Genomic DNA, 72,089 nt, shown 5'->3' with positions numbered 1-72,089 from the left:
TGAAGCCTATGACAAAATACCTACTTGGGTAAGTAGACGGAGAACCCGAGCTTAATTGATGTTTTAGTCAATGAAGGGACCCTCTTAGGCAAGACGGATTGCGTGCAAATATTGATGTAATCAGTTTTCTTGTCTTCCTTTTTTTTAGAGAAGAGGAAAAATCAATCAAGAATCATCAAATCAATAAAAGAGATCTTGCATTCCGAGTAAGATCTTTCCAAAAATATTTTTGACCCCAGCTTGGAATAAAGCTAGTCTAGATTCAACCCCTCATGAGTTAGGCAAGATATTATTGATTGAAAATAAAATAAAAAACAGGCCTAATCAAGAAGTTATTGATTGAATGTAAGATCTCAAAAAAATCAGTATTTTTCGTCAAATAGATTGGCCCTAACTTGGCTTTCCAAAGGACCACTTCCTTAATTCTTTTGTGATTGCTTCATTTTATGTAAAACACAATCTTAAGTAAGGACTATGGACACTACCTATCTCACAAATTGGTATGATATTGTCCACTTTGGGCCTAAGCCCTCATGGATTTGCTTTTGGGATTTACCCCAAAAGGCCTCATACCAATGGAGATAGTGTCCACACTTATATATCCAAGATCCTTCCCACTTCTAGCCAATGTGGGACTTTGGTCCTATATCCAACAATATTCCCCTCGAACAAAGGCCCACCGAGCCTCCCCTCAAACAATCATCTATCTGTCCACTCTCTACTAACCTAGATTCTCCACTCCAATGCGTTGGAAGCACATGCCTTACATGGAGTACCACTTGTCTCGAGAGCATGTTCTATCCATATCAACTCCTCTTCACCGTGTTGGGACTAGGACACGTCCATGAAGAATCTAGTGCACACCACCTGTCCAATAGAGCACATCCACGGATCCCTTTGCTTCGGCATTCAGATGATTCATCCACCTTGGCTAACTTTGGGGTATAACTCCGATACCATTTGTAAGGACTATGGATACTACCTATCTCACAAATTGGTATGATATTGTCCACCTTGGGGCCTAAGCCCTCATGGATTTTCTTTTGGGCTTTACCCCAAAAGGCCTCATACCAATGGAGATAGTGTCTACACTTATATATCCAAAATCCTCCCTACTTCTAACCAATGTGGGACTTTGGTTGTATACCCAATATCTTATAACCTTGATTCTCATGAAGATTGAGGCAAGAAAATAAAGCTAAATCGTGGCTTTGAATCAAACAAGGTTCGGCCTCCTTTTTTTTTTTTTTAAAGAAAAACCTTTACACAAAAAATTAGCCTTCTTCTTTTTGCTTCTCCTTTAATCAAAACCAATAAACATTGGCATGAAAGATGAGCATATCTCTGTAACACTCATATGAAGGCCGATACCTCAAAAAAATCCTTCAAAAAGAGGCACAAAACTAAGTAGAGTTCCAACTCTTCAAATTGTTGGAAGATAGGGCCCAAGCCCATGCGACCAAGGAAAACCCACATATCTAAGAGTATTGTCAGATGGGCTCAAACACATAAGAAGTAGGACCCACCATGATTTCCACGAGCTGACATCCTTATCACATAAGTTAAAAGATCAAGAAGTACTCACAAAGATAACCACAAGCTGGTTGGAAGATCAAGAAGGACTCACTAAGATTACCACGAGTTAACATCCTTATCTTATGGTCATGTCCTCATAGAAGAGTTCTAGTTTAAGTTATGTTGTCTTCTATTATATTGAGTTATTTAATTATTCTAAGGTTTATCCTTAAGTGTTAGAGTTTGGGTGTAATTGGGACAAATATAGTTTTATTGTAATTGAACTCTACTACCTTCCTCTATTATAAATAGAGGTTCATGTAATCTGATTATAATAAGTCAATTAAGTATTTCTCTTTTCCATAAATTCAAAATGGTATCGGAATAGGTTCAGTGAGTTGACGTGGTCAACCCACAGAGGTAATGTGATTCTTTTATGATCTATTCCCTCTAGTAGTTTAGGGTTCATATTTTTTTTCAATCCCAACACCCGTAGTTTGCTTTGCGTTTTTCACCTCTATACTGAGATTTTTTGTTATGCACTCAATAAAATTATTATTTTAATTAATTTTATTTAATTTACTTTATTTTATTTCAGTTAAAGAATTAATAGGCCACAGGGTATTTTTGGAATATTTTATTTATAGGGATATTTTTGTAATATTTTATCTTAAACCTTGTAAGGGTGAACCCTATTTAAGGGGTAAGAGTAATGAGAAATGCAAACATTGATTTAGAGTAAACAAGGGTTTTGAGTTCTGCTCAACGAGTTCAAGGGTGTGCGTTCTCCTCAAAGAACCTAAGGTTTTCAAGCTTCCATTCGGCTTGATTTTCGTCTTTCTCTTCTTCTTCCCTACGAATCCATGTGTTAGATCCGGGACCATAACAACTGGTATCAGAGCGGGAACACAATGAGTGATTCTATGTCCCAAGAAAAATGGACTGCCATGCGCGATCAATTGGAAGAAATACGCGCATGGTGTAGATTATTGACCTAAACTCATTTCTGCAATAGAGAAACTTGCTGTCGTAGTGTTATGCACACAATAATATTATTATTTTAATTATTTTTCTTTAATTTAATTTATTTATTTCAGTTTTAGGCCACAAGGTTATTTTTGGAATATTTTATTTATAAGGGTATTTTTGGAATATTTTATTTATAGGGGTATTTTTGTAATATTTTATCTTAAATCCTAACAGGGTGAACCCTATTTAAGGGGTAAGAGTAATGAGAAAAGACAAGCATTGAGAATTAGGTTAAATCTAGCGTAAACAGGCTTGAGATCACCTTCTTGATCACGAGGTTAGGGTTTTCCTAAAAAACCCACGTATTCTCTCATCCTGCATTGATCTTCGTCTTCCCCATGTCGTCCTACCATACCTACAGTAATGCATGGCAGACCCGTAACCCGTGGCAGATCCAAGATCCTCCCAATGAATCCTTGTGTCAAATTCGGGACCGTAACACGTAGTCGCTCGAGACCCTGTCTCAAACGGGCAGGAGACGAAAGAAATCCAAGAGTCCTCTGTCTCTCCAGCAGTGGGGACATCCAAAATTTGGGACACAAATCCGAAATCGGAGTCTAATACATCAAATCCAAAACTGTCCAAAATCACAGTGGCACTGGACGATTTGGGTGGGACCTCAAATCCGAAATTGGGGACAATGGAAATCTCTGAGCAGGGACGTCATGCACAAAAATCCTGAGCAGGGCAATTGGACCCAAAAATTCCGAAAAATCAAACCAACCCTGCTCACGGTAAGCAACACTCAGTCCCAAACAGGAGAAGGAAAATTTTTCGACAACTATTCCGACCAGGAAATATTTTCGAGAGCCCTCTATCTTGGAAAATCTCCAAGCGGCTGTTGGAAGGTGGGCTCAAGCCCACGAACTCAAGACAAGAAGCCCACACATCAAAGGAGTGGCATATGTGTAAAATATGATACTTTCCATAAAGATGGCATAGAAGTGTAAATATGTGTTCCTTTTATGTCATTTGTTTTATCAAGTTGTAGCCCTAAGGGCATTGTAAAACTATAAATAAAGGCATTGGCTAAGAGGTAGGGCATTGAAGCACTCTCCTCTCTTTCCACAAATTTGTCCAGCCCTCATTTTTCTTTTTGACGCAACCCTCTTCTTCCTTAATCCAAACTCTCTCCTTCCACGTTCTTCTTCTTCTCTTCTCCTTCTCTCTTCTTCTTCTTCTTCTTTCTTGTTGATCTAAAGTTCCTTTCATGAGATCCTAAATTCTACATGGTATCAGAGCAAGGAGTTTAGGATCTCTTCATGGAGTTATTATGAAATCTGTTCAAGAAGTTGTAAAAGGAGTTCAGCCATGAAGAGATAAGTTCATACTCTTCTTATTTACATTTTTTTTTTTGTTTCCTTTTCTTATTTACATACTCCTTTTTACTTTTTTTCTTTACTTCTTGAATTTTGAGTCACATCAAGTCAAGATAAATCTTTATATGTTGTAAAGATTTATTTTTATGACTAAATTGATGTTATAATCTTGACTCCTTGTAAATCAATTACAAGAGTGATCAAGATCATTTGTTGTTTGCATCTTATTAAGATTGATGGGTGAAATTCAATTACTTTTATGTAATTTGGATCCATCTCATTTAAGGTAGAATTCCAGCACATGTTGCTATATCTTCTCCTACTTAAGGTTACTCATGGGTTTGTGTTATGTTGTTGGATGCCCATTATATGTTTAATGAAATTCCAGCAGTCATTTACCCTTTGTAGTTTTTTTTTTTTTTTAACTTCAACAGTTGAATTTTTTTTTACGTTGAAGTCTCCCATGAGCTGAAGATAAATCTCTTCCAAGTGCCTTGGTTTGTCGTTAAATCTTCTCTAAATTTTTGTCTATTGCTCGTTTGTGTTGGAGTTTGGATTAAGGCCTAATCGGTTGCATCTACTTTCTTCTCTTTGTTCTTATGAATACAAGAGAAGTTGAGTGATGGCTGGATGTTATTATCACTTTCTAAAGGCACAAATTTGTTGATAATTTGGTGCTTGCCCTTGTGAAAGAAATTGGTTCTTGTTCTCTTTTGTTGGTGATTGATTTGGTCTACGGGTTCTTCAAATTACATTGAGTAATTGTTCTTTGAAGAAGAACTTTTCCCTTGACCTCCATATTTTACTTGCCTCATCATGGAGATTGGATACAATAGTAATAAGAGTGATATACTCCGTATTACTACAATTCCACTTAGAGGTCTCTCCAATTACATGAGCTGGTCACAATCGGTTCAGAGGGTTCTTATTACTCGTGACATCTTGAGCCACGTTGTTAACTTTCCTCCTCCGATTAATGAAGAAGATGTGTCCTACCACAAGTGGCTAAGGGTGATAAGTTGGTTCATTAATAGCATGGAAGAGCAGGTGGCCAACAATGTGGTCCACTGGGAAACCGCCAAGAACATATGGGACACTTGTGCCAAGCTTTACTCAAGCACTGCTTCATTACAAAAAATATATGATGTATTACAAAACATGTTGCATATGAAACATGGAGATAATATTCATGAATTTTTGGCACGATTTCGAGGTCTTCTTCAAGAATGAAAACTAACTCAGCCATATTCCACTGATATTGCCATTCAAGAACGACAAAGAGAAGCTTTGGCAGTAGCCATTTGCTTATCGAATATTATACCATACCTTGAGGTAGCCAAAACTCAGCTTCTAAGTTCTTCTGTTCTTCCATCCTTCGATGATATTAGTGTTACATTACTTCGGATACCAGATCCATCCCCTCCTTCTCCTATTGATGCTCCATCGGTGATGTTCTCTGGCAATCGGGGAACATCTTCCTCATCCCGAGGACGGGGCAAAAATATGAGAGGGGGTCGAACTATGAGAGGGGCTGAAAATAGAGGTGGTAGAACGGGTCAGAATTCTTTCCGTACTGAGCCTCAACTTTGCACTTATTGTGGCCGTCAGAACCACCATGTGGCATCATGCTGGAAACTTCATGGCAAGCCTGATTGGGCCACAACTAACCCAGTCTCGGTTAACGTTGAGAAAAATGAAGATAAGGCTGAATCATCATCCGGAAATGTGACTCTTACGGTTGAGGACTATGCTGCATTTCAGAAAATGAAGTTCTTCATGGAATCCTCTATTCCCTCATCATCTACTGCTGCCACTAATATTGCCTCAGGTATGCTTTCTTCCTCTTCTTCCTCTTCCTCTTCTTCCTCTTCCTCTTGGATCATTGACTCCGGGGCCTCCGAACATCTATAAGGTAACAAACACTTGTTGTAGTCCTTATCTCCTTGTTATCCTCATAAATTTGTTACTATTGCTGATGGTACCCAAACCAAGGTCCTTGGCAAAGGTTCCTCCTCTCTTACTTCATCTATTCCCCTTCAAGATGTCTTGTTTGTTCCTCAATTTCCTTTAAATTTGCTCTCGGTTAGCCAATTGACCAAACAATTAAATTGCTCTATCACCTTCTCACCGTCTTCTTGTGTCTTTCAGGATCTCACTACAAAGCGGGTGATTGGTGGTGGCCATGAAAAGGGGGGTTTGTACTACTTCACTCTTCCACTATTAGTTGCATTATCATCCACTACATCTGAGGCCCAACTTTGCCACAACCGACTTGGTCATCCGTCTACCCCTTCACTTCGTTCTTTGGTTCCATCTTTAAAAGGACTTTCTAATTTCAGTTGTGAGGTTTGTCAATTAAGTAAACATGTCAGGAGTACATATTCTCCTCGTCTTACAACTACAAGTACTGCTTCATTTGAGCTAATACATTCTGATGTATGGGGCCCTTTATGTGTCTCAAATATTTCCCAAGTTAAATATTTTGTCATTTTTGTTGATGATTTTACTCGAGTGACTTGGTTATATCTATTTAAAGAGCGTTCCAAAATTCTTCATTTGTTTAAAATTTTTCATGCTATGGTCTTGATACAATTTGGGAAGAAAATTCAAACCCTTAGATCTGATAATGCTAAGGAATACATGTCTCATGACTTCAAATCATTTTGTGAGAGTAATGGGCTTATTCATCAAACATCATGTGCCTATATTCCTCAGCAAAATGGTGTTACTGAAAGGAAGAATCGTCATCTTCTTGAAGTTGCTCGGGGCCTCCTCTACTCCATGAAGGTACCCTATTTCTATTGGCCTCATGCTATACTTATAGCATGCTTTCTCATTAATAGGTTACCTTCATCAGTCCTTCATCATAAAACTCCTTACTCTGTGTTATTTAATGGTGAAGATCCTTTTTCTCTTCCTTTGAAAGTGTTTGGATGTACGTGTTTTGTTCATGTTACATCTCCACATAAAAATAAACTTGATCCTCAGTCTATGAAGTGCATTTTTTTGGGATACTCTCGCACTCAGAAAGGTTATGTTTGTTACAATCCTACCCTTTGGAGGATGTTTATCTCTAGGGATGTGAATTTCTTTGAGGACACTCCCTTCTACTCCTCCCATGATGCTCCTCCAGGATGGACTTGTCCTTCTACTATTCCTTGTCCGCTTGTGCCGTTCAATCTTGAAGTAGATCCACCCCCTGATGCATCGGCCGTACCTTCACCTGTGGAGTTGTCGGATCCACCCGAGGTAAGTCCTTCTCCCCCTATGTATGGGCCTGAATTTGATACTCGGCCTATTGCTTTAAGAAAAGAACGTCGCTCTTGTACTATTTCGCATCCTATCTCAAATTTTATGTCTCACCATCGCTTGTCTTCCGAGTGTTTTCAGTTTCTTGCGTCCCTTTCTTCTAATTCCGTTTTGTAGTCATATTAGGAGGCCCTGAGACATCTAGGATGGAAGGCGGCTATGGATGAAGAAATGCACACCTTATATGAAAACCAAACCTGGTACTTAACATCATTCCCGAAAGGTAAAAGACCGGTTGATTGTCGATGGGTTTTTTTGGTGAAACATAATCCAGATGGATCGGTTGCTCGTCTTAAGGCTCGACTGGTTGCTAAGGGCTATACGCAGTGCTATGGGATAGATTATGAGGAGACCTTCTCTCCTGTTGCAAAATTGAATTCGGTACGCATCATCTTATCTATTGCTGCTAACTCCTCATGGCCTGTCTATCAGTTGGATGTTAAGAATGCTTTTTTAAATGGTGATATCAGTGAGGAAATTTATATGGTTCAACCACCTGGTTATGTGGTGGAGGGGGAGTCGGTATGCCAGTTAAAAAAGTCTTTATATGGGATTAAGCAGTCCCCTCGGGCTTGGTTTGATAAATTTATTCAAACACTCCTACGGTTTGGTTTTCGTCGGTGCTCAGTTGATCATTCCGTATATTATAAAGATACGGTCAAAGGAAAAAAATTATTGGCCATATACGTGGATGATATTATCTTAACCGGTGATGATGCTTTGAGCATACAAGAGGTCAAGCAGATGATATGTCAGGAATTCAAGACTAAAGTCCTTGGTATGCTTAAATATTTTTTGGGTATAGAAGTTCTTTAATCCAAACATGGGATAATATTGTCTCAAAGGAAATATGTCTTGGATCTCCTTGAAGAAACAGGAATGAAGGGTTGCAGACCATTTGACACCTATGGATACAAATGTAAAATTATGTGCCACAAATGAAGAAGATATTGATATTGGCAAATATCAAAGACTCGTGGGAAAACTGATTTATCTCACGGTAACTAGGCCAGACATATCATATGTTGTAAGTGTGGTGAGTCAATTCATGCACAAACCAAAAATTACCCATTGGCAGGCTTTAGAGAGAATATTACGTTATCTAAAAGGAGCTCCAGGAAGAGGATTGCTGTATAACAAACATGGGCACTTCAACATAGAAGGCTTCTCAGATGCAGATTGGGTTGAATCTCCTGATGATAGAAAATCTACATCAGGATATTGTACTCTGGTTGGGGGAAACTTGGTTACATGGAAAAGTAAGAAGCAAAATGTAGATGCAAGATCTAGCGCCGAAGCAGAATACAGAGCTATGGCCCATACCGTTAGTGAACTTTTATGGATCAAGACCCTTCTTACCAAACTAGGTTTTTATAAAAAGGGGTCCATGAATCTGCATTGTGATAATCAAGCAGCCATTCATATCACTTCAAATCCAGTTTTTCATGAAAGAACTAAACATATTGAGGTGGATTGTCATTTTATACAGGAGAAGTTTCAAGTAGGAATAATCTCTCTCAAGCATGTGTCATCTCAAGAGCAAGTAGCTGATATTCTCACTAAACCCGTTACATCTAAAATCCTATCGTTTATATGTGGCAAGTTGGGTGTTTATGATGTCTTTTCTCCTCCAGGTTGAGGGGGAGTGTTGGAAGGTGGGCTCAAGCCCACGAGCTCAAGACAAGAAGCCCACACGTCAAAGGAGTGGCATATGTGTAAAATATGGTACTTTCCATAAAGATGGCATAGAAGTGTAAATATGTGTTCCTTTTATGTCTTTTGTTTTATCAAGTTGTAGCCCTAAGGGCATTGTAAAACTATAAATAAAGGCATTGGCTAAGAGGTAGGGCATTGTAGCACTCTCCTCTCTTTCCACAAATTCGTCCAGCCCTCAATTTTCTTTTTGACGCAACCCTCTTCTTCCTTAATCCAAACTCTCTCCTTCCACGTTCTTCTTCTTCTCTTCTCCTTCTCTCTTTTTCTTCTTCTTCTTCTTTCTTGTTGATCTAAAGTTCCTTTCATGAGATCCTAAATTCTACAGGCGAAGCCCCAAAGGGCTGATGCTCACCATCGAAGAAAGAGGAGACTCCGTCGGCTCCGTCAGACAAAATTCCGATGGGAGTTGGCGTCCAGGCAATAGCTCTCACTCTCAATCTACCTCTAGGCAGAACAGCAGAAACCCAATTTTCAAAAATGTTGGGGTAAGTCTCTGCGACATGTTAATTTTATTCAATCTTTCGGGAATATAGGGAAAAAGGACGATGACGGGCAGTTGTATGGTGGAATTCCGGCTTGTGTGTATGAATTTCTATTTGATTTTTTTTGGGGATGTCGTGATTGATTGAAAATGTTTTTGGATGTTGTTTTATTTTTCTACTATTGAGTATAGCAGTCGTGAGCCCATTCCTTATCAATTTGGCAAAGTTGGGCTTTATTTTTTGGGTTCCATAATTGATGCTTGGGCACTGTTTGTGGAAATGTTTCAATTCAGTGGGAGTTCTGAATACGAGATTGAAGTGCTTATATTTTTTTGGATGATATGGATGCTGCTCGTATAGATTCGAAGGTGCATTTACTTGAACTTGGTAATGAAAAACACTGTGACCAGACGACAACAAATTCCCTCTAAGAAAATTCCACCAAAGACTTTGAACTACATGTAGCTGCCTCACCGAATCCATCATCTCAAGATGTTGACAAGAATTTTAGGAAAATGAAAGAAATGGGGCTCATCCCCAATGCCGTTGCAGTGCTAGATGGCCTATGCAAGAACGGTTTGATTCAAAAAGCTATGAAGCTATTTGGGTTAATGCGTAAGAAGGGTACAATCCCTGAAATTTTAATCTATACAGCTATGGTGGAAGGCTGATGCAAGGCACTAGAGTTTGAAGATGAAAAAGGGGTTTTCAGAAAATGAAGAACAATGGTATATCTCCCAATGCTTTCAGCTATACAGTTTTTGTTAAAGGATTGTGTAAAGGGAAGCAGAAGGAAGATGGGATTGGGTTTTGCATTGAGATGTTGGAGGTTGGGCATTCACCAATTGTTGCTACTTATATTGGGTTGGTTGAAAAGAGATCAGAAGAAGCTCAATGTGTCATTCAGAGGTTGAGAGAGAAAGGCAAAGGACAGGGGCTCAAGTAGATAGATTGGTTGGATTATCGGTCTGGACTTTAGTTGTTGCTGTTGTGGCAATGCAGAAATGGACTCAACAGAAAAAAATAGAAAACAAAAAACTTGTAGGTCCATCTTTATGCCACCAGCATAGCGGTGTTTATTGGAAGAATGGAAGTTCTACCTATTGTTCCAGCTCAATCCAATGCATTGTTGGATTGTACGACGCTTGGTGTGTTGTCGCAGGCAACCAAAAATAAAACCTATACTCCTAAAAATATATGTAGTAGAGCGAGTAAGGATCGATCTCACGAAGAGTGATTAGTTTACTTTTATGCTCAAGGACGAGGGGGGGGGGGGGAGATTGTGTATAACGAAAACACTAAAAAAAATAAACAACTTAGAAACAATTCAAATTAAAAGAATCAAAATCAATCAAGAGAACAAACCTTGGTCTAGGTCAACATCCACCATCGGAATTCCACAACTAATCATCGATGCAAACATATATCAATTCACACTTGAATATTCACCATTGGAACTATCTTCCTATCTCTCCTTTCATAGCAAATTAGAGAACACGCGATCCAATTAACCCTAACTACTAAACAACCCAAGACAAGCGCTAAAGGTTTAATCTAGCATCAGCCTTAAGAATTAGAGAGATCGATGAAGCTAAACAACACAAGCATAAGCAGCTGCATTTAATTTAGTCCAACATTCTTCTCAAGATGTAATAATTTATGACGCGGCAAATCATCAAATCTCGATTGCTTCACAGGTTAGAGAGATCAAACAATTACAAATTTGACATCTAACCTAGCAGTTGATTGCAATGAATAATAAACTAGTAGGCCTCCTAGGAATTAAATGAGACAATCATGAACGAAAATTTCAGAAGAACATCAGATACTCAAAACATAAATTGAATGATAAAAATAAATCAGATCTCACAGTTGTATTGATACCGAGGCTTCAGTTCCTTTTGACCAAGTCTGAAAGTTTAGCCACGCAGGGCCATGAAGAAATCTAAATAGAAAAACTAGAGAAAAGTGAGAGAAAAAGCTGGAGAAAAGAAAACTAGGGTCTAGGGTGCCGAACTCCTCTCTCTTTTCCTTTCTCCCCGTTTAGGGTTTTTCTTTTCGTGCATCCGGTTTGGGTCATAGTGCACGTGCTGCGACTTCAAGCCAGATTTAAACCTAGATTCACCCCGTATTGGTCAAAATGTAAAACATAAAAGTTATATAAAGTTTTCTTTTAATTCTATATCATCTTGAATCATCTCAATCCGAGCTCGGATGAGAGAGTTATTCCCAGATTACGAATCAATGTCGAAATTCTCCAGAATAGCCCATTTAACTTCGTTTTGCACTTAGCGCTTCCATTCGCATCCTAAATCAAAATATAAAAATAATGAGTATATTTAGGCACCAAATAATTATAAAATCCTAAGCATTAAGAGATAAAAATGTGACATTTTGTGTTCTCATCAAATTCCCCCACATTTAGCTTTTGCTCGTCCTCGGTCAAAACTCAAATTCACTTTCCCAAAAACACCAACGCTATAACGCCATCAACAAAAAACAACCAAGCTCTTCAAAAATCATAACATATCATGAAAAAAAATTCTTAAACAACTTAGAATTACTTAGTAAGAATTTTCATTCAAAGATGGAGCAAACTAAATAAGTAGACCCTCACAAAAATAAACACTTGACTCTCATGTGTTTGTAGGGTATGTGTTTCTCTAAATTCATTCCAATGCAAATGATCTACCATAGGCTTGCATATCTTCTCATTCTCCACCACTCAGGTCACATGCATAACACAAATCATAAGGACTTTTGAAGGGTTGTAACGGGGTTTAGCATCAAGGTGGGAAATATTTGGGAATGTAGCTCAAAAGCCATCGAAACTAGTGGAGCAAAAATGAATCAACTCAAACTCAAATATATTAGACGTGTAAAACCAATCACTCCACTCAGCATCTTCTTCAATTTGTATCTATCTCATATAAATAAACCCCTTTCTTGGAATTTTAGGAGGAATTATGAACACTGATAGTTTGTAGCTTTAAAAGCCATTCCCTCCATCACTTCCTTTCTTCTTTATTTTTTTCTCTTCATTTTTTTTTACTAACAATGGAACTCATGAATTTAGGATGAAAACATGTTCCATTTCACATCTCATTGCCATACCACAAATCCAGACACCCCCACACTTATTTCTTGCACACCCACACGAACCATAGTCATGAACAATGCTCCACTAGCTCTACGGCTTGGGTAAAGGTTTTTTTTTTTTTTTTCAGGTTTAAAGCTTGTAAAGTGGCACACAAAAAATAATAATAAAGCTCAAAGGGGTTCAAAAAAAGGTAAAAATTAATTACAAGGTAGGTTGTTTGGCTTATGTAGCTTATAAAAAAGAGGGCCTTAATCATGTTCATTCATGCATGTGTCAATGTAACCTCAAAGAGAATCAAGGCAAGTTCTAGAGAAACAAATCAATGGAAGAATATCTCTCATGAAAGTAAATAGTGAGACTGATATGGATGTGTCAGTCTAAAGGCTCAAAATCATACTGGTTTTTGTCTACCAAATTTAGTCACTACCATCCTCAAAGAAAATAACTAGACTAATTCATTCTCAGTTGGAAGATTACTTATTCAATCATGTTATGAATCTTTCAAGAGCCTAATTTAATCTTGCTCATGACATACACAAGCAAAAATCATTAAAAACCACAAAAACAAAGAAAACTTTTTTTTTGGATTTTTTTTCTTCAGAAACACAACCTAAATCCCCTCCCTCACACTTAGAACTTACATTGTCCCCAATGTAAGGTGAAATGTAAAGAGAAGGCATAATTAACCAAAATATGAATGCAAAAATAAAGAGAAAAATGAACGAACTCCCCTTGGGTTGCCTCCCAAGTAGCGCCTTTGTTTATTGTCATTGGCTCGACTCAATGCTTCTGTAATTATGGGTCATCCCACACATAGTATTTTGTATCACTCTTGACCTTATCTCTTTGAGCCCTAGACAACCAGGAGGTAACATGTTAATAACCAAATAATTTATAATATTTGCATACCAAGGTAATGTCACACTCGCGGCGAGCAATTGCTCATCAGGGAACGTTTCCTACAAATGAAGTTCATCCTGCACATGCTCTTCTTCTTTCGGTGCACTAAGTTTACTGAAGATGATCACTGGTAACGTTCCTCCATCTCCAAGAAAAATTTACTTGAGGTGACTGGGGAGAGGCTTCAAATCTGGAGTGGGAGCCTGCAAAACAGAGGGTAAAGGCCTCTCATTAGAAACTGGTTACTCAATATAAAGAACATTACCTGAATGTTGTAACTATGGAATATCATTCAACGCTACAACAGTTTCTTGCAAATCAGAACTCAAGGCTAACTCCTCATTCTCTTTCTCAAGATGCTTACTAATGGCAACTTCCAATTCATCTTTTCCATCAAGTTCAAAAACTTCCTGTGTGAAAGAATCAATCACATCAATAAAATAAACAGGGTTATCATCACCAGGATATTTCATGGCATCATAAATGTTAAACTTAACAATTTCACCATCAAATTCCATGGTAAGTGTGCTACTATGAACATCTATCTTAGTCTTGGATGTCTTTAAGAATGGTCTTCCTAACAAAATAGGAGCAGTTTGGTCACCATTTTCCATATCAAGCACATAGAAATCAACAGGGAAAATCAAATCATTAACTTGCACAAGAACATCCTCAACTGCACCCTTAGGATAGGCATTAGATCTATCAGCCAATTGAATTACAACACCAGTTTTATTCAAAGGTCCAAGTTTCAAAGAAGCATATATAGAATATGGCATGACATTAATCGAAGCTCCTAAATCTATCATGGCCTTCTCAAATATGATGTTACCTAACTTACAAGGGATAGTAAACATACCTGGATCTTTGCACTTCGCAGGGAGTTTTCTTTGAATAATTGTAGAAACATTCTCCCCTACTCTCACCTTGTCACATCCTTTAAGTTTTTGTTTCCTTTTAATTGTGCACAGTTCTTTCAGGAATTTAGCATAATGAGGTACTTGTTTAATAACATCTAAAAGTGGAATATTTACCTCACATCTACAAAAAGTCTCATATAAATCTTTATTTTGCTCATCTTTTCTAGAATCTACCAAAGCCTGAGGAAAAGGAGGAACTAGTTTATAATCAGAATGAGGTGGAAACTTACGCTTAGGTACATCAACATCATCTGGAATGTTCCTGTCTCCCACGACTTCTTTCTCCTTTTCTTGCTCCAACGATGCAGGGGCTGCCTTTACCGGAATCTCAACTTCTTTACCAATTCTCAAAATGATTGCACTTGCATTTTCTCTTGGATTTACTACTGTTTGAGAGGGTAATTTCCCCGAATTTTGTGCCTCTAGCCGACTAATTGCAGTTGCCATCTGACCCATCTGATTGTCCAAACTTTGAATACTGGCCCTTGTCTCCTATCGAAATTGCAAATTATTATTGGAAAGAGGTTTAACAATATCTTCTAAAGACATACCAGAATTGGAAGTTTTGCCCGGTTGTTGTCTAGGGGGATACGGCAGCCTATATTGCTGGTAGCTTGGGTGATTTTTAGTCGCAGGCTGATTAACTTGTGGATTCCCATAGCTAAGGTTGGCATGATCCCTCCATCCCATGTATACATGTTTGAATAGGGATCATACTTCCTTTGCGGTTTTCCAGGAAAACCACTTGCCACATTCACTTACTCAGTGGGCTCTTGTTGAATAGTTGGGCATATATCGGTTGGATGCCCTACTGAAGAACAAATCCCACAAGCCTTCACTGTTTGCATATTACCTACATCCATTTGACGAACAAGAGAAGTTAGACTCGTAATTTGTTGTTCAAGGGAGGAAATATTTATCTCATTAACATTCTTAGAAGGAAGTTCAAGCCTAGTGCCAAATTGTTGAGAATTGGCCGCCATATTTGTAATCAAGTTTCTCGCGGCCTTTGGAGTTTTATCCACCAAAGCTCCTCCACTAGCAGCATCAATCATGCTCCTATCAGTGGGTATAAGGCCCTCATAGAAATACTGGATAAGCAGTTGCTCGCTAATCTGATGATGGGGACAACTTGCACATAATTTCTTGAAGCGTTCCCAATATTCGTGTAGGGACTCTCCGTTATGCTGCCTTACACCACAAATTTCTTTCCGAATGTTGGCCGCCCTTGAAGCTGGGAAATATTTCTCCAAAAATAATCTCTTCATCTCACCCCATGTGGTAATACTCCTGGAAGGTAGAAAATAGAGCCAATCCTTAGCCGAATCCTTCAAAGAAAAGGGAAAGGCTCGTAATTTAATTTGCTCTTCAGTTACCCCCGTGGGTATCATACTCGTGCATACTACATGGAACTCTTTTAGATGCTTGTGAGGATCTTCACCTGCAAGACCATGAAAAGTGGGCAAGAGATGTATTAGTCCATATTTTAATTCAAATGTAGTAGTAGCATCTAAAGTGGGGAACATTATGCATAAGGATGGTTGATTCAAATCTGGGGCTGCAAGCTCTTTCAAAGTTCGATTTCCAGCCATGACTTCCTCCTCCACTAAATCAGGTTCACTACCAAATGGGGAATCAAGAGCTAGCTCGTTCTCTTCAGAATTCCTCTGAGTTTCTCTCCTTAACCTACGCAAATTTCTCTCTATTTCTGGATTGCACTACAAATCACCTTGATTAGAAGATCGAGTTACAGTCATAAACAATCAAGGGAACTCTAATAAAACAAGAAAAAAAATCAAGAAAAATCTAGAATAACGAAAACAAATAAAATTCTAAAAATCCTAGAAAACAGTGGAATTTGGCTTCAAAGTCAGAATTCTGCCAAAACCGTAATAAGAAAAAAACTAACGATTTTTTTTTCAAAAATTTCAAGAACGAAATAATGATCACAAGAAGCACAAAAATCAACTACAATCACTCCCCGGCAACGGCACAAAAATTTGGTGTGCTATCGCAGGCAACCAAAAATAAAACCTATACTCCTAAAAATATATGTAGTAGAGCGAGTAAGGATTGATCCCACGAAGAGTGATTAGTCTACTTTTATGCTCTGTGAACAAGGATGGGGGGGGATGAGTAGAACGAAAACACTAAAAAAAATAAACAACTTAGAAACAATTCAAATTAAAAGAATCGAAATCAATCAAGAGAACAAACCTTGGTCTAGGTCAACATCCACCATCGAAATTCTACAACTGATCATCGATGCAAACATATATCAATTCACACTTGAATATTCACCGTTGGAACTATCTTCCTATCTCTCCTTTTGTAGTTAATTAGAGAACAAGCGATCCAATTAAGCCTAATTACTAAACAACCCAAGACAAGCGCTAAAGGTTTAATCTAGCAGCAACCTTAAGAATTAGAGAGATCGATGAAGCTAAACAACACAAGCACAAGCGGCTGCAATTAATTTAGTCCAACATTCTTCTCAAGATGTAATAATTTATGACGCAACAAATCATCAAATCTCGATTGCTTCACAGGTTAGAGAGATCAAACAATTACGAATTTGACATCTAACCTAGCAGTAGATTGAAATGAATAATAAACTAGTAGGCCTCCTAGGAATTAAACGATACAATCATGAACGAAAATTTTAGATGAACATCAGATAGTCAAAACATAAATTGAATGATAAAAATAAATCAGATCTCACTGTTGTATTGATACCGAGGCTTCAGTTTCCTTTGACCAAGTCTGAAAGTTTAGCCACGCAGAGCCATGAAGAAATATAAAGAGAAAAACTAGAGAAAAGAGAGAGGAAAAGCTGGAGAAAAGAAAATTAGGGTCTGGGGCGCCAAACTCCTCTCTCTTTTCCTTTCTCCCCGTTTAGGGTTTTTCTTTTCGTGCATCCAGTTTGGGTTACAATGCACATGCCGTGACTTCAAGCCAAGTTTAGACCTATATTTAACCCGTATTGGTCAAAATGTAAAACATAAAAGTTATATAACGTTTCCTTTTAATTCTATATCATCTTGAATCATCTCAATCCGAGCTCGGATGAGAGAGTTATGCCCATATTACGAATTAATGTCGAAACTGTCCAGAATCGCCCAATTAACTTCGTTTTGCACTTAGCGCTTCCATTCGCATCCTAAATCAAAATATAAAAATAATGAGTATATTTAGGCACCAAATAATTATAAAAGCCTAAGCATTAAGAGATAAAAATGGGACATTTTGCATTCTCATCAGCACTGCTTGGACACTGCAAAACACAGTGCTGCCAACAGTGCCACTGCTGAAAATAGTGCGGATAATTCTACGAGTAGTAGCAGCAGTGATTTATGGTGCACAATTATCTGTTGTTGTGGGCACAACAGATACTCTTCTGCAGGATGTAGCTAATTCTGGCTGGACAAGGATAACAACACAAATACTCTCTGTTATTACTGCATGTCCCATTTTTTAAGTAGAGCTCTTGAGCACAGAGGATGCTAATATTTAAAATTGCTGCTGCTATTGCAGTGAAGATAAGGGCACCCCAGCAGCAACTACAAACTGAAACATATAATGCAGCTGAGAACTCCTAGAAAATTCTGACTTTGACCAAATGAGACAAGACTTGAATGTGCTTGTGCATGGGGGGGAAATTGATGTTGTTCGTGGTGTATTTAATGGATTACTAGCTATTGATCTCATCTCAATTGAAATCACAGGTGGCAGAGGGGTTGTCTTTGGGAAAGATTGTCTTAATACCATTGATTTTGAGAAGTCGTTGGTAGATAGGGAGACTCTCAATGATGAAGGTTCTCTTGGTCATATTATGAATGTTATGTTGTGGGGAATGATTTTTATGGCTGTTGACGAGAAAACTATTAAATTATGGGCAGCGTCTAAACAACGTATCAGTGTTGCTGCTGTTTTGACACAGCAAAACATAGTGCTGCCAATAGTGCCACTGCTGAAAACAATGTTGATAGTTCTGAGAGTAGAACTAGCAGTGCCTTATGCAGTCCATGATGTTTTTTATTTGGGAGAGGCTCATGTGTTCTTCCACCAACAACAATGTTATTTTGCCAAGGACCCATTGCTGCTAGACAGCCAACAAAATAGGCTGTTGTTGCAGTGCAAAAAATATTGCTGCTAGCCAGCCAACAACCAGTGTTGAAAACTGTGGTAGTGCAACAACAATTGCTACTAGACAGCCAACAACCAGTGTTGAAAACTGTGGTAGTGCAACAAAACTTGCTACTAGACAACCAAAAACCACTGTTGAAAACAGTGATTTTTATGCTTTGCAGTTGGGTTTTTCTAGAAATGGTGGCAAATATAGTAGGGAGAATTATTTTTCATACTGTAGATAGAACACAAATCAATTTCTGGATAGTTTCATGGACAACACTGCTATTGGGCTCTACACATGTTTTTAGAGGCTTATTCATTGTCTTCAACAAAGGGAGCTAATGGTCATCGCCTTGGGGCAGCTGAGATAGTTGCAGCAATCCTTGTTGTCCTTTTGACAGGAATAGCGATGCCTAGGGGTGGCATCGAGCCGAGCCGAGCCCAAACCTGCCTATATTCGAGCCGAATTTGATTTAAATATTTCAAACTCGAACTCGAGCCTAAATTTTTTATCGAGCTCGAGCCCAATAATTTTTACCGAGTTCGAGCTGAGCTCGAGCTTCAACATACATTTAAAACTTTTCAAAAAATATATATCAAAATAAATTTTATATAAAATTATGCATATATTTTACATAAAATTTGGCATAACCTTTACATAAAATTGGGCATAACCTATGTATATAATACCTGTATAAGATTGGGCATGAGGGCCAATATGAATTCCCATCTGATTTTCACTTTTGAAAAAGATATATTGGGTCACTTTGTCCAGTGCCCCTTGGGAAATATATTCTAGGTAGAAAGAAATTAATTCTTAGAAAAAAGTATTATCTCTCTAGAAACGTACCCTAAAAAATAGGGTCTTGTTTAGGAGCCTTCACTTTTAATTTCTTAGAAAAATATTGTTTTGGACAATCATTCATGCTGGCAGGTTCTTTTCACCAACTGAACAAAAAAAGGAGGGCATCAGACGTTCATCTCTGACAATGTTTTAAGTCCACATTGTTAAGTCGTGTATGTGACTTTCAAGTAGGACTTTAATAAGATTTTAAAGTGAAAATTTGTTGAAAACCTATAATCCAAAAAAAGAAAAAAAAGAAAAAAAGAATCTTCAGGTAGGGGAAGGAGTTTGAACTTTGGTGACCACTGGCCACATCCACCAGTTAAAAGTAACTATTAAAAGTCTTTATTAATATGAACCTATAGTTCAAAAGTCCAAATCCAATCACCAACCAAATGTAGGTTCATATTAATATGAATCAAGATTACAACAAGATTACTGTGTACATAAGCAAGCAAATATTCTTGAATGAGGTAAGAGTCACATATTTATAACAAGTATATTCCTTTTCACCTACCTAAGAAGTATATTTACTCCACTCTTTATTTTTTAATTATTAAAGAGTTTGTTTTTAGAGTCCTTTCCACAAATCTTCACATTCATGATGATTCATCCTCCTAAGGCATATTCTATTGTGCCAGAGGAACAAAAAATAAGTTAAATTCTTTTAAGTGCAAAAAGAAGAAGAAAAAAAATCAACGGCCCAGACGGCCACACAACCAAAACAACTGATACAGACAATTAAAATAAAAGTTCTAAGATTAAGAAAGAGTTTTATGTACATTTGATCTCCTTTAACATTCATAGAGGAGAGGTAATTATCACATCAATGCACATAAAAAAAAGGCGGATTAGGAAAATAATTCCAACAACCTCTTCCTTTTGCGGCGATGAAATTCACAGAATAAGAAGAAAATCAAAGAAGAAGATGATGATGTAAGGAATTAGATGTGAGGGTTGATGTGAGATGAGTTGTCTCGGATTCCGGCTCCTTCCCAACCCATCCATTCTTCCCATAAATCCAAGCTCGGATCGTTCATTCCCCTGAAGGGTTCGTCGCAACCATCCACGTATTAGTAGTTTTTGGTGTTGTAAGAATACGATTCATCTTCATCTGATTCCCTCAAATTGCTCATCACCATCTGAACACAGAAAAGGGTCGCTAGAAGAAATTAGTAATCGATCTTTCTGATTTTGTGGAAGGAAGACAAGGGAATGGATTAAAACTTGGAGAGAAAGGGGGTATTTTTTAATTACTTACATCATAAGCTTCGTTGTTCCAATGAAACTGAACGCGGCAGTTGTTCACCTTGCATACATCTGGATGATACTGAAAAAAACTTGCGAGAGTTAGAGCTTTTGAAGGGTTGGTCGGCGAAAAAAAAATAGAAGATTAAATAAAAATCTTACCTCCTTCTGTCGGACCGTCTCTTTCGTCTAGTTGGCGAGGAAGGTGAGGAATCGAAGAGGAAGAGAGAGACCGAGTGATATGAATACCAGTCCCCCATTTTTGATGAATCCTTGCTGACGGACAGCGATTTTGATCTATAATCCACGATTTCTGCTAGAAAATTGTGCTAAGATGGCATGGAAATCGTAGAGACGGAATGGAAGAGAGTCCCATGACGCGACTCTCTTCTGGTGCCGAGACTCCTGAAATCCCAAATCCTCCAATTCCTAAATCCCGCCACTCGTTTAAATTAACGAGCTGACTCACAAGCCATCAAGCCGAACCTGGATTCAGTAGAGCTCGGCTCGAGCTCGAGGGATACCGAATCGATCTGATCCGGTACCGAGTCGACCTCGAGCAGCTCGCGAGCCGGCTCGGTTCGAAGCCACCTCTAGCGATGCCATACATGGCAAGGACTGCCAACTTCCATGCTACTGCTACAGAAATTCCCCAGAGTGCACTACTTGCTCTTTGTGACTTCTTTCAGCAGATTTCCCGCAATGTTGCTATTGACAACACAGGCATCCACCATATTGGTCTACGGCTACAGCAAAGACTTCAACAGTGGGAGTATGTTGCTTTTTGTGCGAACTTCATCAATAAGGGATCCATAGATAAAGCTGTTGGTTTTGCAACACAGGGGTTATGTACAACTTCACTAGAACTGTTTGGTTCAATGGAAACTCATGCCGTTGGACTAGATGAGGTCACTTACCTACGTCTGTTAAGTGCTTAAACTCATGGTACTTTAGTCAAGAATGTTGCGCACTTTGTTGAACATGGATTGGGTTCAAAGCCGTTGGACTAGATGAGGTCACTTACCTACGTCTGTTAAGTGCTTAAACTCATGGTACTTTAGTCAAGAATGTTGCGCACTTTGTTGAACATGGATTGGGTTCAAAGACTGATGTTATCGGGGAGATGCTGCATTTTTCCAATGAGGCAACCGTTGTTATCGGGGAGATGCTGCATTTTTCCAATGAGGCAACCGTTGGAGCAGATCACACAAGGGCTATTCATATCAAAGCAGAAGTTGCCAATTTGGAGCAGGTGATAGTTCAACTTGTCGCTCGATTGCTTATCCGTCTTGGGGTATGCTACAACAAGTGATGTTGGCAGTGCCGGCAAAAAAAAAAAAATAATATCTTCTTTGGTTGGATGCACCAGTTTTTTAGTCCAAAGGGCTGACATAGACACCACAGATGCTACTTGAGAACATGTGGAGACATTGGCATAGGCAAGCAGACCCTACCTTCGAGCTTGAGGACAAACTCTTTCTCCCAGGGGGGGGTGTAATGTTATGCACACAATAACATTATTATTTTAATTATTTTTATTTTATTTCAGTTAAAGAATTAATAGGCCACAGGGGCATTTTTGGAATATTTTATTTATAGGGGTATTTTTTTAATATTTTATCATAAACCTTGTAAGGGTGAACCCTATTTAAGGGGTAAGAGTAATGAGAAAGGCAAACATTGATTTAGAGTAAACAAGGGTTTTGAGTTCTCCTCAATGAGCTCAGGGGTGTGCGTTCTCCTCAAAGAACCTAGGGTTTTTAAGCTTCCATTCGGCTTGATTTTTGTCTTTCTCTTCTTCTTCCCTACGAATCCATGTGTCAAATCCGAGACCATAACATTTTCATATTGAATATTATATATTTATGGAAATATATTTGTGTCTACTTTCCAAGGAAAAAATATTATTTCCAATCAGATTTATCTTCAAAGAGATATCGATATGTGAATGAACGAAAGTCAGATTGCAAAAGAGGCTCGAGAAGCAGCAAAAAACTTCAACTTCTAAGGTATTTTATGCTATCAATAATGAGACTTTATATGGATAAATATATATATCAAAATAAATATCTATAAATCTATTCTCTTACCTATTCAACAAATTTCAATTGGAGTTATCAACAAAAAGTAATCGATATTTGACGCAGCAAAGGTCAGATTGAAAAAAAGGGTCGAGCAACAGCAAAAAGCTTCAACTTCCGAGGTATCAAGAATGAGACTTTATATATATAAATAAAGATATGTAAGTCTATATCAATGAATAAATCAATGAAGTATTTCTCTTTTCCATAAATTCAACACAAACAACTTGGTTAATGGAGAAACTTAGCATAGTAGCCAAGTAATAAGATTTTCAAAATCCAACCGATAAAAAACACTCATAATAGGCTCAAGAACATTACTCTTCATCATAAAATCTTGTACCCACGAAATAATAATTTTTCATGCAAAAAATCTCAACATAAACTGATTTTCAGCCCAGAACTTGCAACTGACAAAACAGGTTGGGTAAACTTCTTCCAATCCGAGATACATACATCTCAATACTTTCATATAATGAAGAGAGTAAGAAAATCACCTCTAAACCATCTTCCAGAGGTAATAAAAACGAGAACTTGAAGCCATAATAACAAGAATGAAAAAAAATTATCTCAATAAGCTTCAATCTTGCTTCACAAAGTACTTTCCTTGAGTAACTTTGATCATAAACTTCTTATAGCATCCTCTTGACGTAGGGACTTTAAATTCAATGCTCTGATACCATGTTGAATTTAGGACCCATGCTTAGAACCTCAAGCGAAATAAGAGAGGAAGAAGAGAAGGAGAAGAGAAAAAAAAAAGGAGAGCAAAGAGAGAGCTTGCATTGGTTTTTTTGTCTAACAAGATATTTTTTCTCGAATTTATGTCTTCTGCTTTGTAGATCAAGAGACCAAACATGATTTTTTTTTAACAGGCTACTGTTAATGTGAGAAAACTAAATCAGAGCTAGAAAAGAAACGTTAGTGAAAACAACCAAAGCAATAGAAATGAATTCTGGTGTGGAGGCAATGCCAACATATTCCAATAGAAAAAGGTGTTTTTTATTCTCTTCAAGGGTGCTTTAAGTTTTGTACTGAAGAAGAGTGAATTCTGGTTTGTGTAATCGTGTAGAAAAAGGATTTTCTTAATCAGAGACATAAACCACAAATGAAATTTTTTTGTGTTTATGATTTTCATTTCTACTTTTTTTTGTAGCTTGAATTCTTAAATGCCTGATTTGCATAATCCATTGATTGTCTAATGCATTAGTTCATTACAACTTCTTTAAATCCTTTTGCTAACAGTGGAGTATATTTTTTTATTTTATAGCTCCTCTACCACAACAAAGTATGCCTTTTTAATTAGCGAGTACGATTGCATGAACGAAGTCTCCCTAAGGTTGATGGGCTTAATAGTTGTTTTTTGGTTTTTGTCTGAACCTTAGGAGTCACTATTAAGCTTGACATGAAGGGAGCTGTTGAATTCTTGTTCTTGCTAGAGTTAGCACTGAGATACTTTGCATTCCTTAGTTTTCATGTCTTCTTTGGCTCAATTTTTTTGTGGTTGTATTTTGTTATACCACTTTGCTACAGAAATAAATAATTGTGAGGGATTCAATTTTGTGGTACAAAGGATGATATTTGCAACTAATAGAGGACATAGTAATTTCAACTTGCTTATGTTTGTCTCAAGTTCGAAAAGAATTAATTTTGAGTCATTATTAGTGTTCAATGAGTGAAGGATTGTGTTTTTTTTTTTAATATCTGGTTCTATTGTAATCATCAGTTTTTATCTGTTTATTCTGAACTATTTATGGCATGGATATCCTAGAGGTACAAAGAGACTGAAAAGAGGGGAGGTAAGCTCCCTTCCTTCCCCTTTATTTGCATTTCTTTGTTTTATGCAGAGTGTAGAGACAATTTTATGTAGGGTTTATGTAAAGAGGTCGTTCCTAATTTTATGTAGAGGTCATGCCCACTTTTCATGTTGAGGCCATGCCCAATTTTAAGTAAAACTGATGCATTATTTTATGTACAATTTATTTGATATGTACTTGATGCAAACTTTTAAATGTAGGTTGGAGCTCGAACTCGACTAGAGCTCGGTTAAAATTCTTGGGCTCGAGATCGATTACAATTTTAGGCTCGAGGTTGGGCTCGACTCGAGGTTGAGTTCAAAATATTTAAATCAAACCCATCTCAAACTTATGTAGGTTCAAGATCGGCTCGATGTCATGTCTAGCTATGAGGTCTACAACTATGGGCCCTTTTGAGCAAATAAAAATCTCTATCGCTTCCTTTTTTTATCATTTTTATTCCTAAAATAAAAAATCAAAGTATGTTTTCTATTCAAATATGTTGTTTGTTTGATAAATTAATTAACTAATATTCTTTTCTCCAAACAACCTATGGAGACCCCAATTTTTTCATCCTAACGGTAACAAAGGTCTTATTGTATGTCAATTTGGAAAACTTTGGTATATTCAATTTTGAAATGTTCGTATTAATACCAATATAATTATTTATTTAGTTTTAAAATTATTTATCAGTTTTATATTGCTCATACCAAATACCTATACATCAATTTATGCGTTAAACAGTACAAATCGAATCTTGAAGTGGGCTCATAATAATCGAATTTTATTATTAAACTATTACGTATTAACCGTGTCGAAATAATCAATATCGGCTGATACAAACTGATATAAGAAAACCGTGTCGGTTGTTTCAATATAATCCATCCATCACTAGTTGGCGCCCTAGTGTCGTATATGGCTTCCTCATAATTAACTAATCCATAATAATAATAATAAGTTCTAATAAGAACACAAAAGCCTGTTTAGGTTAATAGTTTTTTTTTTAGATTAAAATGGGAAAGGGTTCACGTTTGAGAAGAAAGGTGACGACGAGCCAACATGGCCCCTAGAAAAGTCACGTCCTCTATTTTTTTCTTTTTCTTTCTCTTTCATGCACGTACACTTAGGAACAACTTCATGTGTTTTTCTTCTACATTTTCGTTCTTTTAGTCTCACACTGAGCTCCACATTAGACTCCAAAATCCCAATTAACTCACCTAAGATAGTTCATCATAGTTAAATCTTGATGAGCATTTGGAAGCCAAATCCATTTAAGATTTAATCAAGTGAGTCCGAGTTATACTCAGGTTATAGCCTTGGGCACTTAAAAACTCTCTCTCTCTCTCTCTCTCTCTCTTATTTGGGCATTACCTAGAGCTAGTAACTACATGATAACATGTTCCACTATTTTAATTATTCAATTATAAGGAAATACATATTTGGTTTAATTGTCGCTAATCATTTGATTTAGTAAGATATTTGGATAAGATGAAAGGTAGAGTCCGGAAAGTGTAATATAAGTAAAATATTTTTTGTCATTGGAAATACATGAAACATGTGACAATATGTGAAATGCTATCTCAACCATTGGATCATGGTCAACAACTATTTCAATCGTGATCGATGGCTCTCTTTAGCACCAAATTGGGTCTCTATCCCTGGATTTTTTGGAAAAAGGATTTTTGGAAGGAATCGAGCTATATCCATCGCAGGGGAAAAACAAATACATTTCCAAGAAACTCCCCGAGAAGATACAAAGTAACATGGCGTGCCCGCTTTGTCTGTAACTCCCGTAGTCCCTTTCATCTCTTTCTCCGTGACCTTCTTATTTAATGTTTACAACGATGTCAATTGTCATAATTCCTGACTCTAACAGGGAAAGAAGAAAGCTTTCCCCCTCTCCGTTTTTGCAATATTGCTCTCTCATGGCGCCTCCTCTGTCGCCGACGTCTCGATGGAACTCGGAACTTGTCACTAACAAGGCTCAATGACTATGTCGCCAGCACCTGAGTAGGTAAATATTTCAAACTCTCTGCTCGCAACACCACCTTCACTACCGAGATCCGTGCCGGAACCACAACCTTTCTCACCGTGGCCTACGTCCTCGCCGTCAATTCTTCTATTCTTGCCGACTCCGGCGACACCTGCTCCACTTCGGACTGCACTCCATTCTGCTCCCTCTCAAACATGTCACTCTCAGTTTGTCCCTCTGACGCCATTCTGCTGCCGGATCCACTCACCTGCACTTTCCCGCCGGTCAACCCCGGTTATGCGGCTTGTCTCGAGGGGGCTCGCAGAGATCTCATTGTTGCCACCGCTGCATCGTCCATCATCGGCTCCCTCATCATGGGCTTGTTTGCTAACCTTCCTCTCGTGCTTGTTCCTGGTATGGGCGCAAATGCGTATTTTTCCTACACGGCCGTCGGTTTCCATGGCAGCGGCTCCCTTTCGTACCGCACTGCTCTAGCGGCCGTCTTCCTCGAAGGGCTCATCTTTCTATTTATTTCCGTCATCGAGTTCCGATCCCAGCTTGTGAAACTCGTTCCCCCACCCCTTCGGGTCGCTTCTTCTGCCGGAATTTGCCTCTTCCTGGCTTTCATAGGTCTGCAGAACAACCAGGGTGTAGGCCTGGTCACGTTAGCGGCGTGCCCTCGTTCCTCGCGGGCTATGCTCGCACCCGTCTTCTCTAACGGCACCGTGATTCTGGGCGGATCACTTTCCGGTGACATCCTCTGCCTGAACCACCGCATGGAGAGCCCCACCTTATGGCTCGCCGTAGTGGGCTTCATCATAATCGGCTACTGACTCATCAAAACATCAAGGGGGGAATGATCTAAGGCATCGTATTCGTCACCGTAATCTCCTGGTTCCGCAACACAAGCGTGACGGCATTCCCAGACACCGAAACGGTCAATTCCTCGTACCGTTATTTTAAGAAGGTGGTAGACGTGCACAAGATAGAATCAACAGGGGCGGGCGTTGAGCTTTGCCGGAATCGGCAAAGGCTACTTCTTGGAAGCTCTGGTCACGTTCCTGTTGTTGGGGCTGTTAATTGAATTTGTTCAGATTCTATTATTTAGGATCTGTATACTACTTTCTTAGTCATTTACCACTTATAAAAGCCAACAACATGTTTTTGAATGATATTGATCTTTCATCAATTTTCCGAATTACCTTGTGATTAGCAACTTCGAAAAAAAAATTCGTCAACCTCTTGTTCCTGCGCCGTTGCCGTAGAAACAGAGAGGTTTAGGGATCAAAAGAAAATTTGAGAGAGAATCGGGAAGAACCTCCTAAAAGCAGAGACGGCGAGAGAGCAAAGATCGATATCGCAAGACCTCTCGCGAGATCCCTCCTGAGCGCGACCCCTCCGGGAAGAACATTCCGGAGCATCCCGACGGCGAGAGAGACAGTTGAAGAGAGCAGAGACGGTGAGAAAAATCACTGGTGAGATTTCCATGAGAAGAGGAGCAGCACCAGCGCTGGAGGAGAAAAAAAAAGGGGGAAGAGGAGAGAAGCAGGGCCTGTGCGAGAGGAGAAAAGCGACGTGCGGGAGGAGGAGAAATGCGACGTACGGGAGGAGAAAAGAGAAAAAAGGGGAAAGCGAAGCAGTGTGAGGGAGGAGAAAAGCGACGTGTGGGAGGAGGAGAAACGCAATGCACGAGAGGAGAAAAGAGAGAAAAGGGGAAAGCAAAGTAGTGCCTGTGCGGGAGGAGAAAAGCGACCCGTGGGAGGAGAAAAGAAAAAAAAAGGGCGCTTTCTTCGAGAGAAAAAAAAAAGCGCTAGTCCAAAAAAAAAGGGCACATTCTTTGAGAGATGAAAAAACAGCCCCAGTTTGAAAAAAAAACACTGAAAAAAGAAAAGAATGGCTGAAAATTATTATGTTCAACCTGCGATTCCTAAGTTTGATGGTCATTACGATCATTGGTCCATACTTATGGAGAATTTTCTTCGTTCAAAGGAGTATTGGAGTTTGGTGGAGACTGGAATCCCTGTTGTAGTAGAAGGAGTGGTGCTTACTGAAGCACAACAAAAATCAATTGCAGACCAAGAGCTGAAAGAATTGAAGGTAAAAAATTATCTATTCCAAGTCATTGATCGAACCATTATGGAGACGATCCTCAACAAAGACACTGCCAAGTACATCTGGGACTCTATGAAGCAGAAGTACCAGGGTTCCACAAGAGTCAAAAGAGCACAACTCCAAGCTCTTCGGAAGGAGTTTGAGGTTCTACAGATGAAAGAGGGTGAGAGTGTTGATGCATACTTCGCTCGAACACTCATCATAGCAAACAAGATAAAGATTCATGGTGAAAACATGTAGCAAGTGGGGATCATTGAAAAGATCTTGAGATCAATGACCTCAAGGTTCGATTATGTTGTGTGTTCGATTGAAAAGTCTAATAACTTAGACACCTTAACCATTGATGAGTTGCAGAGCAGCTTATTGGTACATGAGCAGAGGATGAACAGGCATGGAAGAGGAGATGAGCAGGCATTAAAAGTGACCTACGATGATAGAAGCAGTGGAAGAGGAGGCAGTCGAGTTTGTGGAGCTTCTCGAGGAAGAGGCAGACAAGCATTCAACAAAGCTACAGTTGAGTGTTATAAGTGTAATCAATTGGGGCACTTTCAATATGAGTGTCCTAAATGGGAGAAGGAAGTGAATTATGCTGAACTTGAGGAGAAAGAAGAAATGTTGTTGATGTCATATGTGGAGCTTAATCAATCAAGGAGAGAAGATGTCTGGTTCATTGACTCAGGGTGTAGCAATCATATGTGTACAAATAAGGAGTGGTTCTAGGATCTTGATGAGGAATTCCATCAATCTGTGACGCTCGGGAATAATTCCAAAATGGCTGTGTTGGAAAAAGGTAACATTAGGTTGCAAATTGCTGGAGTTACTCAGGTAATCACTAATGTTTTCTATATACTTGAGTTGAAAAATAACTTATTTAGTGTTGGAAAATTGCAAGAAAGAGGTGTAGCTATTTTGATACAACATGGAGTTTGTAGAGTTTATGATCCCAAATGCGGGTTTATTATGCAAACAACAATGTCTGCAAATAGGATGTTCATTTTTCTTGCAAGAATTCTACCGAAAGCTCATACTTGCTTCCAAACAATTCTGGAAGACAACACTCACCTATGGCACTACAGATATGGGCATATGAATTTCTAGGGTTTGAGAACATTGTAATATAAGTAAATGGTGAGAGGGTTACCACAGTTGAAGGCACCATCCAAAATATGTACTGATTGCATGGTGGGAAAGCAACACAAGGATGCATTTCCAAAGAGGAGTTTATGGAGAGCATCACAAAGACTGCAGTTGGTACATGCTGACATCTGCGGACCCATCAATCATGTTTCCAATAATAAGAAGAGGTATTTCATAAGCTTTATTGATGATTACAGTCGTAAGGTGTGGATATATTTTCTTGCTGAAAAAACCGAAGCTTTTACTATCTTCAAGAATTATAAAAACCTTGTTGAGAAAGAGACATGAATATTTATTTGTTGTTTGTGCACAGATAATGGAGAGTTCACCTCTCACGAGTTCAATGTCTTTTGCAAATCTAATGGTATTAGCAGGCAGCTTACTGCAGCCTACAGTCCCCAACAAAATGGAGTAGTTGAGCGCAAGAACAGGACGATCATGAACATGGTTAGAAGTATGTTGTCAGAGAAGCAAGTTCCAAAGAAATTCTGGCTAGAAGCAATAAATTGGATAACACATGTGCGCAATAGAAGCCCTACATTGGCAGTGAAAGATATGACTCCTGAAGAGGCTTGGAGTGGTGTCAAACCCAATGTTGATTATTTTTGAGTTTTTGGATGCATTGGCCATGTTCATTTGTCAGACAATAAGAGAAAGAAGTTGGATGATAAGAGCTTTCAGTGTGTGGTGCTAGGGATGAGTGAAGAGTCTAAAGCATATAGACTTTATGATCCGGTGTCCAAGAAGATAGTTGTCAGCAAAGATGTGGTTTTTGAAGAAAATGAGTGCTGGGATTGGGGGAGAAGTAATGAAGAAGAAAGACTTGATATCCTCTAGTGGGAAGATAGTAATGAACAAGGAAGTGAACCTGGTCAAAGTGAAGAAGAATCTGAAGGGGAGGTGCCAGCAGAAAGTGGAGAGGTTAGCTTATCTTCAAGTGAGTCACCTGGAGAGAATTTTCCAACATCTGAAGTAAGCTCACCAGAAGGGAGGACCAGAAGAGTACCATTCTGAATGGAAGATTATGTGAGTGAAGGAGAATTTTCAGAAGAAGAAGTTGAGCATAACAATTTGGTTATGTTTACCTCAACTACAAATCTGACTACCTTTGAAGAAGTTGTTTAGATTTCCAAGTGGAGAGCTGCAATGGACTTGGAGATAGAAGCGATCGAAAGAAATGGGACTTAGGAGCTGACATATTTGCCTAAAGGAATGAAAAAGATTGGATTAAAGTGGGTTTTCAAAACTAAACTCAACGAAAATGGTGAGGTTGACAAGTGTAAGGCTCAGTTGATGGCAAAAGGGTATGCACAACAACATGGCATAGATTATACTGAAGTGTTTGCACCTATGGCTAGGTGGGATACGATTCAAATGGTAATTGGTTTAGCAGCTCGAAATAGTTGGAATGTGTTTCAGCTTGACGTCAAAAATGCTTTCTTACATGGAGATCTAAGTGAAGCAGTGTTTGTTGAGCAACCACAGGGTTATGAGAAGAAAGGTGAAGAGAATAAGGTGTAAAAATTGAAGAAGGCATTGTATGGCCTTAAACAAGCCCCTCGTGCATGGTACAACCAGATTGAAGCATATTTTGTCAAAGAAGGATTTGAGAGGTGCAGCTGTGAACACACCTTATTCATAAAAACAGGAGATGGAGGTAAAATTTTGATTATTAGCTTATATGTTGATGATCTAATTTTTACTGGTAATGATGAGAGTATGTTTGTTAAGTTCAAGAATTCTATGAAACTTGAATTTGATATGACTGATTTGGGAAAGATGAAATATTTTCTTGGTGTGGAGGTGTTAAAAAATCCTGAAGCCATTTATATTAGTCAAAGAAAGTATACAAAAGAAGTTTTGGAGAAGTTTCGGATGGAGAAGAGTAATAGTGTGAAGAATCCCATTGTTCCTTGCGTTAGACTAATGAAGGATGAAGAAGGAGCCAAGGTGAATGCTACATGTTGAATTTATGGAAAAGTGAAATACTCCATTGACATCAATAACTTGTTGTAATCAGAGTACATGAACCTCTATTTATAACAGAGGAAGGTAGTAGAGTCCAATTACAATAAAACTACCCTTGTCCCAATTACACGCAAACTCTAACACTTAAGGTAAGTCTTAAAATAATTAGGTAACTCAATATTGATAAAAGACAAATATAACTTAAACTAAAACTCTTCTTGGTCGTGACCCTAAGATAAAGATACTTTTGTGAGTCCTTTTTGATCTTCCCACTGATGTGATAAGGATGTCAGCTCTTGGTAATCATTGTGGGTCCTACTTCTTATGGGCTTGGGCCCATCTTATAATAATCTTACATTTGTGGGTCTTCCTTGGTCGTTTGGGCTTGATCTTATCTTCCAACACTCCCCCTCAAGTTGGGGGTAAGAGAACAACATGAACTCCCAGCTTGCTGCAAATGATGTATAAAATATTTTTGTATAAAATGGCACATCTTCCAATATGCCTTCATCTTCCAACATTCCCCCTCATGCTATTGCGTCCTTCCATGAGGCCCTGCGGCATTATAAGTGAGAGTAAAAATCACTCTTAGCCGGTAAGTCATTGCTTCATACTCCAGTATTAATGCTGGATGTAGGGCACTGTTATAGTCCTGGGGTTAAGTACCTATGTCTGCCGCTCATAACAAGCCGGTCTTTTGGGTAGTATTGGCTAAGTGCTTAACATTTGGTATCAGAGAAGGGTAACCTGGCAGAAAGAAGCACCAATGAATACTTTGAATTGCTTGAAATAAAATTTGATACTGTCCTAGAGAGGTTCTCAAAAATTGATATCGATATGGAGACCTTGAAGGGAAGGATGGATGGCATGGAGAATGGTCTAACTACTGGCAAGAAATTTGCTGCATTGGAGGAGAAGTTCACTCTCATTTTGGAAACCTTGAAAGGAATGATGGATAACATGGAGACTGGTCTGAGCACTGGCAAGAACCCAATTCCGGGAGACCATTCGTAGATCAGAGGGGGAGATGAGTCTCGGGTCAGCAAGGACCCTTCGTTCCGGGGGGACACCTCAACCAGGGGGGAGGCATTGTACCTCTCATTCCAGATCAGAGAGGAGGGGACCATTCGTATAACAGAGGGGGAGATGAATTTCCAAGGCGCACGAGTTTCTCGGGACAGCAAGGACCCCTCATTCCGGGGGGACACTTCTACCAGGGGGGAGACACTGTTTCGAGATATACTAAAATGGAATTCCCTACTTATAATGGGTCAGAAGATCCTTTGATATGGTTGTATTGATGCGAAAAAAATTTTAGCCATCAGCGAGTCCCAACCTATGACCGAGTCAACGTAGCTGTTTTCCACTTACTAGGGGAAGCACAACTTTGGTACCAGCTAGTTGAGGTTGATAGCGAGGTGGTAGATTGGGATGAATTTAAGCGACTGTATTCTCTCCGTTTTGGTCCTCCGGCTTACAGTAACCCCTTGGGAGATTTGGTTTTATTATGCCAAACTGGGGCTGTGAGGCAATATAAAAAATTGTTCCAGGAAAATTAGCACGAGCCAGCAGTATGGTACAAGTGGATCAACAAGTTGGCTGTTTACAACAGGACTGACTGAGGCGTTAAAGCTTGAGGTGGAGCTCTATGCACCTGTTGACTTATCCAACGCTATGAATATAGCTCGTGCTTTAGAACTGAGACAGTAGGCCCAGCACAGACGACCTCCATGGTCAGGGGAACGCATTCCTTCGAGAAACAACCCGGGTATTACTTTGACAGGGGATCCGAGATCTAGTCATTCTACACTCCTTATATAAAAAAATTGACAAGTGCTGAGATGGCAGAACGACAGGCTAAGAATTTGTGTTACAACTGTGATGAACCATATCGGGTTGGGCATTAGTGCAAAAGATTTTTTTTGATCGATAAGGCTGAAGATGAGGATATCAGGTGACAGAGGATATGATTGAGGAAGAACCACCGGACATCTCCCTGCATGCCATTACTGGGCAGCAATTGGCCACAACTACGCAGAATGGAAGCGGCTCGACAACTTCCACCAGGTCTACCAAGCTTCCGAGCTTGAGGACAAGCTCGATCTCCAAGGGGGGGGGGGGGGGGGGGGGGGGGGCAGATGTTATGGACTCAATAACACTGAGTCATCTACTTTAATTTTATTATTTATGTTCCTTTTAATTTTGAATTTTATTGATTTGTAATCAAACTTAAAGGTAGGGGTAGAATTGGGTTTTATAACCCTAACCTATGTTGATGTTAATTACCCTATTTAAGGGGTAAGGATGGAGAAATAAAGAAAGTTCAGAATTAGCATAAACTAGGGTAATTTAGGTTCCTTCTAGGCTCCCTATTCTAGGGTTCTTGGCTTGAACTCTCTTTGGTGGTTTGTTGCATCCATTGGAGAGTCTTTGAGGAGATCGTGGGAGGAAGAAGAAGAGGACACACCCTTCTATTCCGAGTTGCAAGGGAGAGACTACCTCTTCAAGGAAATTCCAGAAAAGGAGAGGTCTTGACGTGAGTCTACCCAGGAAGGAGGACGAGTTTTTGTTTCTGGTTGGGTGTTGACGTCCAGAGGTATTTGCTAATTTTATTCCAAGCATTGAGATTAAATTTATGTTTCTCTTTTACGTAAGGAACCAGTGCTGCATGATATTGGAAACCCTACCTTGACGTGAGCCATAAGAAAGGGGGGTTCCATGTTGGGGCCTCAAGGAGCTTCCTTGACTAGCTGGGTTTGTTCACAATTAAGAACAGGAAACTCCTTTTCAAGGGGAATGAATTCAGTGAAGGGAAAGGGGTGTTCTTGAGTCATTACAGCAACTAAAACCCTCTTGACATGAATCATAAAAGATTTGTTACGGTCCCGGATCTGACTCGTGAGGAAGACGATGACGATGAATAGGAATGGGATGATTGAACTTTGAAGGAAGCTCGACCTAGATCTCAAAGGGAGAATCCGACATGTTTACTCTAAGCTTACTCTAAATTAACTTCAATACTCAATGCTTGTGTTTCTCATTACTCTTACCCCTTAAATAGGGTTCACCCGATTAGGGTTTACAATAAAATATTCAAAAAATACCCCAATAAATAAAATATTCAAAAAATACCCTATAAATAAAATATTCCTAAAATACCCCTATAACCTAAAACTGAAATAAAATAAAGTAAATTAAAGAAAACAAATAAAATAATAATGTTATTTCATGCATAACATTACACCCCTTGGAAGACGAGTTTGTCTTCGAGCTCGGAAGCAGTGTCAACTGCGGTATAGGAGAGCCTCAAGCCAGCGAAGGATTTTTTTTTTTTTCCCGATTGACTCGGTCCGAGTTGGCCTGGGTTGACTCGGTTCTGGAAACCCGGTCCCGAGCGCGACTCAGTTTCCTGCGTTGATCAAATTTTCCTAACTTAGGAAAATTTGTATCGGGAATCAGCTTCCTCCTTCGGCGGAAATTTCGCTAACTGGTCTTCTGGGGAAATCGGAAATCTTCCTCATCCTCATGCCGATCCCAAACATAGCGGTCGTCGGACATTGCGGGAACCTCGGCTCCTTCCCTCACGGCACCGACTAAGGCGGGCGGCGGTCGTATGCCGTCCTCACGGCACCGCACAGTGCGGAAATTTCGCCGACGGAGTCTCCTACTGCTCCGGCGGTGAACAACAGCCCTTGGAGGCTTCGCCGCTTGGAAATTTGCCGAGATAGAGTGCTCGCGGAAATATTTCCTGGTCGGAATGGCTGGAAAATTTTCCCTCTCCTGTTCGGAACGGAGTGTGGTTAGCTGTGAGTAGGGGAGGTTTGGTTTCGGGATTTCGGAAATCTCTTCCGAAAGGGCGAGCTTTCGGACTTGAGGGGGGACATGGAAACGGTCTTCCGTGGGTGTCGCTGAAGGGATTTCGTGATATCCTTCCGATTTGGGACATGTTGAGTCCCCAATTTTGGAGGTCACCGTCGCGGAATTGACGTCGGTGGTCGGCACTGGTGGAGGTGAGTGTGGATGGTGGTGCTGAGTTGTTTGGGTTGAATCTGGATTTGGTATCAGATCAGGCGCTACGTCTCGACTTTGAGTCCCCATGTGCGCAGGTGGACGGCACACCCCTAGCGGGGCGCCGTAAGGGAGTATGGGCTCTTGACCTGGTCCCCGTTGCTGTGTTAAGGCCACTGTGGTCGTCGGCTCAGGAGGGTGGGGTGTACTGTTATGGTCCTGGGGTTAAGTACCTATGTCTTCCGCTCCTAATAGGCCGGTCTTTTGGGTAGTATTGGCTAGGTGTTTAACAAGCACACTCCACTGCTTTCGGTAGTGTGTTTATCGGCATTGCTCTGAAGTGTCCACCACTGTGTCCCTCCATAGGACAACGACTCTCAAGTGGTAGGAGACATAAAAGCCATTACGGTGGGGGAGGATAAACATAGATGTAATCATAAGTTCCTCCGTCATAGACTTCTAACCACAAATAATTTTCATTTTTTGACGGGGATGAAATAAATGATGACATGAGGCCACCTTTCTTCAATAATAATGTCCCCAAAGAGACATAATAGTTGCAGCTGAATATAACACGACCATCTTCCAACACATATAACACGAACCAAATAGTAAACTTTGTCAAAGAACCCATGAAATAATCCGATATAAAAATTTCTTCTTTGATGCACAAGCTTCATCTTTTGTTCTCCCCTTTCTTGAATATTTTGGTCATATAAACTTTTCCACAACATAAGGAATAAAATGCCTCTTTCTTGTTCTTCTTCTACTTCCCTCAAACTGGGAGGTAATGGCAATGATCCCAGCTTGCACCAAATATCATAGATGTAGCAATAAACCCAAATAACAGAGATTTATAAATAAGCCCTCAAACCAGGGAGAAGTGAGATATTTTCCTGATCAACTCAAAAAGTTATGCAAAACAATTGGCATAAATTCGGATTTTTCAATACAACTGAATACTAGCATGACCTTTGATTCTTCCAATTCGAATATATCTTTCAATATAGATCAGATTGACATGAAAGTTTTTCCTTCTGAAAGTAGACTTAAATAAATTTCATCCAAGTATAATATATCTTCATAAAATATAATTATCAGAAGATAAACAATATGATAGTTTTCATTCTCTGTCATCTGGCCAAACTAAGTTCTGTTTCTCCTGTTTTTCCAGAACGACCATTGACTCTTCCAAGATCAATATCTCCTTATAAAAAAATCATACTGAGAATTGGTTGAATAGGTCAAAAATAGACTTACATACATTTCTCTTTATATATAATTATCCATATAAAGTCTCTTTCTTGATAGCTTAAAATACCTCGGAAGTTGAGGCTTTCTGCTGCCTCTTGAACCTCTTTTTCAATCTGACCTTTGCTGCTTCAAATATCGATTTCTCTTTGCACATAACTTAGATAAAAAATTCATTGAATAGGTAAAAGAATAGACTTACAGATATTTCGTTTGATATATATTTCTGCAGATAAAGTCTAGTTCTTGATAGCAAAAAATACCTCAGAATTTGAAGATTGTTGTTGCTGCTCGAACCTTTTTTGCAATCTGACCTTTGTTCATTAAAATATCGATAACTCTCTATATATAACTGTGATTGGAAAAAAAATCATTCTTATTTTGAAAGTAAAGTCAAAAATATTTCCATAAATATATACTTTGAAATATTTAAAACTTCGTATGGAGGTAAAAAATGCAAAGGAAACTATGGGTGTAGGGACTGAAAAAAATAACTACGAACCTAGACCTAAGGTTTAGGGTTTAGAGAAAAAGGATCACATTACCTCTGTGAGTTGACCAAGTCAACTAACAAAACCTGCTCTGATACCATGTTGAATTTATGGAAAAGTGAAATACTTCATTGACATCAATAACTTGTTGTAATCAGTGTACATGAACTTCTATTTATAATAGAGGAAGGTAGTAGAGTCCAATTACAATAAAACTACCCTTGTCCCAATTACACCCAAACTCTAACACTTAAGGTAAGTCCTAATATAATTAGGTAACTCAATATTGATAAAATACAAATATAACTAAAACTAAAACTCTTCTTGGTCATGACCCTAAGATAAAGATACTTTTGTGAGTCCTTCTTGATCTTCCAACTGATGTGAGAAGGATGTAAGCTCTTGGTAATCATTGTGGGTCCTACTTGTTATGGGCTTGGGCCAGTCTTGTGGGCCTTTCTTGGTCATGTGGCCCATCTTATAATAATCTTACATATGTGGGTCTTCCTTGGTCGTTTGGGCTTGATCTTATCTTCCAACACTATAATGTACAAACAATTGGTCGGAAGTCTTATGTATCTAACTGAAACAAGACCAGACTTGATGTATGTGGTGTCCCTAGTTAGCAGATTCATGGCAAGTCCAACTGAGTTGCATTTGTAAGTTGGGAAAAGGGTGTTACGATACTTGAAAGGTACTGTGGATTTGGGTGTCTTTTATCAAAAGGAGGGTAATGGAGAATTGATGGCATATACAAACAGTGATTATGCAGGAGATGTAGATGATAGGAAAAAAACTTTTGGTTATGTGTTTCTACTCAGTGAAGGAGTTGTGTCTTGGTCCTCTAAAAAATAGCCCGTAGTTGCTTTGTCCACTACTAAAGCAGAGTTTGTGGCAGCTACCTCTTGTGCTTGTCAAGGGGTGTGGATGAAGAGAGTATTGGAGAAGCTTGGTCATTCTCAAGGCAAGTGTACCACTGTGTTATGTGACAACAGTTCTACCATTAAGCTATCCAAGAACCCAATCATGCATGGACGCAACAAACACATTGATTTAAGGTTTTATTTCTTGCATGATTTGACCAACGATGGAGTTGTTGAGCTGAAGCATTGTGTCACACAAGAACAAGTTGCAGACATTATGACAAAACCACTTAAGCTTGATGTATTCTTGAAGCTACGTGAGTCAATGTGTGTGTGTGTGTGATACCACAAGTAAACTGAAAGCATTACAGTAATCAGTTTAGGGGAGGAATTATTGGGGTTGTTAGTTGAATTTAGAAAGATTCTATTATTTAGGATTTGTAGACTACTTCCGTAGCCATTTACCACGTTATTTGGATCATAAGAAGGTTTGTTTTTCTATTTTTAGCTATTTGTAAGGCTTACAAAAGCCAACAACATGTTTTTGAATGATATTGATCCTTCATCAATTTTTTGAATTACCTTGTGATTACAATCTACAACACATGTACATGGACGTTTTAGACACGATGGGAACACTATACACAATGGCTAGCTTTGCCGGATTCACGAACGAGTCAGGCGATTTCGAGGGTCAATACTTCGCATTTATGTGAGATGCGACAGCCATCATGGTGGGTTCACTGCTAGGAACATCGCTGGTGACGGCGTTCATAAAGTCGACAGGGATTCGTGAGGGGGGACAGACAGGGCTAACGGTTTTGATGGCGGCGATGTATTTCTTCCTGTCTCTCTTCTTCACGCTGTTGTTGGCGTGGATTCTCCCTATGGGCGGTGGATCCGCCTCCAATCCTGGTTGTCGTGATGATGATGAGGTGTGTGGCAGAGATTGACTGGAACAACATGCTGCAAGCCATCCTCGGATTCGTGACCATGCTTTGTAAGATCTTAATTGAATTTCTAATTATCCTCATGAAATTCATTGAATAAAATGGAAACGGAAGCCCAAAAATTATTCTTCCCTCCATACGATCAAATTCCATGTAGAAATCATCGGCGTTCTATTCTCTGTTCCTATTTGGCACTTCCCCTCTCTAATCACTCTCAGCGATGGTGTAAAACTAAAGGGGTGAGTGAATTCCGAGATTGGGGACCAAACCGTTGATCATATTAGCCAACCTCCCATCAAGGTTCTTCATGGTTTCATGTTACCGAGGGAGTTGCAACTACCAGAAGTTGAGACCAATCGTCTCTGTATGAGAAACTGTTTCTGATGAGAAACGGTTAACATTCTCCTACTTGGTCCAAACTTCTAATATAATCTTAAAACCATCGATAATCTAAATTTAAGTAATAAACACATGAATCATGGTGATATGTCCTTTAATGATGAGTATTACCTTCCATGTATTAATATGTATTTATTTCTTATACTTTATGAATAAACCTTATGTTTATTCTTAGTCCAACACAGATGAATTTTCTCAAATTAAGGTGCACATAAATATGAGAGAAACATCGCAATAATTAAGAATTTCACTAAAATAACATTGTTCATACAATGAAAAATTACATACTGGAACCAAGTCCCATAATCACGACATGATCCTTGAATTTAAATGGTGGCAAGCTCTTAATCAAAGGATCAACTATCATTAATTCAGTGCTTAAGTGCTCCATGACCACTTTCTTTTCTTTAACACGTTCTCTTATGGCCAAATACTTTATGTCGATGTGTTTACTTCGACTTCCACTATTATTTTTCTTGGCCATAAATTTAGCAGCTGAATTGTCACAATATATTCTCACTGACCTAGAGATATAATCCATAATTCTAAGCCCAAAAATGAAACTCTTAAGCCGTACACCATGTGAAGTAGCCTCAAAACAGGAAACTAACTCGGCTTCCATAGTGGATGTGGCAGTCAAAGTTTGTTTGGCACTCCTCCATGATATAGCTCCACTGGCCATCAAGAAAATGTATCCTAATGTTCATTTGCGTGAATCAATATAGCTAACAAAGTTAGAATCTGAGTAGCCAATTACTTCTAAATTGTCCGTCCGTCTATACGTCAGCATGTAGTCTTTGGTTCCTTGAAGTTACCTCATTACTTTCTTTGCAACTCTCCAGTGTTCTATCCCTAGATTACTCTGATATCGTCCCAACATTCCTACAACAAATGCAATGTCAAGTCTTGTGCAGACTTGAATATACATTATGCTTCTGACAGCAGAAGCATATGGAATGTCCTTAATTTGTTCCCTTTCAAGGTCATTCCTCGGACATTGGCTCAAATTGAACCTATCACCCTTCACAATGGGAGCTACACTTGGTGAACAATCCTTTATCCAAAATCTCTCTAAAACATTATTAATACATGTTTCCTGAGACAAACCTAAGATACCTCAAAATCCGTCTCTATGAATCTTAAAGCCAATGACATAAGATGCATCACCCATATCCTTCATATCAATATTTTTAGAGAGAAATTGTTTCACCTCATGCAGAAAACCTTTATCATTGGTTGCTAGCAAAATGTCATCCACATATAAAATAAGAAAAAAATTTTTATTCCCACTGACCTTTTGGTATATACATTGATCCATAATGTTTTCTACGAAACCGAATGAAGAAATTACATTATGGAATTTCAATTACCATTGGCGGGAAGCTTGTTTTAATCCATATATGGATTTTTTAGCTTGCAAACCAATTGCTCACCATCACAAGAGAGGAATCCTTCAAGCTATTTCATGTAAACTTCCTCCTCTAGATATCCATTGAGAAATGTCGTTTTCACATCCATTTGTTGCAACTCTAAGTCAAAATGGGCTACTAATGCCAAAATAATACGCAATGAATCTTTCTTAGATACAGGAGAAAAAGTCTTCGTGTAATCGATTCTTTCTTTCTGAGTGAATCCCTTGGCAACGAGTCTTGCCTTGTATTTCTAGGTGTTGCCCAATGAGTCTTCCTTTGTCTTAGAGACCCATTTACATCCAATGGCTTTAAATCCACTAGGCAACTCAAGATCCTAGACTCAGCTACTCTTCATAGAATTCATCTCTTCCTTCATGGCATTGTACCATAATTCTGATTCTTTGCAACTCATGACTCGTGAAAAGAACTTAGGATCATTTTTGGCTCCAATGTTGTAGTCAGTTTCTTGCAGATACACAACATAATCATCATGAATTGTTGAACTTTTTGGTCTAGTAGATCTTCTTAATGTTGTACCATCATATTCCTGAGAAGTATGTGGTTCAACTAGCTGCTCAAAAGTTCTTGGCAACTCTTGAACTACCTGATCTACTGGAATGTCATCAGCATCTTGTGGAACTTCAATGATTAGTTGTTCAACACCAGTTTTTACTTGAGGGGTGTTGTAAACAATAAGCAATTTATCACTTAAGGTAGAAGGTTGAGATTCTGAATGATCTTTCTCAGAAACTATGTTCAGAGTTGGATTACTCCCACTGATCAAATCATTTTCAAGAAACTTTGCATTTCTTGATTCCACAATCCTAGTGCTGTGAGATGGACAATAAAATCTGTAACCTTTGGACCTTTCAGCATATCCAATGAAATACCCACTAATGGTCCTTGGGTCCAGTTTCTTCTTACTTCAAATGGGCATCCCCAAATGCTCATATGTCGCAAACTCGGTTTCCAACCTTTCCATAATTCAAATGGCATTTTAGGAACAACCTAGGTTAGAAATCGGTTTAATATATACACTGTCGGCTTAAGTGCTTAAACCCACAAGGATCTAGGAAGATTGGACCTGCTAAGCATACTCCGTACCATGCCTAATAATGTTCGGTTTCTTCTTTCTGCTACACCATTTTGGTCCGGTGCTTGGTGTATTGGGCAATAATCCCGTGTTCTTGAAGAAACTTTGCAAATGGTCTAGGTGTTTGTCCATTCTCTATGTATCTACCATAGTATTCTCCACCTCTATCTGATCTCATGATCTTAATTTACTTACCATATTGTGTCTCTACTTTTGCCTTAAAGATCTTAAAGGCATCTAATGTTTCATTATTGTTATAAAGCATATAAAGATACATGCATCGTGAGTAATCATCTATAAAAGAGATGAAGTATTTCTGACCATGTGAGTCCATGTCTGGACTACGTATATCAGTAGGTATGATCTCTAATATGTCTGAATTCCTATTGGCACCTTTCTTTGACTTGTTAGTCTGCCTTCCTTTAATGCAGTTTACACAAGTCTCAAAATTAGTACAATCCATAGTATTAAGTACCCCTTTATTTACTAATCTTTTAATTCTATCCATGGAGATATGACCTAATCTCCGGTGCCACAATGTAGAGGAGTCCTCATTAATAACACCTCTTTTAGTACCAGTGTGAACATGCATTGAATCATAAGTAGCATTTTTTTGTAAATTAATGCTATAAAGACCATCAAACAAAGTACAATTCCCAACACAATCAGACTTATAATATAAACTAAAAGATGAGTATGAAAAATTAAAGGAATATTCATAAGGTACAAGCCTTGAAACTGAAATCAAGTTTCTAGAAAAACTTAGAATATGAAAGGTCTTGTCTAATTTTAAAGCAAAGCCACTACTTAAATTTAAATAGCAAGTTCCTGTAGCTTCCACATGTGAGCTCATCTTGTCTCCTGAGAAATTGTTATGCTCACTTTCCACTGGTTTCCTTAGTTTTTGCAAACAATGCAAGGAATTAGATATATGGATTGTTGATCCAGAATCAATCCACCATGTGTTAATATTGACATTAACCATATTAGATTCATAACAAACAAATGAAGTTGGATTACCTTTGTCCGCAAGCCATTTCTGAAATTTGGCGCATTCCTTCTTCATGTGTCCCTTCTTTTTACAAAAGAAACTCTTCGAATCTTTCTTAATACCAGCTTGGGGGGGGGGGGGGGGGTGTATTTTGCCCTTCCCTTTCTATTTGGCTTGGTGTTTGCCCTTTCCATACGTTGCCAGCATAGCACTTTCTCCTTGTTCCATCACTAGTCTCCCTTCCTCTTGAACACACATGGTCAAAAGTTTATTAATTGACCATTTATCCTTATGTGTGTTGTATGAGATTTTGAAGGGTCCATATTGTTGTGGAAGGGTATTCAAGATGTAGTGCACTAGGAAAGATTCCGACATTTCAACATTGAGTTTCTTCAATTGAGCCACAATATCCCTCATGTGCATGATGTGCTCGTGCACACCTCTCATACTGGTGAGCCTTAGGGATGAGAGCTTCATGATTAGGGTGCTTGCTAGTGCCTTGTCTAAAGTGACAAATTGTCCATCAATGGTTTTCAGCAAGTCTTTGACCTTTTCATGATGATCAACAAAACCACGAATACCAGCAGAAATTCTAGTTTTAATGAACATCACATTGAGGTGATTAGATCACTCCCATCGTTCATAAAGCATGATTTCAACGGTAGTGCTGGTATCAGTAATTGTTGGTGGTTCGTCTTTCCTAATAGCACAGTCTATGTCCATCCACCCTAAATGAAGAAGAATTTTTTCTTTCTAGACCTTAGAGTTATCTCCCTTAAGATCAGGGATACCACAACGAATATCAGAGAAATTTGCAGTCTGTACAACTGCATAAAATTACAAATTACATGCTTATGTTAAAAATGAGGCCTGAATAAAATATCATGCTTAAAAATTGAATCTATTGATATAAAAAAAGGCATGTGGGCTAAAAATTTTAATTCAAGCATATTCAATATTCTTTATGAGTAAAGTTTATGATAAAACTATCAAATTATTTATGAATTCATAATTCCAGTGGGTCAATTATGAATAATTTGATATTTTATCTTAATTAATAAACTCAAATATAATACAAATTCCTGTGGGATAAAATTTATTATATTAAGTATAATTAATTAAAATTAATGTCTACATTTTCTTTATGATTAAAATTTATGATAAAACTATCAAATTATGTATGAATTCATAATTCTTGTGGGTAAATTATGAATAACTTGATATTTTATCCTAACTAATAAACGCAAATATAATAAAAATCCTTGTGGGATAAAATTTATTTTATTAACTAAAATTAGTTACAGTTAATGTCTAATATTCTTTATGTGATCCTAATCATAATATATAATTTTTTATTAAATTAAACATGCTATGACTACTCTCTAATTAATAAAAAATTATATGAATCACTAGACATTAAATCGCATAAATGCGAAATTAATATGAGAATTGTATGAATTGCATAATTTTAACTAATACTAATATGTTATCATTATGCACAAAATATTTGCATAATATATGCATAATTAAAAAACTATAATATTATGCATAACTCTAATTTCATGCATTTAAGTATATGTCAAAATGCATAAAAAAAAATTACAGGAAATAAATCTATAAAATACAACATATTTGACACACGATGCCCAGTGGCCTAATGGTGACTGGCGTCGAATTTTTTGCCACGCTTCGGTTCGAATCCCCGCTGGCGCAAAAATAATTCTATGAGAACCGACTCGGCTCGGTCCTCTCTCGGGCAACTTGTTTCAGCGAGTTGGAGCGGCGATCCAACTCAACCTGTCCGAGTCAACCCAAACCGCCTTTTTTTTTACACCGAGTCGCCCAGGCCTGAAACTCGGTTGCCGAGTTGGAACGGCAAGTTGCAGACGACTCAACCCGAACCAAAGCGCCCGTTATTTACCAAAATACCTTATGGTTTTCATTAACCATGATTATGCGCGTTGGAGGTCGTCTTCAACCTCCAGCCGTGTGCAAAAAATACCTGTAACTGGCGTCCCTTAACGACGTCGACATCGGAGAATCTTTCAGAATGGTCGCTGACTACGACGCATTTCACTGATGCGATAGCCGCCAACCATCACCCCGGTGAGTGCACAGAGAGAGCTCAACTGCGTTGATCAGCTTTCTGGCCGAGTGCCGCTAGTCTACATGATCGTTCGTGCCCGCTCGACAATCGCGAGTCGTCGGGATGTTTTACATCGACATTCTCGATGACTCTCCAACTAAAAAAATATCATTTCTCGTAAAAATGAGACTCCCCAAATAGAAACAGAGAGCAAGAGTGGAATCGATACGCAGGATCAGAGGTCTCGCTCTAATTCCAACTGTAAGATCTTAATTTAATTGCTAATTATCCTCATGAAATTCATTGAATAAAATGGAAATGGAAGCCAGAAATCTTAGCTCCCTCCATATGATCAGATTTCGTGTAGAAATCACCGGCGTTCTGTTCTCTGTTCCTGTTTGGCACTTCCGCTCTCTAATCATTCTCAGCGATGGTGTTAAACTGAAGGGGTTAGTGAGTTTTGAGATTGGGGACCATACCGTAGATCATATTAGCCAACCTCCCATCAAGGTTCTTCATGGCTTCGTGTTATCGAGGGAGTTGCAACTACAGGAGAGTAAACTCTGTCCTTGACTGATCTGTCGGCCTTGGTTCACCATTGGGAATCTTCGGTGACACGGACGATAGTAAATGTCCATCGGTGGTGACCACAAATGGAAACGGCAAGGACGACGAGCCAGGCAAAAGTCTACCATCTCGTTCTCTCCCTCTTTCACACGCATAAATGTAGTTTTTTTTTCAGTTATATTCTTTGCCTTTGGCAATTAGGTGACTGGGTTTATTACTTAAAAATTATAATTTCTTACTTGAGCTCCAATGAGTGTATAAATTTGGAGATCTTCACAGAAGAGGTATGTAAAAAATTTGATATTTATGAAATTGTATTGCGAATAATGCATCAATTGTGATAATGTCTGATTCAAAACACTCTTTTCCATTTTTGGCAGTCTTTGTTTTCTCTCGTCCTTTTTCTGCCTAAACATATTCTCTCAAGACCATCCTATAAATGGAATATCGTCCATTTTTTAGTTTGCTTAGTGTTTAAAAGTGAGACACCTACTTATTAGATGATACCATGAGATGCATCCTCTGACACCCATTTGCCTTCCTCTTTGGAGATTGAAGAGACAAAACTAATGAATTTTTTTCAAGATTAATTGTTTAATTTCTATATGCTTAACTAATTCCTTTGAGTCATATTTCAGGTTAGTGGAAGTGGGTATGCTCTAATAGTTCTTGTTTTTCTAGATAACATGGGATGGTTGGGGAGGGCTAGCTAGTTTGAGCTCCATGCTCTATCTTCCCACACTATAAAAGTCGATTTTTTTACTCTTATTGTGGGTCGATGCATCTAGTTGAGATGGCAAAGAAAAAAGATATTACTATGTAAAAACTTTATTTTATCTATATTAAAATTCTTTGATTTTTGTTTTTGAGATGTTGAGACAGAAATGCCTTAGATCCACTAGACACACTCCTCTACCTATTTTATTCTTGAAAAAAATTTGAATCGCCCCTTCAAAATGAAGCCTTGAAACCCTATTTTTTTGTTGGCCTCCTCCATCAAGAATGATACTCATCTTCTAAAAATATCTTCTTAAATATAGATTGGATTGACATAAAATTTTCTCTTTCTAAAACTAAAATTAAATAAATTTCATCCAAGTATAACTTCTCTTCATAAAATATACTTATTTTGAGATAAATAATCTGATAGATTTCGAACTGTAATCTGGCCGAACTGAGTACTTTTTTCTCCTTTAGCCAGCATGACCATTGACTCTTCCAAGATCGATATCTCCATATAAAAAACTCAGATTGAGAATTGGTTGAATAGGTAAGAAAATGGACTTACAAATATTTCTTTTGATATAAAACTCTCCATATAAAATCTCGTTCTTGATAACATTAAATTGCTTGAAAGTTGAAGCTTTCTACTGATACATGAAACTTTTCTGCTACTTCACCTTTGCTGCTTCATATGTCTATTTATCTTTCTAGAAAAATCTGATCTCAACTATTCTTTTTGAATTAGAAACTAGACTCCAATATATTTCCAATGATATAAATTTTTTACAATAAAAACATTGTAATAGAGTTAAAAATCTAATGAAAAACATGAATTGGAATAGAAGACTAAAGGAAAAACAAGAAACTTCACTTGTTTCTGTTTTTTTTTTCTTCTTCTTTTTCTTGTTCCTCCTCTTCTTCTCCATCTTCTACTCCTTTTCATCTCAGACCTTTTCCCACTCTGATATTATGTTGAATTTAGGATCCCATGATTAAAACCTTGAACAAAGTAAAAGAGGGAGAGGAGAAGAAAAGAAGAAGAGAAGAGAATAGAGAAAGGGAGAGAGAGAGAGAGATCCTTTAGGCTAAGAGAGAGTTTGGACGAATTAAGAGAAGGGCAGAGAGCTTGAATGCTCTACCCCAAGTCAAGGGCCTCTATTTATAGATTTTGAGAGGATTTTACAATGTCCATAATGTCCTTAAGGCTACAAACTTTACATAAGAAAAGACAGAAGTAGACATGCTCCTCCTTGACTAATTATATCTTTGTGCCATCTTTACGAGAAGTCTTCTTATTTACTATAGAAGTTAGGACCCCATGAGAATGACTCTAGGTTAACGTGGAAGAAGAAGGAGAGAAGAGAGAAGAGGGAGAAAGGAGAAGGACTAAGAGAGGAGAGTTTGGATTAAGAGAAGAGAGAATGTGTCAAGGGAGAAGAGAGAGTGGTTGGACGATTTCTCAAAGAGATGAGGAGGCTTGAATGCCTTACCTCTTAGCCAGTGCTCTTATTTATAATGTTACAAAGCCCTTAGACTTACAACACATAAGTTTAAAAGATATACTAAGACAATGTATTTACATCTTCATGCCATCTTTATGGAACATACCATAAATAACCACTTTGCCACTCCTTTGACGTGTGGATTTTTCTAGCCTTGAGCTTGTGGGCTTGAGCCCATCTTCCAACACTTCCCCTCAAGCTGGCGGAGAAAATACATCATAAATACCCAACTTGCCAACTATATAAGATAGATATCAGCTAATTGCTCTTGAGATGAAACATACTTAAGAGAAATTATTCCTGCTTGAAACTTTTTCCGTATAAAATGACAATCCACTTCAATATGTTTAGTTCTTTCATGGAAGACAGGATTTGACGTAATGTGAATAACTGCTTGATTATCACAATGGAGGCCCATAGAGCCTCCTTTATAAAATCCCAATTTGTTAAGAAGAGTCTTTATCCATAAAAGTTCACTTACAGTGTGGGCCATAGCTCGGTATTATGCTTCAGCATGAGATCTTGCAACCACGTTTTGTTTTTTTCTTTTCCATGTGACCAAGTTCCCTGTTATGGTCCTGGGTTAAGTACTTGGCTTTTCGCTACCAAATAGGCCGGTCTTTTGGGTAGTATTGGCTAGATACTTAACATTTGGTATCAGAGCAGGCACCACGTCACAAATTTGACTCTTGGCATGGGCGATCGCATCGACCCAGATTTTGGAAACCATGTAACAGTGGACCGTGTCGCTAGTGTTAAGTCATTGTGGTCATCGGCTCGTAAAGGTGGGTGTGATGTTATGGTCCTAGGTTAAGTTCTTAGCTTTCCGCTACCAAACAGGTCGATCTTTCGGGTAGTATTGGTTAGGTACTTAACACCTCACATGAGCTTCTATTGATTTGTTAAAAGAATGACAAAATGATCTCTGATCAAATAAGTCACCCCTCAGAAACCTCCTAAGTAGTTTATCAAAACTCCCATAAAATTTAATTCGAAAAAATTGAGAGCACTCAAAGATACTTTGGTTATTGTCAGCAGTAGCAAAATACTCAGTAGATGTCTGATTATTTTGAACATAGCATGCGTCCATAGCAGGCCCATGATTACTTAATGGTGCCTCCTCCTGAACAAGAGTTCCAATAAGAGACGGTTTCATGATATATTTACCAAAAGGAAGCAGCCTCCCATATTGCAGCTTGTCCCACTCGAAGTCTACATTACCATCATACACCAAATCTGCAGATGAAAGTGTGAAATGCTTATCTGAAGGTTCCCATTTATCCAATTTTTTATCCACTCTTGAGTCTGCCAAAATCAGAGAAATCGGTGGCTGTCCGAACAGCTGAGGAAGGGGCTTCACTATTGCTTCACATAAGTCGCGATATGAGGTACCCTGAAGCTAATAGGGCTTTCAATCTTCAATCGCTGGTCATTTGGGACAACAGAGTCGAAGTTCCAGTCCTGAATGATAGAGACCTCACAGAGGATTCTCGAAACCATGGTGGTCGCATCCAAGCTCTTCTTGCCGATGACCTTGACGGCGAATATTTTTCCTTCAACGACAGGATTGGCGTAATAACCTTTGGCGCAGGTTCCCCGACTGATGAGCCTGCCGAGCTCATATTTCTGAACAAATTGGTTGTGCCGGCGTCGAGGACATGAGGGGTCTCCATGGGTCGCAGAATCAATAGACCCTAAGAAGAGTCCAATGTCCCGAGGCTCTTCGCCTCTGCTCTAGCTCTTGAGTTTGGGCTTCGGTTTAGGTTTATTTTTGGAAACAGGGCTGACGTTCCCAAAAATTTCCTCTTTCTCAACTTTATTGTCCCCCTCCACTTCCAAAACTGACATGTCTGCCTTCCCGCCAGAGTTCCCTCCCTTGGTTTGGATTTCGTGGAGTTCCAAACCCGAGGGCAACGCATTTGAGGTTTTGTAACACGTGTTGGCACTTAGCTTCTCTCCCCTCTTCGGTTTGGGTTTTGGCTTATTCCGGCCAGTATCTCCGCCAACCTTCTCGTGAATAGGTCGAGTTGCTGGTTAAATCTGGTCTTCCATGTTGTATCCCAAACCATCTCTTCTTCCTGCATTTCTCTTTCTGTCCGAATCTCCATGTTCAACCTTTGATACCACGTTGTTACGGTCCCGAATCTAACAGTGATTCGTAGGGAAGAAGAGAGAAGAAAAAAAAATCAAGACGAAAGGAAGCTTGAAAATGCCTAGGTTCATTAAGGAGAACGCAAACCCCTGAGCTCATTTAGGAGAACTCAAACCCTCTAATTAACCTCAATTCAAACTTCCTTCTTTCCCTTCCATTCCCCCTCTAAATAGGGTTCATGTCCACAAAGTTCAAGGGAAAATTACAAATTTGCCCCTCTACTGCATTTAACTTGAAAAGCAAACTTAATGACTCAGTAATTGACTCAGCCACGGCATAGATTTTCTATCATCAGGTGATCCAGCCCAATCTACATATGAGAAACCTTCTATATTGAAGTGACCATGTTGTTTATATAGCACTCCTCTTCCTGAAATACCTTTTAAGTACCGTAGTATTCTCTCTAATGTTTGCCAGTGAGTAATTTGTGGTTTGTGCATGAATTGACTTACCATGCTCATAGCGTATGATATATTTGGCCTGGTTACCATGAGATAGATTAATTTTCCCACATGTCTACGATATTTGCCAGTGTCAACATCTTCTCCAGTTGTGGCACACAATTTTTCATTCGCATCCATAGGTGTATCAATTGGTCTACAACTCTTCATTCATGTTTCTTTAAGAAGATCTAAGACGTATTTTCTTTGAGACAGTACTATTCCATGGTTTGACTAAAGGACTTTTATACCCAGAAAATATTTGAGCTTACCCAAATCTTTAGTCTTGAACTTTTGACATATCATATTCTTCACTTCTTGTATACTATGAACATCATGCCCAGTCAAGATAATATTGTTATGCACGCAATAACATTATTAAGAGTCTAATTAATTATTTTTCTTCAATTTACTTTATTTTATTTTAATTAAAAAATTAATAGGCCATAGGGGCATTTTTTAATATTTTATCTACAAGGGGCATTTGTAAATAACCAGTAGTTTATGCATGTACTGACTAACCACACTTATGGCATATGCTAAATCTGGTCTAGTCACTATAAGATAAATGAGTTTCCCAACAAGTCTCTGATATTTTTCTACATCCACATCTTTGTCAGAGTTTGCACACAACTAGGTGTTAGCATCCATAGGATTATCTATCAATCGCCATCCCATCATCTTGTGTCTTCTAGTAGATCAAAAACATACTTCCTCAGAGATAAGATAATCTCATGTTTTGACTGGAAGACCTCAATACCTAAAAAATATTTAAGAAGTCCAAGCTCTTTTGTTTTGAATTACTTGTATTTATTTGCTTTGACTTCTTGTATTCCTTCCACATCACTGCCAATTAAGACAATAACATCTACATAAAATGTCAAAGTGTTCTTGACAAATACAGAACGATCAACTAAACATCTATGGAACCCAAACCTCAACATTGCTTGGCAAAATTTGTCAAACCAAGCCCAAGGAGACTATTTTAAGTCTTATAATAATTTCTTCAATCTGCAAATCAACTCCCCCTCTACCACAAAACCATGTGGTTGACGAATATAGATCTCCTCCTTAATATTACTATTTTAAAATAGAATTTTTACATCGAGTTGATATACCGGCCAAAAAGAATTTGTAGCAAGTGATAATAGGATTCGTACCGAATTTAAGTTGGCCACCGGGGAGAAAGTTTTCTCATAATCAACTTCATAGCATTGAGTGTAGCCCTTGGGGAAGAGACGAGCTATAGAAGTTTAGGGTTTCTTGATGGTATAGAACCATCGAGATTTTTCTTGATGGTAAAACCCTCTTTACAGCCCATGGGTTTCTTCTCGTAAGGAACTAGAACCAAGGTCCATGTCCAATTCTCATATAAAGCATTCATTTCCCCTTCCATTGTTGCCTTCCATCTTGGATGTCTCAGAGCCTCCTGATATGACTGTGAGACAGAGATAGAGGAGATGGATGTGTTATAGTCCTGGGGTTAAGTACCTATGTCTTCCGCTCCTAATAGGCCGGTTTTTTAGGTAGTATTGGCTAGTTGCTTAACATTTGGTATTAAAGCAGACAATACGTTGCGAGTTCGATTTCCAGGGCACGCAGAGGCTGGACTAAAATTACTGTTAGGGCACAGAGGCTGGATTAAAATTACTGGTAAGCTGCAGTTGGGCTAGTGTCGCTGTGGTTGGGCCAGTGTCGCTGCGCCACCATGGTCGTCGGTTCGTCATGAGTTCGAATCCCCGAGGGGAGTCCCGGACGCGGTCATCGTAAGGGATTATGAGATCTTGACCCGGCACCCGTCGTTGAGTGTTAACCCGCCGTGGACGTCGGCTTGCGAAGGTGGGGTGTACTGTTATGGTCTTGGGGTTAAGTACCTATGTCTTCCGCTCCTAACAGGCTAGTCTTTTTGGTAGTATTGGCTAGGAGCTTAAAGGATGCAAGAATTTGACAACAAGAAAAATACAACCTATGGTGAGAAACAAAATTTCACAGAGGATGAGAAGTGGAGGGCCTATTGCAAGTCCTATGCTCCTTGCGTAGATCTATGGACCTAGTATCAAAATGTGGACCTAATATGATAAGTGAAGATGGGCTTACCTCGGAGGGATATGTAAGCTCCACAAGTGTGGTATCAGCCACTGCTTTAGGGGGGGGTGAGGAAATTTGCATCAAGTGTCACAACAGGTCTCAGAGTTGTGTGAACCGATGAAAGACCCAGATGAGCATCTTTTGAAGAATAAAATGACGTGTCCTAAAAAAAGGTTACATCCCTAGAGAAAAGTACCTTTCGAAGAGAAGGATTATAATACACATAACATTTTTGGGTACGAGAATAACCCAAGAAGCTACACTTAAGAGACTCAGGATCAAGCTTACTCTTCTGGGTGATGTGTCATGAATAAAATATGTGCATCCAAAAACCTTCAAGGGAAGGGAGACAGGGTTTTCAACAAGAAATAACAATAAATAGGGGGATTATGATTAAGTACTAAAGAAGGCAACCTATTAATAAGGAAACAGGCAAAAAGAATGGTGTGAGGCTAGTAAAAGTAGGGCACATGCATAGAATATAGTAGGTCATGTGCTACCTCTAGGAGATGTTTGTTTTTCCTATGGGCTACATTGTTTTTTTTAGGGGTGTAAGCACATGATGTCTGATGGATAATGACTTTATCCGAACAAAAGGGTCAAAATTCACTAGAGATATACTCTTTTGGCATTATCGGAACTAAAAACTTGTATGTTTTTACCAAACTTAGTTTTTACCATGACATTAAAGGACTTAAATACGAAAAAAATCTCAAATCTTTTTTTAAACAAAAATAATCATGTGACTCGAGTGAAATCATCCACCAAAGTAACAAAATACTTAACTTGTGAAATATTTGAGACACTCAATGGTCCCCATACATTAAAGTAAATTATAGAAAAAGGAGCAACACATTTAATTTCAGATCGAGGAGAGTATATTGTCCTTTGGTGTTTGCTCAACTGACATACTACACAATTTAAACAAGACAATGTTTTTTAAAAAAAAGGAAATAATTTTTTAATCGATGCTGTTGATGGATGTCCAAACCGGTTGTGCCATAATTTTGCCTCTGTCTGAGAACTGGAAACTATAGTCACCAGAGACAAGTCTAAGTAATAAAACCACCTATTTGTGGCTTCCACCAATCACTTACTTCGTTGTTATATCTTGAAAAACACAAGAAAAGGGTGAGAAGGTGAAGGAACAATTGAAATATTTTTTGAGTTGGCTAACAGATAATAAGTTGGGAAACTGGGAAGCAAATAAGACATCAATAAGTGGAAGTGAAGGTGTAGCAGAAAAGGATCCCTGGCCAAGAGCTTGAGATGAGGAGAAAAACTTTAGGGGTTAAGAGAAAGTAAGAGTTTTAGCTCATCCTCCTCTCTTTCTTACTTATATAGGTAGGGCATGGATTCCTTAATACATAAGAATAAAAAAGAACACTTAAACTAAAAACTAATTATAACTTATGCCACTCAAACTACTTCAACACTAGCAAATTTTCTAAAATGTCTAACAAACATCATCAAGTCATCATCATCAAAATTAGTAGTAGGATAATCATTTTTACCATGAACAATTGCATTTAATTTCCTAACTTTAGTTTATTCCTTTGCGGTTAGGAGATTTACCAAGAGTTCTTCAAGAATTACTTCTTTAATGCTCCTAATTTCAATTATGGTCATGACTTTAGGTTGTCATTCTTTTAGTAGGCTCTTAAGGACTTTATCTGCTTTTTGTTGATCAAAATATTTGTATCTAGAAGAGCTAATTCACTAATGATTTTATTTAATCTCTCACCTATTTTCTTAATAGACTAACCATGTTTTGTTCTGAAATTGTCATATTTGGGCAATAAGATATTTATTCCTACTTCTTTGACAAGGAAGGTGCCCTCATGTGTGCCTTCTAATTTGTCCCAATTGTTTTTGCATTAGTTGCCCTTATGACTCTAGAATGTTCCTTTGCACTCAAACAACACAAAAAACATGCACAATGCTTTATGGCTCAAGGAGACTTTCTCATCATTCATATATACCTTAGGAGATTTTTTACTACCTTTTATTCTTCCATTTGAAATGAAAAGTCCTTAACTAGTAATTTTCAAAATTTTAAAGTCTTACCCTGCAAAAAAAAAAAAAAAAAAGACAATTCATCTAGTATTTCTTAGTATATAACTGATGTCATGAAAAAGAGGAGGTTTTGTGGCAGATATACAAATGTCAAACACAAGGGATGTACTTGAACTTACCATTTGGATCTTTTCTATGCCTGAAATTTATAAGAGTAGGTTTCCTGAGTATACTTTTTCTAATACCACTTATTAGGTCTTGGTGACATAAAGCAAGAGGAGGAGATTAGTGGGCGACAAAATTTTAACTTTTTTTACTTAAAAACTATGGAATACTCTATGTAGAGGGCAAACTTAAATCAATCAATCTACAAAAAATGAAAATTGTCTTTTTTGTTGTTGTTCACAACCCAAATACAAATTGCTAATCTACTCCTAAGGTGTTTACACATCAAAGTTGTATTTCACTATGAAAATAACATGAAGGAGCACACACAAGCCTAATTACAGCTTAAGGCCACAAAGATCACAATTACACTTAGCTAAAAAGACTTACAAGGCAACAAATACCACCCTCTAGTTTGTACACAACTACAAAAGTTTGTCTAATTATGAGTTAATGGATTGACCTTTACCCACACAAAATTTATTTGAGTACAGAAGCAAGGTTTACTTGCTTAACTCAATATTTTCTTCTTAAGTAGGCTGATACAACAATATGAATTGCACCCACTTCTTGATTTTAATGCCAAGAGGAAATATCAACTCAATTTATAGTGTAAACTTTGATTTAAAATAATGAAGCTCTTTTTAATTAACTCGAGCTAATATTCGAAAATATGACCACATGAGTATTTAATTGAATTAGAGATTTGAAATGTGAAGCTAAATTTTTTTATGTGTTGAGCCAAATATGATACGAAAATTCAAAGCATCAAGTACAAGATAAAAGTCAAGCTAAATCATTTAAGATTTAAAAATTAAAGGCTCAAGTATAACTTTTTGAAAAGATGAGAGGAACCTTGAAGCAGAGTTTTGAACTCTCAACGATGGTTTGAAATTATAGAGAACTTGAAAGGAAGTAGCTTTTGAATGCTTTTTAGGCTAAAACATTCCTATGAGACATTATTGGGATGTTGAGAAACACTTAAAAACCAAAAGTGCAATTTTAGAACATCCGAGAATATAATAAAATATTATAAAAACCTCTTTGGAGCTCCAAAAGGGTATCTTTTTCAAAATTTTACATTTCTTAGTCAATTAAGAACCATGGATGCTTAATCTTACTAAGATGTTTTAATTGACTAAGCCTCCATGGCTCTTAGTTAATGAAGCAAGTTGAAGAACTCATTTTTATCTACTTAGTGGACTATGATAGAAATTGCATTCTGCTAAGCCAATTGAGAGGCCTCTTGAAAGTTGTTTTTGAGCTTCAAAACAATTCCACACTTTGTAAAATCCTTTGTTATGAGTCCAAAAAGTTTAAAACTCTTGATTTTAGAATTGTCATTCTCGCAAAAACATTAGGTTGAGTTGGGTCCCGTTTTAATTTTTAAAAAATCGTCCGAGTCGAGAACGAACTCGGGACTCGGATGTGTTAGGGCACGAAGTGGCTTGGGACTAGGGAAAATGGGAAGTGGTCCGGCACCAGGGTTGTGTAATACAGGACACAGGTAGCGGCGAGCAGAAAAGAGGCTCCGGCGACCTCGAAAGCCAATTTCTCCTACTCTTGATTGTGGTACGTCGACTTTGCTACCTCTCTATAGTGTCCTGAGGCGTTTACTCTCCCAGTCCACCAAATACTGTTTGTTCTCGAGAAGCAAACTTATATCAGAAAATGTAGCGGTTGTCTTTTGAACTCTTGCATGTCTCTTGTATCTCCTTGCCTCGATATTTTTAGCAAAAGTTATCTAGGATAAAAGTAAGTTTATCATTCTTATAAGGTTTTTGCAGTCCTCGTTTCACTTTATTGTTGTTGTTTTATCGCAGATGTAGAAAATTGTTCCAAATCTACTTCTCAAAATCAGGAGAAAAGAAGTCTATCCCGCGGATTTTCTGAATTTGAAGTGGACGGCAGTTGATAATATCAATGTGATGGGCTCCAACACTAAGCTCAAAACTAAAGTGAAATTTGCTATTGGAAGAGCAAATACTAGCATGGATAGTTTCAAGTCCAATGCAAAGAAGCTGCAGGAGGACGAAGGAAATGGAGGTGTTAAAAATAGGAAATATGAAAGAAAGTCTTTTAACAAAGAGAAACTGAGTGGGAAGCGGTCTTCCTTGGAAGTCAAACATTCCCTTAGAAATGATACCTTCAAAAACAGAAATGTTAAAGTGAAACTTGCTATTGGAAGAGCAAATACTAGCATGGATAGTTTCAAGTCCAATGGAGAGAAGCTGCAGGATGACGAAGGAAATGGAGGTGCTAAAAATAGGAAATATGAAAGGAAGTCTTTAAACAAAGAGAAACTGAGTGGAAAGCGGCCTTCCTTGGAATTCAAACATTCCCTTAGAAATGATATCATCAAAGACAGAAATGTTGCTAAAGGTAAAGTAGTGTTATCAAGCAAAGAGTTATTAGCAATGAAAGGAAGACAACATGAAGCAGAGGACTCCATTAAAGGAAAAAGAAGTATGAGAAAACCTACCCAGTTGCGATTTTCTGCTGGAGGAAAAACAGCAGCCGATGGTAGATACCGTGATGAGGTTAAGCTTTCAAGCAGAGAAGTATCTTCTCTGCCAGGGGGAAGACCCAAAAATGCATTGAACGAAAAGGACACCAAGATAGAAAATCAGCATCTTACATATAGTGCAAAAAGTAAGGAAATATCTGATGGTAAAGTTAGATTGAATTCTAAAACAACAGAAAAAGGGATATCCACATTGAGTAACCAGATAACTGGTGAGGTTGATGTTCTAGCCAAAAGTGGTAAAAGAAAACTAAATTCAAGTAAGCATGGACCTATGGATGCTTTGAGCAAACGAGGTGCACGAAGCAAGAAATTTGAAAATGATGAATCCAAGGCAGAAGAAGTAAAGCCAAAGAAGAGAAAGAGGGTTATCCGTATAGATCCACGTGACATCTCAAACAAACGATTAGATGACACCGTTACCACAGAAGGTCAGTATTTTCATCTTAGGGTGAACATCTTTCTCTTTCTTTACTTTTGCTAATTTTATCTAATTTATTTAATCGATCAATAAGTCTTTGTCCCCAATGCCGCTATCTCAATTTATTGCTTTCATTGGTGAAACTTGTCCGACAAGCAGCATCTGTTTGTGATCTTAGACATCATCTAGACAGATTTGAAATGCCATTGATTTTTCCTTAAGAGCAATAAAGATAATTTTCAAGTAGATTCTGACCTTTATTTCTAGTGTTTTTATCCACATAAAACAATATTGTAGCCCTGACTCGTGTTTATGGTGCACTCTGCCTCTGTTTTTCTTTTCTTTTGTTGCATGCATACATTTGTATTTTTTGGCTAATTTTATTTCATAATTGCAGAGAAAGTTGTCAAGGACTGCACTGAGATCTCAAAAAATGCTGAGTTTCGTGCAATACAACCAAACCCCTCCATTCTTTCCTTTGTTGAGGATAATGTAATCTTCTCTATGTTTTTTATTGTCTTTCTTTTTATATTCATGTAATTAACATAATCAGCTGAATGTGTTGTTAGCAGTTACTGGGACGTAGACGATTGATTGAGCTGAGGAGAGCAGGCTACAATGTCAACATTTCAGCTCCTTTAGATAATATTCCATTCTCTACAAATCCAGAAAGAGAGCGGATTGAAGAAAATGTAAGATTTTAATTTGTAGGTTTCACTTTCTTTCGTGGATCTCTTTTTTCCTATTCATTTGTTCTTTAGATGAAGTTAGTAGAATGAACAATCCTCTGGATGTTACAAGCATGTCAACATTGGGGGTCCACTTGCCTCATTTATTATACACATGATATGTTACCTGGACACAATGGCCAACTGCACATGAGGTTCAATTTTTGCAGGGTTTTGACACACTGAATACAAGTTAGCTGTTATTATATAAAAGTCCATTTACAGTCAGGATGTGGTTGCTGCTTTTTTTGTTTGATGGTCAGTTGACATAGACACTTTTCTTCATCAAAGCTGTGTATTGCGTACTTGCCATATGGCAGCATACCCCTATTTTTTCTGGGTGTTTCTAATTTAGGGGAAAAGACTGCAGAAAACAATTCCTCATCTGTTAAAATTTCAGTCAAAAGTCTGCTAAAATTTTGTTTACTTATGCTAACATTTCCTGTTTAAATAACCACTCTGAGAAAGACCTTTATTTCATTTCGAGTGTATCAAACCAATGCTGAAGACATTTTTCCTTTTCAGGTATTTAGAAATAATTTGACATTTTTTGCTGCTGCAAAAATCTCCTCATCATTCCCACCTGCTGACCTTCCTGAGATAGCGTTTGCAGGTTCATTCACCATCTTATAGTGGTTTTTATTAAGCAACATGATCTCCATTACGCATTTGACATTGGAGATTTTAAGTCATTTGTATTTTGCATTGATACCTAATTTGTAATAATTATTTAGAGATGATGGTAGATTGCAATTTAACACATTTAGTTTGCCATATAGGACGGTCCAATGTTGGAAAGTCGTCCCTGCTAAATGCACTAACAAGACAATGGGGGGTAGTACGAACATCTGATAAACCTGGGCTTACTCAGGTACAATAGATCTTTTTGAGTTAGACACAGCTAGTGGCTGTACTTCTTTCATTAGTTCTGCTAATTGCTTCTTGTAGACCATCAATTTTTTCAAGCTTGCGTCAAAGCTCTGCCTTGTTGATTTACCTGGCTATGGTTTTGCTTATGCCAAAGAGGAAGTAAAGGAAGCATGGCAGGAACTTGTGAGTATATCAATAATGTGGCTCACATCCAGTAGTTACATTTAGCTAGTTAAAGTAGTTCTCTTTTAATTTAAAATTAGTCTGTTTGTTTTTCTTGATGACCCTCTGACTTGTAGGTAAAAGAGTATGTATCCACACGGGTTGGACTGAAGAGAGTTTGTGTTCTTATTGATACCCAATGGGGCATGAAGCCAAGAGATTTTGAACTGATTGACTTGATGGAAAGGTTCATATTGTTGTGCCATTTGTACCAGATGGAAACACTTTTTTGCTGCTGTTTGTTTTATGGGTGGTTTTTACCATGCTTTGGAACTAATAGCAGCAAGTGCACATTCTCAGGTCTCGAACTAAGTACCAAATTGTATTAACAAAGACTGATTTGGTATTCCCAATTGATGTAGCTCGCCGTGCTATGCAACTGGAAGAGGTTAGATGAGCAAGTACTGCATTATGTGTAATTTGTGTTCTGTGAAGTAAAAAGGGGAAGAAAAAAAAATTTAGCTGATTTGGTTTCAATTCATATTTTTAGATCTAATACTTTGAAACTTGTAACCCATTTTGCAGAGGCTGAAGTCAAATAAATCAATAGTAAATCCTGTGGTATGTTTGATTCTGTATTTTCCCCTTTCCATATCAGGATGGCCATCAGAGAACTTTTTAGTTTATTTTTTATTTATTATTTTTTGAAATGGTGTTATTTTTATTATAATAACAATGGGAATGCTGGCCATTAGAGAACTTGAAAGCTGTGTGCTTGTGCAGCCTAACATGTGGTGATTCGAATAGTTTGTCTTATGACCGTGGAATCTGTCCTGGATGGTTTTCACCCAAAAATAAAATTTAAATATTAATGGAATTTTTAAGAAAGAAGAAAAATCATGGCAGTTTGATCCCCTCTGATGGGAGTTTTACCCCTACAACAGAAAAGTGTTTACCAGTCAAGAGTTGAAAAACTACGACTTGGTTTCACAACTGCCTCTTGCTTGCCTCACATTAGGTGACATTATTCTTATGTACAAGATGATCCTGATTCAAGGGCAGTACACATTATTCTTTTTTTCTGTACAAGATGGTCCTGATTCTTATGTGTTGAACTGCTTTCAGATGATGGTAAGCTCTAAATCTGGAGCTGGCATCCGTTGCTTGAGAAATGTGGTTGCAAAGCTTGCACGCCTTGCCAAGTGAAAGGTACTGTACTACTTGCTTTTAGCAACATCTATAACTTTTCTGTTTTTCGTTAAAGTTGGAATAACTGATGTGGCTTGGGCGATTGGCTCACTATGAAAATTGCAGGTTCAGTTAAGAGAATTTACTTATTCGGCCAAAGCAAGAAAAGAAGAAATTCCTCGCTGATTTGAATCTCCAAACATCTACTTACTGTTATGGCTCGTTAATTACCCCAATAGAGTTTAATTACTCATTCAGTATTTGAAATGTCAGCAGCAGTTTTCACTTTTACTCAGAGATGCAACTATGCCTCATTTCCTCAATTTCAGGCAGACTTAAGGCTAAAGGATGTCCAGCCAGTTTTGAAGACCTGCACTTGTGTGTGATGAGGAAGCCCAGTTTTTTCAACATGAAGAAGATTAAGATGCAAGGAGCATCTTGGAATTCAAGGTGCCACTACTCTAATTTTTTAGCTGGCAGCAGTGGCAACTTCCTTTTAATCATTTCCTCTTACAGGAAAATTTTCATGGATGCATGTAATCTGTCGCGTAGATAAAGGTTTATCTCAATTCTCGTTCATTTCATACCGTTTTTCACTATTTGCTACTAGATCTGATGATAACCCGAGCAGAGATCTAATTTTGAAAAAAATTGTACAACACGTAATTTATCAATAATGGAAATTGGGTACTCATCTTTAATGATGATGTTGTTGAGGGCTTGATAATCCACACAACTTTTACGATCCATCTTTCATTTTCACTAACCATATAGGGGAGTAAGGGCTTTTAATTGGTTTGGTGAGACCCTCTTCAAGCCTTTCCCTGACCCATCTCTTGTTTTTTGTTTTTTGAGCATGAAGGTAGCAATAGAGCCTTGTGCTAGTAGGATAGACGGGTTGAATTGGAATTTGATGGTCATGGAACCGCCTTGGTGGTAGATCTTTTTGTTGTCAAAAAAATCATGAAAGGTAGTGAACAAATGCTGCAATGGAGGGGATAGGCCATGTTCAATTTGTGTAGCTATTGGGCCGATCACTTTGAAGAGTATGACCTAACCTTCAGAGGGTGCTACCTTTTGTAAGAAGTTTATGCTCAAGGACCGAGGCTTGTCATCTGACATTGCCCACCACTTAGTGAAGGTATCATGAATAAGAATTCTATGGTCATAATTCTTTTAGTCCCAAATAACTTTAGCCAAGGTGTTAAACCACCATATGCTTAGCACCATATCAACTTATAGGGATAACAAAGAAATCAGTGTGAATAAGAGATCATTGGACCAAGATAGGAACATTAACCACCTTAAATGAACATTATATCTTACTTCCTTCATTTACCATAACAGAAATGACTTCAATTTGATATAGGGGAAGTTCAAGGGTTTTGGCAATTTTACCACACATAAAATTATGAGTGATTTCACTATTGTTGAATCTTAGGATTCTATCATCAAGGACTTAGAAGACCTTTAAGTAAGGTAATTGTGAGGGAAGAAGAGAAAGAAAAAAGTTGTGAAAGAGATAAGAGTGGAGACTAGGAGAGAAGAGAGTGAGGACCTAGAGATTGAAGAGGGGAAAAAAGGATTAGGGTTCGATGTGATACCCTTAACCTCCCCATGGACCTTTGCATAATTAGTTTAAAACTCAAACATTACATAAATACCCTTTAACCTAAGGGCTGAAATCAAGAATTAAGACATAAAGTAAATTATATGTATGTCATTCCTCTTCTTATCTTCTAACATTTATCAATGAATATGCGTACCTTATGACCCTTGGCTTTTTTGTCAAGTTGCGTGGTTTGAGGTTAGAGGACTCCTGAGAGAGCATGGAAGGATGCTTCTAAGTTTGATGTCTTACTTTATAATTTCAATTTGAGGACATAAATGGTGGAGAATGAGTAGTTATTTGGAAGTATGAGAGAGGTCAGGATATTTGGAAGTAGGGTGGGAAGGCCAACTATAGGGAGGCAAATTGGAGTAGTCATGAAATGGGGGGAGTGATGAATGGTAGCAAAGTTGTGTGGGAGAATATTGGAAAGGGAGCGTGTAGGTATTGGTGGTGGTAGGGAACCCATTTATAAGTTTTTCAAGCCAAACTAGTTATTTTTTGTCCATTACAAAAAAACTGACAGATACATTGATCTATCAATCTATGTAACCTTATACTTTTATGAATCCTTAGGCTTGTTGATTGATCAATCCATTTTCAAGGTCTCAGAATAATAAGTTGATTGATCAATCATTTATTGAATCTCTGGTTTTGTGAAAAATCAGTATAATCTATCAATACTGTGGGCATGATCAATCATTCTATAGGTCCCTTATAAGCATGGTTATGCCTAATTGATATTTTAAGCATGATCCATCATGCCTTATATTTTTGAATGAATGGACTACGGTTGATCGATCATACTTTATATCTCATTTTGGCATACTAATCAACCAATATTGTCGGGTATGATATCTCATGCTTTGTATTGCTTGCCACACTGCACTTTGGATGATCGATCATGGCTAGTAGTATGATCGATCATGCAGTTACCACTATTTTGAAATATCTTCTAATCATGACAAAAATTGTCCCAAGGTGTTCTAGCAAGTTAACCACTAGTATGCATCGGTTAAACACGATTTTGAAAACATTTATACCCAAAAGCTCCATTACATAAATGTGCTTAAAAATTGAAGTTTGGTTAGCTATCTACTTACATACTAGAGTTCTTGAGACGTTTTATTTGAGTGTTAAAAGACACCCACATATGTAGGGGTGGCATGACTAGTAAATAAGAAGAACTTCCATAGAGAAAGCATAGAATTATAATTACGCAAGTTGGTGTGTCCATTCATATCTTTTTTCTTTTATATCATGTAGCCCTAATGGCATTGTATTCGTTGTAAATGCCTTCCCATAGCAATAAATACAACATCAATGCATGGGGTAGAGCATTCAAGCCTCTTCCCCTTGGCTCAAATTTATCCTTATACCTCTTTCTCTTTTGCTCTTCTTTTTCACCTTTGGTTTCTTCTCTCCTCTCTCCCAAGAGCTAGAGTTCCTCTCTTCTTTCCTCCCCTTGAGATATTTTGTGTTTATGTGTTGGCCATAAAAATAAACATGGTATCGGAGCAAGCAAAGATCTGACATGGAAAAGAAGAAGATGGAGAAAAAAAGGAGGAAGAAGTAGAAGAAAAAGAAAAAGATAAAGAAAAAATAGGAGTTTCTCTTTTTCTTTTGTCTTCTTTCCCAATTCTCATTTTTCATTTGATGTTTCACTCACTTACCTCATGTTTAATATAGTAAATTATATACCATTGAAAAGATATTTGAGTCTAGTTTCCAACTCAAAAAAAATCTTTGAAATCAGATTTTTCTAGAAATAGAAATTGACATCTGAAGAAGAAAAGGTCAAGCAGTAGAAAGGTTTAGTGTACAACAGAAAGCCTCAACTTTCTGAATGGCTTGTACCAACATGATTAAGAATTTATATTGAAAATTATATCTCAAAATAAAGTTATGTGAGTCTACTTTCTATCTCAATAATTTTTTTCTCAATCAAATCTATCTAGAGAGAGAGATATTCATATTGATAGAATCAAAGGTCATAATGGTATCCTATTGGATGCAAAAATCCAAATTTAAGCCGAATTTTTTACTTCACTTTATGAGTTGCTAATGTTGGTTAAGTTTCCTATTTATTTTAAAAATCTAAGTCAAGATTTTACCAGCTTCCCACTCTGAGTTTAGTTTCCTTTTTAACAAAGTCTATTTTTTTTTGAATTAGAAGGTCTTGTTTCCTCATTCTAAATTCCAAATTTTGGTGTCCTAATCTCCCATATTCCATAATTTATCTCTTGAATATTTTCTTTCCAGAATTATCTAAGTTGTGTTAAAAAGTAATTGCCTTATATGATAAGTCTATTTTTAGAAAGTTTTCATTATTATGTTCCATCTCAAAATTTTATAAAATATTTTTTTTAAGTTTCTTCAAGCATCTTGTTTATAGAGGAATTATTTTTTATATCCCTTGAGTCAAACGTGGTAAATTTTAATCCAATTATTGGTCTAAAAGCACCTCCTTACTCAAAAGTGTGAAGAGCAACATTTTGTGCCTCCTTCTGTTTGAAGTATGAGAGCTACTATATTTTTATTCATATCTTAATTCCTCAAAGTATTTTCTTCAATTTTTGCTTATTAAAATTACTTCAAAGCAATGCCTATAGACCCACTACCTAAAGTATATGAATGTGCCCAACATCTAGCTTGAGTCAAATATTTTATTCTTCATCCAAGAGGTGATATGTATTTGAGTTATCCTTCAAAAATGAGTGGTCTCTTTGTTGTGCCATAATGTTGGGTTATTTTTCTGCCATTGAAATTGAGTAGAGTGTGTTTCAAACTATGACTATTTTGACTAGTGTGTGGAACTTTGTCGTATGGCTAGATTTTTTCTTCTCTCACCATTATTTTGTGCAAGTTATGTCTCTGAGTAAAGAACAAAGATATCCCCATCTAGAGGGGGAGAAGTAGAAGAATAAGTACAAGAAAGAGGTAACCAATAATAAAGAATTTCATGTGTTGTGGTAATCAAATTTTATGTGACTAGAAAATCCAAGGGGGAGAACAAGATGATGTGAAATAGCAAGATGAATTAAAGCAAGACAATCAAAATTTATTTTTCAAGCACAAAAGTTTCTTGTCCAAGATTATTTGTAAGTAAAGTTATAAAGACCAGTTTAAGGGGGAGTGTTAAAAGACATCCACATGTGTAGGGGTGGCATGGCTAGTAAATAAGGATAACTTTCATAGAGATGACATAAAATTATAATTATGAAAGTTGGTGTATGTCCTCTAATATCTTTTTACTTTTGAATCATGTAGCCCTAAGGGCATCGTAATCATTGTAAATATCTCCTCATACCTATAAATACTACCTCAAGGCATGGGGTAGAGCATTCAAGCCTTTTCCTCTAGGCTCAAATTCGTCTTCATAGCTCTCTTTTCCTTCTTTTTTTTCTCTCCCTTGGTTTCTTCTCTCCTCTCTCTTAAGAGCTAGAATTCCTCTCTTCTCTCCTTCTCTTGAGATCTTTTGTGTTTATGTGTTGGCCCTAGCAATCAACATTGAGTTTGCCTCTAGTCTTCAAATCTTCATAGTTCTTCTTTTCGTAAGTTCTTCTTCTCAGCAACAATCTTCAATGTGTTTTTGCTTTGGGTCTTAATGTAGCAACTTGATTGTGTTGACCAAGTGTTGACTTCATTCATGGTTTTGATGATAGAAAAAAACTTAATATATCTAACAATTAGAATTCAAGCATTTCAAATGTGTTTCCTTCAAGAGACACCAAAGTCAAAGGCCTATGCAACAAATCGACATAAGGTTCTCAAAAACCTCGAGCTACATAACAATGTCAAAGTGTTCTTGAAGAAACAACCTTATAAAGAAGAAGCAAAGTATTGAAGACTAGTGTTTAGGAAGTTTTGAAAATCACAAAACATAGTCTATGTAAGAGGGCAGTTGCAAACCTTCTAAACTTGAGGTACAATGGAAACTTTTGGAGATTTAGGTCATATGTGACTTTATACATGTTTTATCAAAGCATACAAACATTTCAAACTTTTTAGAGTCACTTAAGATTACTTTTATTTGTGTTTTAAAAATCCACTTAGTAAACTAACACTAGATTGATCGATCAATATCTCCCAATGATCGATCAACTAGAAGTGCCCAGGCCAAAATTATAAAGTATGAATGATCAATCAGGGTCAATTGATCAATCATCCAGAACTTGGCCAAACTATGTTATAAAGCATGATACATCAATCCAAAGAGACTGATCGATCAATGTTGTCCAAGTAACGTAAAATCATGTTGATTGACCAATCAACCTCTAGACATTAATCGATCATACAAAACTTTACCAACCAGGGGCATAATATTGGTCCAAGTGGCTTTTCAAGAAGGGTGAATTGAGTTATTAAAAAAATTAAATTTAAGTGTGTAAGAATTTGAGAAACAAAAGACGTAAGTATTGAAATAAAATTCACACACCACAAATAACACCAAATATTTTCTTATCAATGTTCCCCTAGCAGTATTCATCACTCAAGAACCCGTGCTTGGGAATTTTCACTAATATCAACTCTATTGGCTTGGAAGTTTACAAGAAAGAGATTTTAGCTCTCCTTCAAGCCATGTGTATGCCCAAATACAAGATTACAACACAATCTCTCCAAGAGATTAGCTGGATTCTAACTCTAGCAAGTTTTTCTGTCTAGATGGATCTACCAAGAAAATAAAAATTACAAAAAAACAAAAAACTTACACCCCTTAAATTGTGGAAAGACAATCTCCTCCTAGAATTTCCAAGCCAACTGCCTTTGATGCACAATGTGATGGATATGAGCTTGACCAGAATGTATGCAATGAGTGAAATTTGACGAAGAATGGAATGGATTTGAAAAATATGCTCTTTCTTTCTCAATAATGACTTAGGAAGGAATTTTCAAAGAGATCGAGAGTAAAATGTATTAGATATGCCAATAAAATCTCATTAACTTTTCAAAAAAACTTTTGGTGGGGTATAAGTTCTCCAAGCCAAACAAGCTATTTTTTTGCTCATTTATGAAAAGTGACTTTATATTGATCAATCAGTGTAAAGAATTGACCAATCGATCATTTGTAACTACTATATTTTTGTCAAAAAATGACTTATTGATCAATGGTTTGATCGACCAATATTCTCCCTGGGGTCTGACAATTTAAGTTGATCGATCATTGTATAGGGTACGATCAATTGGTCCAAATTCCTACTGGTAGTGCATAACATGTATGATCTATCAATGGTTTTTCTATCATCAATCATGTTATATGTCGTTGGTTGGTAAAACTCTGTATGATCGATCAGTCTCTGGAGGTTGATCGATCAATCAACATGACTTTACATTACCTGGACAATATTAATTGATTAGTCCACTTGGGTTGATCGATCATGCTTTATAACACAATTTGGCCATGTTTTGGATGATCGATCAATAGATTTTGATTGATCGATCATGCTTTATATTTTTGGCCTATGCACTTCTGGTTGATCGATTATTGGCAGATGTTGATTGATCAACCCATTGCCAGTTCACTATATGGATTTTTAAAGCAAGCATAATTGTGATCCTAATTGAGTCTAACATGTTTAAAATGTATGTATGCTTCAATAAAACATATAAAAATGCAAATATGACCTAAAACTTCAAAAGTTTGCATTGTACCTCGAGTTTGGAACATTTGAGGCTACTCTCTTATATAGACTGAGTTTTGAAATCTTCATGACTTCTTAAACTCTAGTCTTCAATTCTTTGCTTCTTCTTTCTGAGGGTGCTTCTTCAAGAACAATTTGGCATTCTTATGTAGCTCGAGGTCTTCAAGAAGCTTGTGCCGGTTCATAACATAGACATTTGACTTTTATGTCTCTTGCAAGAAATGCATCTGAAATGCTTCAATTTCAATTGTTAAATTAGTTAAGTTTTTTTATCATCAAAATCAAGAAGGGAGTTAACAATCTCCCCTTTTTTTTATGATAACAAAGCCTAATTTAAAAAATTAAAAATACAACATCCTATGAGTTTGGGCTAAGTGGATTTGTCAATTTTAAGGAAATAGCTCCCCCTTAATCTATGCACATCAGATTTTAAGTTTTTTTTTTTTTTTTTAGAGCTTTAGTGTCTTGTTGTTATTTTATCCCCCTTTGTCATTCTCAAAAAGAAATTACAAATTTGAACTTGAGACAAAAGGTGGTTCAATGGCCTTTCATATATTTGAAAAATGTTTACAAAAAGATGTACATAAAAATGCCAATGTAAATACAAAAAGTCACACAAATGTAGATAAAAAAGGAGCTAGGACTCAATCATAGGAATAGGATTGGCATCCTATTGAGTAGCTGAGGTGGAGTAGAGCAGTTGAGGAGGATCTTCTAATAGATAGGATCCTCAATTGGTTCTCTCTAAGCTCGTTCTGACCAACTTGAGCTTTTCTTTATTCGCTAGAATGGCAGCTTGGGTCGCCTCCAAGTCATCTATGGCCTCTTCAAGTTGTTGGAGCTTATCCGAGGAGGAGGATGCATTGTCGGTTTGCTTCCTCTTGACGAATTCATACAACTCAACTTGAGCTTCCCTACTCATCTCATCTCCTGAGCCAACCCGGTACGATGCCTCCTTTCCAATGGTGTCTTTCTAAACCCATTAGCCTCGCCATTTTCAAAAGACAAACTTACTCACCTTTGCTTCATCAATGCTCATCTTCCTTGTCATGTTCACTCTTTCCTCATCGGTGAGATCTACCCCAAAGTGTCAAGGGATGGTTGTGATCTGTTGAGTGAATAGTAACCCATCAACTTTGGAGCTTCAGGCTATGTCCATCATCCGGCCAGCCATGAAGTAACCAAAGTTCAGATGGACCTTCTGAGTAGTCACTCACACTAAAAGATGTTAGTCGTGATCAGCCTAGAAAATGTCCCTTTCCTCGAATTGAGGACATGGATGATAACCTCCATAATGGCCTGTTGCTCCTGCTCATGTCCTTGATCTTCACTTTGTGTCTCCCCGTTGTTTGTCCAAAGACAAGTTAAATCTCATCTTGGATGTTTTGCGGAAGGTCACTATATAGATCTAATGGACATTTCTCTTTCATGGTGATCAGCATGAATGTTATTCCTAAGACGTCATTGAGATCACTATTGTGGATGGAGATGGTGGTCTTCTTTACATTAAAGGTGATCTTCTTTACATTAAAGGTGATCTTCAAGTTGTTAGGAGAGAGTTCCTCTACCTCTAAATTGGTGTAGAAAACCTTTAGCAATAGTGGGTAAATGGCCTCCTCACTCTTCATAATCCCATGTAGGGGAGGAATGTCCGCTCAAATCTACCAATCTCCCTCCTAAAAAACTCCAACTCTCTCCAAGTCTACCTTGGCTCAACAATGCTTTTGGAAACGAAATGCTTAAAGTATTTACTCCTTTGTTGTCTCGTTCGGAATTGCTCCCTCCAATTAGGCATTTCTTTACATACATTTGATTCTTTTGATGTAGTGTTCTTCCTAGTCATGAATTTCGTCCTCACCATCTTGAAAGATTAGATTTTGGGTAGAAAAGGTTAAAGAAAATAAACCCTTTTCTCGAGTTTGAGGGTAGGAAATCACCAAAATCTAACCAAATAGAGAACGGAAAGGATTTGGAAGGCTGAGAGGATAGGGCAAAGGTAACGGAAAAGTTTGAAATGAAGAAATGAGGGGAAACATCAATTAAAACTCTTCAACTTCTTGTTTGGCACCGTCAATGATCGATCATTGAGTCTCAATTGATCGATCAATCACTTAAGTTGATTGATCAATAAGTATGTATTGATCGATCAATGCCCTTTGCAGAGTGACTGAAAAAGGATTTTTTGGTTTTCATTTCACACCTATGGCACTAGTTTTGAGGGATGAATCCTTTAAGCTCAAATTTATCAGCCTAAGTGGATGAAGGTGGGTTGATCATGCCTAGTTCTCCTTGAAGCTTAGATAATCAATCAAATACTAATGGTTTTGTGAAAAAATCTGCTAGTTAATTTTCAATGGGATCAAATTCAATTCTAATTGTTTTTATTTGAACCAACTCTCTGATGGAGTTATGTCTAATTTCTATGTGTTTTTATCAAGAGTGGTGAACCGAATTTTATTATAACTTATGGCATTCAATTTGTCACAATGGACTGAAATTTCGTTTGGCTCTACACCATAATCCTCTAGTTTTCGTTTCATCCAAAGTTGTATGCAACAACTTCTACATGTTGTGTACTCAGCTTCGCTGGTAGATAGGGCAACTGAATGTTATTTCTTGGAAAACCAAGAGACAAACATATTTTCAAGTAGTTGATAGCTACCACTCGTACTCTTTTTGTCTATTTTGCGTCGGGCAAAACCGGCATAGGAGTAACCTACTAGGTCTATGGCAAAGGTATTAGAGTACCAAAGTCCTAAGTTTGGTGTTCCAAGTAGATAACTAAAAATTCTTTTCACAATCACTAATTGTGATACTCTAGGATCAAATTGAAATCTAGCACATAGGCATACCGAAATCATTATGTCCAATCAACTGGCTGATAAGTTAAGGAACCTATCATGATTCTATAGAGTTTTTTTATTTATGGCCCTTCCTGAGTTGTCTGAGTCAAAATTCAAGGACGAACTCATGTGTGCCTTAATTTACATAAGATTTTCAATGTTGAATCTCTTATGAAATCATTTTGTGTACTTGGACTGATTTATGAAAGTTACATTTTTGGTTTGCATTACTTGAAGTCCAAGGAAGAATGTGAGTTCACCCATTAAACTCATTTCAAATTCATTCGTCATGACACTAGCAAATCCTTGGCTTTGTGAGGGTTTTGTAGAATTAAAGATGATATTATCCACATAAATTTAGACGATAATAAAGTTTTTCTCATAGTTCTTGGTAATAGTGCCTTATCCACACTACCTCCCTTATAATTGTTGTTCTCCAAGAGTACGCTTAATCTGTCATATCATGCTCTAGGAGCTTGCTTTGACCCATATGCTTTATATAATTTGTATACATGGTCAAGTTTGTTCATGTCCTCAAATCCTTCAGGTTCTTCAATGTATACTTCTCGTGAATGTACCCATTTAGGAATGCACTCTTGGCATCCATTTGGTACAATTTGAATTCATGTGACAAACATAGGCTAATAGGATTATAATTGTCTCCAATCTTGCCACGGGTGTATAGGTCTCTTCGAAATCGATTTATTCTTCTTGGTTTTATCTTTTGGCAACTAATGTGGCTTTGTTTCTCACTATTTGATTTTTTTCATTAGCTTTGTTCCTAAAGATCTATTTGGTTCCTATGACTTGCTGATTTTGGAGTCTAGGCACTAGAGTCCAAACTTTGTTTCTTTCAAATTGGTTTAATACTTCTTGCATTACCATGATCCAAAAATCACCTTTTTCGGCTTTGTCAAAGCATTTGGGCTCTATTTGAGAAATGAAGGTGTTATTCACTATTGTTCTTCTAGTTACAATTTTTCCATGAGGGTTCTAGGGAGTGAACAACCATGAACCTAAAGTTCATTGGTTCCATAGGTGGTTCTTCTTGGTTATGTGGGTCATTTGGGTTCTCTTCATGATTTTGGTCTTAAGGTTGAGATCCAGGGGATGAATCAAAGGGGTTCCCCTCTTCGTAATTAGAAATTGGATTTGAGGTTGGATTTGGTTAATCAGATTCGTGAAACTCAACTGCACCGACTCCTCAACTCTCATAAATGTCTTGTTATAAATTTATATCCATTGCTATGAGATGAGTAACCCAAGAAAATTTCCATGTCAGCCCTAGATAAACTTTCCTAATTTTTCCTTTGGTTCTTTTAGTACAAA

The 72,089-nt window shown here is 37.7% G+C and overlaps 4 protein-coding genes and 1 pseudogene across 4 annotated transcripts; 3 read left to right on the top strand and 2 right to left on the bottom strand.

Moving 5' to 3' along the window:
• The first annotated feature begins 9,894 nt into the window (after nucleotides 1-9,894).
• LOC137952625 (pentatricopeptide repeat-containing protein At4g38150-like) lies at nucleotides 9,895-10,316 on the top strand. The gene is made up of 2 exons (XM_068799696.1): nucleotides 9,895-9,994; nucleotides 10,153-10,316. Exons 1-2 carry the CDS (start codon nucleotides 9,895-9,897, stop codon nucleotides 10,314-10,316), a joined length of 264 nt encoding a protein of 87 aa, XP_068655797.1.
• A 3,332-nt stretch (nucleotides 10,317-13,648) lies between these two features.
• Nucleotides 13,649-15,882, bottom strand: LOC137952624 (uncharacterized). The gene is made up of 3 exons (XM_068799695.1): nucleotides 15,148-15,882; nucleotides 14,624-14,782; nucleotides 13,649-14,575 (listed from the first exon to the last, which is right to left on the bottom strand). The coding sequence occupies exons 1-3, from the start codon at nucleotides 15,880-15,882 to the stop codon at nucleotides 13,649-13,651; spliced, it is 1,821 nt and encodes a 606-aa protein (XP_068655796.1).
• A 10,430-nt stretch (nucleotides 15,883-26,312) lies between these two features.
• On the top strand, nucleotides 26,313-39,239 carry LOC137952623 (adenine/guanine permease AZG1-like; annotated as a pseudogene).
• A 2,051-nt stretch (nucleotides 39,240-41,290) lies between these two features.
• On the bottom strand, nucleotides 41,291-42,506 carry LOC137952622 (uncharacterized). The gene is made up of 2 exons (XM_068799693.1): nucleotides 42,239-42,506; nucleotides 41,291-41,808 (listed from the first exon to the last, which is right to left on the bottom strand). Exons 1-2 carry the CDS (start codon nucleotides 42,504-42,506, stop codon nucleotides 41,291-41,293), a joined length of 786 nt encoding a protein of 261 aa, XP_068655794.1.
• Nucleotides 42,507-56,264: 13,758 nt separating this feature from the next.
• On the top strand, nucleotides 56,265-61,250 carry LOC137953606 (uncharacterized). Its single transcript, XM_068801047.1, has 12 exons — nucleotides 56,265-56,345; nucleotides 56,597-57,728; nucleotides 58,116-58,210; nucleotides 58,291-58,410; nucleotides 58,972-59,059; nucleotides 59,226-59,317; nucleotides 59,395-59,499; nucleotides 59,616-59,725; nucleotides 59,839-59,926; nucleotides 60,064-60,099; nucleotides 60,604-60,687; nucleotides 60,793-61,250. The coding sequence occupies exons 2-11, from the start codon at nucleotides 56,702-56,704 to the stop codon at nucleotides 60,682-60,684; spliced, it is 1,842 nt and encodes a 613-aa protein (XP_068657148.1). The 5' UTR covers nucleotides 56,265-56,345; nucleotides 56,597-56,701; the 3' UTR covers nucleotides 60,685-60,687; nucleotides 60,793-61,250.
• The last annotated feature ends 10,839 nt before the right edge of the window (nucleotides 61,251-72,089 follow it).

Source organism: Aristolochia californica, unplaced genomic scaffold (genome assembly GCF_029961685.1).
Source record: "Aristolochia californica isolate CCGP_79_NKW_82.1479 unplaced genomic scaffold, dmAriCali1.0.hap1 SCAF_16, whole genome shotgun sequence".
NCBI lineage: Eukaryota > Viridiplantae > Streptophyta > Magnoliopsida > Piperales > Aristolochiaceae > Aristolochia > Aristolochia californica.
Note: the sequence above shows the minus strand (reverse complement) of the source record. Positions and strands in the feature narration are given on the sequence as shown.

Excerpts from the sequence above, each read along its gene's own strand:
- LOC137952625 (XM_068799696.1), top strand. The coding sequence starts at position 9,895 with ATGGGGCTCATCCCCAATGCCGTTGCAGTGCTAGATGGCCTATGCAAG. Across the intron at positions 9,995-10,152 it reads TGGGTTAATGCGTAAGAAGG|GGAAGCAGAAGGAAGATGGG; the intron begins GTACAATCCCTG and ends GATTGTGTAAAG.
- LOC137952624 (XM_068799695.1), bottom strand. The coding sequence starts at position 15,882 with ATGGCTGGAAATCGAACTTTGAAAGAGCTTGCAGCCCCAGATTTGAAT. Across the intron at positions 14,783-15,147 it reads CTCTTGTTCGTCAAATGGAT|GAGACAAGGGCCAGTATTCA; the intron begins GTAGGTAATATG and ends CAATTTCGATAG. Across the intron at positions 14,576-14,623 it reads TTTTGAGAATTGGTAAAGAA|GAGAAAGAAGTCGTGGGAGA; the intron begins GTTGAGATTCCG and ends GAGCAAGAAAAG.
- LOC137952622 (XM_068799693.1), bottom strand. The coding sequence starts at position 42,506 with ATGGATTGTACTAATTTTGAGACTTGTGTAAACTGCATTAAAGGAAGG. Across the intron at positions 41,809-42,238 it reads AAAAGTAGAGACACAATATG|GTTACAGATTTTATTGTCCA; the intron begins GTAAGTAAATTA and ends AAAGGTCCAAAG.
- LOC137953606 (XM_068801047.1), top strand. The coding sequence starts at position 56,702 with ATGGGCTCCAACACTAAGCTCAAAACTAAAGTGAAATTTGCTATTGGA. Across the intron at positions 57,729-58,115 it reads TGACACCGTTACCACAGAAG|AGAAAGTTGTCAAGGACTGC; the intron begins GTCAGTATTTTC and ends TCATAATTGCAG. Across the intron at positions 59,500-59,615 it reads AGGAAGCATGGCAGGAACTT|GTAAAAGAGTATGTATCCAC; the intron begins GTGAGTATATCA and ends TCTGACTTGTAG.